This window comes from Talpa europaea (assembly GCF_964194135.1).
Source record: "Talpa europaea genome assembly, chromosome: 8".
NCBI lineage: Eukaryota > Metazoa > Chordata > Mammalia > Eulipotyphla > Talpidae > Talpa > Talpa europaea.
Genome location: NC_140075.1, coordinates 119202012 through 119262959, shown reverse-complemented (window position 1 = coordinate 119262959; position 60948 = coordinate 119202012). Strand labels below are relative to the sequence as shown.

The window sequence follows — 60948 nt, the reverse complement described above, 5'->3', positions numbered from 1 at the left end:
CCATCCTGCCCCTGGACAGACGTCCTGGCTCGAAGCCCACGGCCAGGGCTGGCGACTGCTGGCCCCGCGTCCCGGGTCTCAGGGGAGGACGAGGGAACTGAGAGCCGCCCGCTGGCTTGCCCCCCCAGGCGCTAATCCCAGGCTCCCCGCAGCCGCCCCGGGGCACCTGCCCACCACGGTGCCCGGCCTGGGTGGCAGTGACGGGACCAGGGCAGGAGGCCGGCGGCGCGCGGGGCAGGCAGCTGGCGCAGGCACTGCTGTGGGCTGCGCTGGCGGCCAGAGCCGGGACAAGTGGCTCCGAGCCCCAGGGAGTCAAGGTGGAGGCGGGACGTGGCCCCGGGCCCGGGGGAAGCTGTCCGCTCGGCTCGGCCCCTGATTCCTGCTCCCTGGGACTCCTGTGGGCACTGAGGTGAGGGGCCTGCCAGGTCCCGTGCGCTCAGCCTCCTCCATGTAGCCCACATTTGGCCAAAACCTCCTGCCCCAGGCGAGCGGGGGATTCGGTCACCCTCTCCCCAGTGAAGCCACAAATGCAGATGGGGTGTGGGAGGGGCACCCCCATGCTCTGGCCTGGGGCGTAATTATACACAAAGCAGGCGAGGCACCTCGCCCAGCCCTGTCCTCCGAGCAGGGGCTCCCCTCCCCACGCCCTGCGGGCCCGGCCCCACCGCACACGACCACAGGCAGCGTCTCGAGAAGCTGTTTTTATTGAAAATAAAAAAGGCGGGACGCTTGCTCCCCCGTCAGCAGCAGCCACCCCCGGGGCCGCGGGCCCTGCTTCTGGAGCCAAGGCTCCGCGCGAGATCGACCCAGTGGCTCCGTGGGGGACAGGAGGGAGCCCCCCTGTGCCCCGGGTCAGAACTCCCGGGCCAGGAGCCGCGGCGCTGGGCAGGAAGGCAGAGCTCGGGACACCCCTCCCCGCGCGGCTGCCCCCGCCCCGGGCTGCGGAACCTCAGCGCAGATCCAGAGAGCACAGGGTTGTGAGTCCACGGCGAGCTCGTGAGACACACGCAGCTACAGAGGGCGCTCATCTTGCAGCTGCTGGGCTTTCCTCCAAAACCGGCCTCAGAAGCTTCTCCGGAACCCCTGAAACTCGGGGAGCGCGTCTCTGCCGCCCTAAGTTGGCTCAACGTGGAGACAGTGGAAGGATCTATTTGAAATCCACAGAGAAGGAAGGAGAACTTCGCGCTCGACCTCGGCGCTCGGGCTGCTCCGAGAACTGGTGTCGGGGCGGCCGGTAACGGTCCCCAAAGCAAACGTGGCCGGCAGGCGCCAGGCCAGGTGCTCGGACGAGGCTTCTTGCCTCACGCGAAACATGGGGCGCGCCTCTCGCGCTCCACCCTCAGCTTGGGGAGAGGGGCTGTTTCCACACGATTTCTTTTAAAGGGCTGGTTTCTTCCCGGGGTTGTCCGTGAGCATAAAGGATTTTCACAAGCCACATTTTGGGAGATTTTTCCTGCCTGAGTCCCCAGGGAGGGGCTGGGGGCGGCCGGGGCATGCCGGGGGGCTGGAAGGTCAGGCTAACCGCAGACACAGGTCTCCCAGTTTAAGCCGAGGTCAGGGATGGGGGTTTGTGCAAATGTAGGCTGTGGCCCGCCCCCCTGGAAGGGATCCCTCCCGGGTTGGCTGCCGCAGCACCCCACACCCTTGGAGCCAGGATCCCCCCCTTTGATCACTTCTGAGCTCAGGGTGGCATGTGCCGGAGGCCGGGGTCCTGTCCTGGCGCTGCTCACGGTGCAGATAGGGGCTCAGCAGGAGGCTGAGGGAGGCCCAGCTCTGGCCTACACCCCCCTGCTGTCCCCCAGCTCTGCCCCTGGGGAGTGGGGGGCCCAAGTCCAGAGCACCTTAAAGTGCTCATTGAGTTGAGGGCAAAATGGCAACAAGGAAGGCCACTGGTGGCACTGTGCCGGGCCGAGGGGCACAGGGAAAGCAAAATGCAAATCTGAACCCGACCCTCGTCCTCCCGCGGAAGGAAACCTAAAGAAAACGGCGGGTTCCAGGAGGGTGTGCCCTGGCGCCCCTCGCCTCCACCCGCGGGCCCGGGGCAGGTCCGGGCTGGGGGCGCTGCCTTCTCCGTCCTGCTCGCCACGGACACGGGGACGCCAGGCTCCTGGCAAGGGGTGCTCCAGGGTTCAGCCCAAAGTGGGACGGACTCTCGGGCCGTCAGGCCCCCGGGAAGTGAGCCTCTCCCCACGGTCCCTCGCGTTCCGGGGAGCACGCCTGGCTCCGCGGCCCCCTCCCAGAGCCGGGGGGCGCCCGTCCGCTGCGAGGGAGCGTGTGTGTGAGGTGAGGGGACCTCGGGCCAAGACGGTCCCGCAAAGAAGTGGGGCCAAGACTTGGGGCTAAGATGCCCAGAAACCACAGGCCTCCGCGGGCCACTGCTGGCCACAGGCCAAGAGGTGGCCTGGCGGCCCCTCTCCTGTCCCCTGACCCGCCCCATCCCGCCGGAGGGCTCAGCGCTTCAGAGCGTGAGGCCTTGGGGAGACACGTGCAGAGCGCCGCGGGGAGGACACACGCCCTGCCGGGGAGCAGGGAGGCTCGGGGCTCTCCGGAGAGGGTCCCAGCTCCCCGGCCAGGGCCCCAGAGGAGCGTCAGGGTGGGGAGGACCCAGCGCCAGGCCGGGGGCCCGGGTTGGCGTGCCCACAATGGATTTGGCACAAGGGGTGGCCCCTGCTGGACACAGGCAGGGCCAGGCTCGCGCAGATGCTCCTGGTCGCTGAGGACCGGCTGCGGGATGAGTCTGAGAAGAGGCGCGTGGCCTCTGTCCGCCGGGCCTTGGCCTCGGGCGCGTGAGTCATTCCACACAAAGGGGCCTCTCTGCCGGCTGGGCCAGGGCGGGACTTGCAGGCCGGCTTGCGGCCCTTGGCGGGGGCGAGTCAGGAGCCAGGGGCCGGGTGTGGTGGGGGCGGGAGGGAGAAGGCAGGCCCTGGGGCCCGAAGGCAGTCGCAGACGGCTGATGGGCAGATGTGTGGGGAGCACCTTTGAAAGGGGGTGTCTCATGGCTATGCTGATGGCTTTTGTCGGGAGCAGCAGGGACAGTGGAGAAGCAGGTGGATTTCCCGGGGACGAGAGGTTCTCTGCCAGGAGAGCAGGCCCCTGGGTCACCTCTCTATGGCTCAAGGGGGATGCCGCCCACCCGCAGGCTGATGCCCTGTCCTCCTCCAAGCCCGTGCTTTGGCAGCAGCTGGAAGGTGGTCAGCAGGTCAGACACGAGTCCAGAGGCGGCTGCGGAGGGCCTGGGCGCCGGGGCTGCCCTGGGTACTGCAGGGGGTGGGCCCGGCTCCGCCTGGGGCTGGGCGGCCTCTGCCGGCGGGCTGCTGGGGCAGGGCTGGAAGGAGTGTGGTCTCTGCTTGGGGAGGCCCCGGGCCTGCAAGACAATGAGGTCCCGGCCAGCCTGGTGTCGACTCGTGTCCTCCTGCTTTCCGTGTCCACTTGTGCCATCGAGGTGCCCCTCGGGTCGGCGGGCCCGGGGCCTGAGCGCTCACACCACAGCGTTGTTCACGTCCACCCCTTTGCTGCTCTGCGAGGAAGTCATGGGGTACTCAGCGCCCCGGGTGCCGTTCTCCTCCTTCCTCAGCGGTTTCCTGGGAGGGGAGGGCCGGGCAAGGCAAACACCCGTTAGTTACCAGTGCGGGGGGGGGGGGGGCGCTGGGGGTGGGCACCTGCCCTTCCTGCGAGCCCAGCAGGCTCTCCTGAGCCCGGAGCCTCGGGCCGGGAGTCTTAGTGGAGTCAAACCGAAGCCACGGATGGGCTTGGCCGGGGTGACCCCTGCGTCGTATGAGACAGGGCGAGGCTGAGCGTGAGGGGGGCGCTGGGGCTGAAGCGGCAGCTCTAGGTACGCAGAGACGGTCGTGGACAAACCGGAAGGTGCGGTCAGCCTAGGGGGACGTAGGGTCAGCCGGGCCGGTCTCTGTGGTGACGAGCAAACGGACACGGAGCAGGTATTTGGAGGTACCTGTGGTAGGAGCAGTGGGGTGAAGGGCTGGCGGTGAAGGTGACAGGGGTGGGGGGGCGGAAGGTGACGGTGGGGGGGCCAGCGATGGGGCGCTGGCCCCCCCTGGAGGTGGCAGCAGCGATGGTGATGCCGGAACGGAGGGTCCGCGTCATGGCGGTGGTGACGGCGGGGCGGAGGGGGGCGGGGAGGGTGGTGACGATGGTGACTCCGAGGGCAAGGCTGGGGGCCAGGGCGGATTGACGAAGGGGGTGGTGGCGCTTGGGTGGAGGGTGACGGTGGTGTGGGTGGTGGGGGGCCCGGGGGCGGTGAACACCCCAACTAAATCAGCGCGCAGTGCGGCAGCCGACACGCACGTCCAGCCCCCCGGAGCTCACCCGGAGGCCGCGTCCCCCCGACGCACCCAGGCCATGAGGCGAGCTGGCGCGGAGGCGGAGAAGGCTCTTGCTCGCCAGCTGGGGTGCTGAATTCCCGCTACTGTTTTCCCGGCCCGCATCGGATCCCTGCTCCTCGCTCGGGCCCGAGCGGCCACAGCCTCCTGATTCAGGCCGCACACTTTGTGCAGCTCCGTCCTATGCCGCGTGACCGCTGTGCCTTGGCTGGATCTGATGCCCGCGTGGCCACAGCTCAGGGAGCTCAGGGACCTCCGTGTCCCCAGTAACAGGGAATTGAGTCTCAATTACTTTTGTCGTGTCATCTAAATTGAAAGCTTGTGGCCATCCCTGAGAGCCTGGAGAGAACTTCCGCCTTCTCAGGTGTCCCCGGGGCGCCCCCAGGCCCCGCACGGGAGGGACTGGCCCTGGGTGGCCGGTCTGGCGCTTACGGGGTTCAGTGCACATGACTTAGTTTAGGGAGGGAGGGCCTGTGCGGTGGGGCCTGCTGGAGCCAACACCCCAAGATTGAATCTATGAACTGTTCCCCCTTCTTTTGCAGCAGAAGCAACTCACAAACATAGGACGAAGTCCCAGGCCACTCCCTCTGGGTGGACAGGCCCAGCCCCCACGGCTCCTTCTAGAAATGCCAGATGTAAACCAGCACTTCCTGTCTCGGGGCATCATCTCCGTGCAAAGCACAGTGGTCACAGGCCCCTCTCACGGCGGCCCCCGAAGAAGCTGGGCATGAAGTTAAGAGGTTCATTTCACGGGGAAACTGAGGCTAAGGGAGAGAGCGACTTGCCCAAGGATCCCAGCTTGCCAGCCTTACCACTTTCTAGCTGCGTGAGCTTGGGCAAGCCACTTACGATGTCAAGGCCTCAGTTTCCTGGTCTATAAAATGGGCACAATAACGGTGCCCATTCCATAGGCTTTTGGGAGGATTAAATATGTTAAGGCACGTCAAGCACTTAGAAGAGCACCTGGCGGACAGTGAGCGCCTGGAAGTGTTAGCTCTCGGAACTGCTGGGGGTCAGGGTCAGCGGGGAGCAGCTGCCCCCCTTCTGCAGACTTCCTACCTAACGTGCACCCCGTGGCGCTCCGGGGTCACTAGAGAGGCAGGCTGCGACCCAGCCTGGCCCCGAGAGGTGTGAGCCGGCCAGGGCCGACAGAGCAGAGAGAGGCCTCTCCACCCAGGAGCCGGCAGAGGAGGCCGCGGAGGCTCCCTACACGGCATGGCTCCTAAAACCAAGAGGATGGGAGGTGAGCGTCCTGGGCCAGGCCCCGGGTTCCCGCTGTGGGCGGAGGAGGATGGATTTTCCGACCCTGAGCCGTCTCCCCCAGCGGGCCTGGGGCCTGGGCCACTCCGGGTCCTCAGCTCTCAAGGCCACAACGCCAGCATCGTGGGCTCCGCGGGCACTGCCTCCCCCTTCCCTGGCCTGGGCGGGAGCAGACCCGGGCGAGGCTCCTCGGAGAGCGCGGGGGGGCCAGCTGGCGGGGGAGCTCCCGGGTCTCGAGGGGCGCAGCGGGACGCGGAGGGCACGTCGCCCACGTGCGGGGCCGAGGGCTGGTGGAGCTTGTGACCAGCCGGCTCAGGGCCAGCCCCCCGGCCTGGAGCCTCCCCTGGTCCTCCAGCCAATACCCAGTAAATCAGAAGGAGACGCTGTCAAGTGGCTTCGCGGCAAATCGATGGCCCAAAGGGACACGGCGCCCTTCCTGAGCCCGGGGTGTGCGGGGCTGGGAGGGGGCGGCCGTCATTGGCCACCCCCCACCCCAGGCTCCCCTGAGCTGGAAGAGCGCAGCTGTGGGAGAGGCGCCAAGGCCACCCGAGGGGCGTCTCGTCCTTGAGGGTCCACAGATCGATGTGCTCCCTCTCCCGGTCAGGCCCCCCGGGGGCGGCGGCTCCCTGCACCTGCTGAAGAGGTGTCCAGCCTCCCGCTGAGTATCGCTGGGGATCTCCCACCCCGCACCAATGCTCTGCCGTGGCAGCCAGAGCCTGGGCTGCCTTCACACGCCCCACTCCAGCTGCGACGGTGCTCCTTCTTCCGGGGAGTCTGATTCACCCACCACTCCTCCAAGGTGCACCTGGGGCGCCCCAGGACCGGGTGTGGAGCCCCCAGCACCGAGATCCGTGATGCATGGCCTGGCATCCCCAGCAGGCACCTCAGGCAGCGTCTGCCTGACGCGTGACCCTCCTGTGACTCAGGACAAAGAGGGAGCCGGCCAGAGGCCTGGAGGACCCTCGTCTGACAGATGGAGAAAATGAGGCCCAGGGGACCTGCTGAGCCAACTGGGGCTTGCCATGGAACTCAGGGGACTTGACTCCCAGACCCGGGTTCAGATCATCCTGCCGCCCATGACCTGTGCTGCTGGGAGTGGGGTGCGGAGGGAAGGGGTACGGAATGCCCACGGGCCCTGGGCCTGAGCACCTGTGCCTGTGGGTAAAGCCGCTCTTCAGGGACAGCTACTGACATGCAGGCCGTGTGGGTGCCCTGGCTGGGAACCTTCTGGCGTGTGGGTAGCTGACCAGGACTCAGGGCCGAGGCAGGTGCTGGTCCCATTGTGAGCAATGCCCAGCTTCAGGGTAATGCCCCCGCCAAGTCCATAAGCCCCCAGGGGCTCCTGCATCTGCTCCTCCATCTCTTTCCACCCCCAGATGCCACGCCAAGCTGGCATCTCCCCTTTCTACCCCAGCTGATGCTAGAACTACCCTCTTGGCACTCTTGCCCCCCAAGGCTGTGCAGGGGCCACTCACCAAGATCTCGCAGACCTCCCCCAGGGCTCCAGGCTGAGAGTTTAAAAAGAACAAACAGGTTTATCACTGAATTTCCCAGGTGCTTCCAATGAACAATCGACCAAAAAGAATTGCCTTTCCTGGGCGCCCCTGAGGAAGGGCGGCGAGGTCTGTGATTTGCCGCTGTGGTCGGGGCTGGGTTTGGGCTCAAGCTCTGACCTGCTGAGCCCTCGTGGGCTGTTCCCTTAACCCGTGTGACCCTCAGTCTCCTCATCCATAAAGCGGAGCTGGTGGGGAGAGTGGACATGGGGAGCGCGTGATGGTGCGGAGGGAGCCCCGCGGGGCTGCGGGCGGTGGGCTCCAGCTCCTGCTGTTACCCTTGCTTCGAGAGATGGCTCGAAGGAACCGGGCTGAGGGCTGGCAGCCGCCGCCCAGCGCCCCCCAACCCCGCCCACGTCACAAGACGCCCCGGGGCTGCTGGTGACATGGCCCTTCAGCCCCAGCGCCTGACCGGGCGTTTGTTTTAAGACTTAACTTGATATTTTACTCTTTCTGCTTTGGAATTATTAAAGCGAAATCACACAGAAGAAAGGATTAAGAGGTAAAGTGAAGAGTGACAGTCGTTCTTAACGTGGATCCTCTCATTCGGGCCTTAGGGAATTTTTTTAAACGTTGTCAGAAATGTATCCAGCCTCCCATGAGGCTTTGGCTGTTGGCAACATTTTTGTTTGCCTTTTGATGCTTCCATCCCCCAAGGGGAGCCCCGGAGGCCAGTTTTTGGAGGCGGCCAGAGCTGCCACGTTGTGCCCTCCAGAGGGCGCCACTCACACCGCGGCCTGCTCCGCTGGACGGGGCGCTCCGTGCAGCCCGGACCTCCCCAGCCCACAGATAACCACCCGTGCCCAGCCCCACCTCCACAGAAGGGTGGCGCCTGGTGACCTTTTTTGAAAGGCCAGGTGAGATGATGGTTCAGACATGTCAGCGAGTATGACTGATATCTTGCTGCTTGCTCACTCACGGCCCCGCTGGGACGCTCCTATTTGTCCTTCAAAACCCAGCTCAGGTGGCGCATGTGCTGAAAACCTCTGAGGCAGCTCAACCTCTCCTTTCCCCAGGGAAGAGTCGCCCTTCCCGGCTGCTCTCCTTCCTCTAGCTGTGACTATTGAAACATGGGAAGCTGGAGCAGGGCTGGGGGAGCACTTATTGTGTGCTGGGCTCCGCGGAGTATACATATGGTGCATAATACTTGCAGAAGCACCCCCCCTTTTTGTTCTGTTCAAAAACAGAACAAGGCTGCTATTCTTATTCTTTCCCGCTTGACAGCGAGGGAAACTGAGGACCAGAGAGGTGATGTGATCTCCTCCTGACCACACAGCTGAATGGAGTCCAGCCCCGGGTCTCCCCTTGGTGGCTCCATCACCCACCCTGCAAAGAGGGTTTCTGAACTCCTCGGCCTTGAGCGAGCACCCGCGGGGAGCCTGGGACTTACAGGCAGGGTTCGCTGCGCCGAGTCCGACATACAATTGGGCCTCTTCAAATGCTTGCTGAGCTGAGCTCCCTAATAAATGACAGGGGCGTGATGTCTGAGGCCAGACTGCAACTATTTCAGCAAAGAAAGAGGCAAAAGAAAAAGGAAATAAATGCAGCAAATTCCTAGCAGACTCCTGGGGACCTGGGGCAGGGCAGATGGACGTTCACTTAGTCTTTCTGCTCCTTCCGTGCGTCCCCGTGTCTATGATCATGGGGGTGGACGGAGGAGCAACCCCCCAGCGAGGGGCCCCACTTACCTTTTTATGGCTTTGTAGCAAATGATGACAAGCACGGTGAGGAAGACCAGGGAGGCACAGCACACGGCGATGGTGGTCACCAGCCCTGCCCGCCAGGCTTCCTCCGCGGGGCACGAGGTAGAGTTGGGAGCTGCAAGAGACAGGGGCGGCCTCAGTCTCCCGGGCGAGCCACTCCCCGGTGGGCTCAGGCGAGGGGCCGGTGCGGGCGACACCAAGGGTGGCCTCACCGCCCCTTGCTGCGGGGCCTGGAGGAAAGGTCGCCGCTCTGGCCTCTCCCGCTGGCCTCCCTGCCCCCCCCCCGCAGCAGGTGACATCATGGCTGGCCCCCCGCCAGGCCGCGTGCGCCCAGCAGAGGTCAAGCTGAGCCCCCGGCCATCCATCCTGCCTTGGCATGAGCCAACTGACAGCAGGTCAAGTTTAATTTCCCATGAAAAATAACAGAACATCTCACTCCGCAGTTGAGGCATTAAATCCGCTTCCTCTGAAGGTGGGGTGAGGCGCAGGCCCCCGGTGCTGGGGGGGGGGGGAGGGAGAGTGGGGGGGCCTGTCAACATCAGATTCTTCTTCTTCATTTTATTTTATGTATTTTTCACATCGTTCTTCATTGTTGCACATGGTGCCTCCTCCTCATCTCGGTGATGGTCCCGGGGACGCCCCCACACCCGCTCGCCCTGCGCCGTCTCGCCGTCCCCGTGTGGATCCTGCTCCCCGCGCCGCCTGCAGAACGCCTCCGGCTGACCGTTGCCTGTTGCTTTTCATTTTCACTGCATTTTAATACCTTTCTTTTTCTGATCCCTTATCTGGATCCTCTACATTCCTGCTATGAGTGAGACCACCCGGTATTTTTCTTTTTCTTTCTGGCTTATTTCGCTGAGCATGATCCCTTCCAGCTCCAGCCATGTTGCTGCGAATGGCACGAGTTTCTCTTTTTTGATGGCTGAGTAATATTCCACGGTGCTCATTTCTTGCCAGAGGCGAGGTCTATCCCTCCTGGGTTTGGCCTGAAGTGGGCGGCCACAGTCATCGCCTGCAGGGGGTGGCTGGCATTTGGGGTGTTTTGTCTTTGACAAACCATCAGACACTGGGCGTTGTGGGGGGGGGCTGGCATTCAGCCTGGTGAGCCCTTGGGAGACCCTGTCCTCCACCTGGCACGGCCGTGGGGAGGACCTGCAGCACAGGGGTGCAGGGCGCTTGCACCAAAGCCAGTCCACTCCTCCTGAGAATGTGCCCTCCCGGGTTTGATTCCCAGTCGACAGAGCCAACGTTCCGACATACCCAGGGCGGCTCCCGTCATGGCTGGACACCAAACCAGCCCCACTGGTCTGATGGCGGAGCCCACGGACACACCCTTTGCAGATGGGACACTGAGGCCAACAGCAGAGAGAGGCCCATCAGGGCTTGAGCCCCTGTGTGCCTATGGCACGGCCCGTGGCTCTCACAGCTCTGTGTAGATCCCGGGAACCAGCCACCTGTCTCTGCTCCGGGACCACGCCTGCGCGGGATGTTTCCTGACAGGAGGGAGTGGAGCCGGGGGACAGTGAGCCTGGCAGACCAGTCTGCTTCTGTACCCTGTCTTGCCTGGTTCTTGGCAGAAGGGAGGGATGGTGTGTTCTTCGTTTGCGCGCGACCCATCCTTAGCGGTGGATAAGGAGTAACCCAGGGCTTGACCTCTCGACCTGCGTGTGGCCACCTCCAGAGGCCAGCCGCTGTTCCCACTGCTTATGGAGTGCACCCTGAGTGCCAGGCATGCGGGGACCCCCTAGGCGTGTGGTGGGCCTTGGGGGCACCATTAGATTTCTTCCTAACTCGCAGAATTGCCAGGCTGTGGTGACTCATGACGAGGCTGCCTGCATGGCCTCCTGTCTGGACCGCAGAAGCTGACCCAGCAGTGAACGTAATTGGGGGTGCGGCCTGCCGCGGCCCTCTCTCCTCCTGGCTCTCTCTCCTCCTGCTCCTGGGAGCCTGGCTCCTAGTGCCTCGGGCAGATCCCACCACGGAGTGCAGGCTTGTTGAGGGTCCCCTGAGCCAGAGACCAGTGGGCTAATGGGCTAATGTCCTTCAGTGGACATTATGTCCACACACCATGGAGGACAGTGACATCTGTGGGGCACCGAGTTCAGAGGCTCCCTGGGCCTGGGACACTGCCAGGAACTCGCCATGTTGGCACCTCAGGCGCTGGGCCTGGCATTGGGAGCACAGGCCCCTGGGGTCACACAGCCCTGCCCCAAGGGACCAGCTCCTGTGCAGGGGACCCTCAGGGGGTGTGGTCCCTTGCTGCACCCCCAGGCTGCCCACACGAAAGGTCTTCCACCCTGCGTAGTGAGGAGCGGTGCACACGCGGGACAGCACACACTGCTCTTGAATCACCTGCTGCTTTTATCTGGCTCGGAGGCCCTGGGGGGCCCCAGTTTCACAGACCCCGCAGACGGCGGAGGAGCCTCAGAGCAGGGGGGAGCAGACCCGGTGCTCAGGCCCCTCAGCCTTATGACCGGCCCGCACACCCCAGCACTGGCTCTCAGGGGGCCGCTTGCCTTTCACTGCTGGGCCCCTTGACACAGACCAAAGAAGCAGGGCTGTGGGGGCCAGAGCTGAGCCTCCCCCCGCCCCCCCGCCCACCCCACACACAGCCCATTGTCTCCCGAACACAAGGGCTGACTCAGGCCGCTGCGACCCATTCACGGGCACGGGGCATCCGCGGGGAGGCCTGTGCCAGGGGCGTCCACCCCCCCGACGGGCGGTGTGGGTGTGGGGCCGCTTCTTCGTGTCCTGCCCTGCAGGTGCCACAGCTTGGGGCTGGACTTTAAAAGCAGAAACACAAGATCAGACCTTGGCTCTGAGGGCAAACCTCTGAAACAAGCCCCCGCTTCCAGAATGCAGAGAGAAGGAGGTTGCCCTTGCAGCTGCTCTAGGGGATAAGGGCTCCCTGAGCTTGGGGGGCCCTTCCATCCCGTCTGCCTGTAGGAAGCTGACTCAGGCGTTGGGTGCAGCACAGACACCCCGCCTTTTCATCGATCTTCTGGATCCTCCCCCAGACCAGAGTCCCACAGCAGAGAGACCCCGCGCGGCCGGCGATTCTCTGCCTGCACTTCACGGCGAAGGGAGGGAGCTCCGGGCGCCCCAGCAGCCAGCCAGAAACAAGGGGTACCCCCTCCATGCTGCCAGAACAGCTGTGGTGGACGCCGCACCCGAAACGGGGGTCACTGGCCTCTGGCATGGGGCTGCAGGGTGGGGTCCCTGGAGGCCGCGCCGGGTGTGGCCTGCTTTGGGGGAGCTGTCTCTTGCTCCCACCCCCCAGTGCTGCCGGCGGCCCCCGCTGCCTCCCCAGCCCGGGAGCCCCTCCGGCCCCAGTGCGCGGCCTGTGGTGTCGCGCCCAGCCCCGGGCTCTCTCCTCCGCGAGGCCGGACACCACACGAAGGCCCGGGAAGTGTCTGGGGGAAGTTGGGCCAGAGACGGAGCTACGCGCGCCACCACAGCGGCCTCCGGCTCCAGACGGGCCGGGACCTCAGGATAGACGAGGCCGGACACCCCCAGGTCCCCTGCTTGGCGCTGCCGCCTCCCGGCTGTGCAGACGCCCCGCAGCCTCTCCGCCCGCCGCCGCCTCTTCTCAGCAACCGCCGCACACGTGCCTCTCGGGGCCCACCCCGGCCCTGGCTGTGTCCCTGCACCCCGACACCTGCCCTGCCTCCTTCCCGCTGCCCTGCCTCCTCCAGGCCTGCTGGCTCCCGCCTGGTTGGGGCGCCTCCCCCGTTGGGGCGCCTCCCCCGGGGCGCTCTCCTGCTCCTCAGGGAAGTCGCCCCCACTGGCTTGGAATCAGGGCCCTGGAGCTGAATTCCAGATGCTGCCCCTGGGGGAGATCATTGGATCTTTTTATTTTAATGTGTTTCTCCCCATCGAAGCCGGGGGGCAGCCACAGAACCTCCTCCGCCGGCCGGGCAAGGGGAGATGAGAGAGCCGGGCAGGCAGGGCTCGCAGCAGACCCCCTCGCCCTACTCCCAGGAGAACCAGGATTCTCCCCCGTGTGCCCCACCCTCCCCCAGCTTTGGGGGGTGGATCCGGCCCAGGGGGGTGTTGCGTGTCCTCGGCCAGCCTGGCTGCCTCAGTCCTGCCCCCCGCTGGCCCAGGGGCGGGCACCCCATGCAGCTCTGGCCGGTGACAGGAGAGGACAGGTCTGCTGGGGGCTTCTGGAATTGTCTCCTGGCTCTTGAAGGAGAGGCCTGGAAATAGGCCGGTCCCTGTGCCTTGTGGACGCAGCTACATCCTTTTCTTTACCCCCACACAGAGTAGTTTAGAGGCGCTGAGGGTGCTGGGGTGCAGGGGGAGTGCACGGCAATGTCAAGTTGGGTGGCCAGGGTCAAGGTCAAAGAGTGGCATTTAAGAGACTGGATTTGGGGGAGCTCATCATGCTGGTACCGAGGGATGAGCCAAAGCAGCAGGCCTGAGGGCTGCGTGGGCCTGGCATGTCTGAGGCGCCGCAGATGCTGGTGTGGCCAGTAGAAAGTGGACAAGGGAGGACAGAAGGTGATGGCGCGGCTCAGGGTCTGGAGGCCAAGGAAGGCCTCAGGCTTTCACAGTGAGAAACGAGGTTCCTTTAGGGGTCTGGAGAGAGGGGTGTCGAGGTGACACGGTTGCTGTGCTTAGAGAAGACTGTGTGTATGTCGCGGTGGGAACTTGGGAGGATACAGCCGAGGAGAGAGATGGGGGTGGTTCAGATGGGGGTGGAGAAAAGGTAGATTCTGGAGATGCTTAGTGGGCAAAGCTCATGCAGGTTTGGGTGTGGGGAATGAGACAGGAAAGAGTCAAGGGTAACTCTGAGAGTTTGGGGCCATCTTGTGACGGGGAAGACCAGGGCAGGGCAGGTTTTGGGGTGTGGAGTCTGAGGTTCTCATCACACCCTCAAGAGAGATGGGGAGCACATCGCTGAGTCTAGAGTCTGGGTTCAGAAGCAAGGGTTCGGCGAGAGGCATGAAACTGGGATTGTCAGCACCCAGGCCTGGTGAGATCAAGTGCGGGTGCAGGTGGAGCAGAGAAGAGGGTCGAGACCTGGGCCCTGCCTGCTCCACAGTGAAGGGGCCCAGAGGAGGTTGGGAGCAGAGACCAGCAGGGCTGGGGGTGGGAGGGGAGGTGTCAAGGGCCAGCAGCAAGGACATCAAGGAGGAGCAGGAGGTCAGCTGAGGGCAAATGTGAGGAGACTGAGGACTAACCACTGGACAGAGCACCATGGCGGTCACCACTGACCATCAGAGGTAGTTTGAGGACGTGGTAGAAGAAGCCTGATCGGGCAGTTTAAGGGTCTGAGGGAAGGAGATGGAAATAGCAAACGTGGACAGCTCAGCAGTGAGGGTTTGTTGCAAAGGGGTGCATCAAACTGAGCCCTAACTGGAAGGGGGGAGACATGACAGCCAGGGGATTTTAAGATGGGAGATGAACGTGTGCATGTGTGTGTGTGTGTGTGTGTGTGTACTGGCAGCCATGCCCCAAGAGTGGGGGGTGGCCCCTATACCCAGGTGGGAGAGCGGCGCTGTGTCGGAAGGGCGCAGAGGCTGGGAGTGGAGGACAGGGGGTTGTGGTAGAAGCTTCCTTGTGGCTGTGTCCGTTGTCTCAGGGACGAGGGCAGCGAGGTCAGCAGTTGGGAGTGAGGATGGGGGTGCTGAGCATTCCAGGGACGCAAAGCTGGCGTGGACGGGTGTTCCCAGGGGCAGGCGAGCGGAGGCGTTGGGGAGCGGAGGAGCAGGACAGCACAGGGAGGCTCGGGGTCGTGCACCTAAAGCGAATCCAGATCAAGGTCGCCACTTTGCCTCAGTCCACTTCCGTGGCCAGGGGCGTGGGGGGCAGGTGGTGTGCACACTGCGGGAGGGAAGGCGGGGCGGTTGAGGGAGCACCAGTGAGTGAAGAGCGCTCTGGGCCACAGGAGGAAAGGGAAACGCAGGAAGCAGGCACACGAAGACGCCCGGCTTCTCCTGGGTGGGTGGCGGAGCTGACCTTGAACCCCGACATCTGCCCCCGGGACTAACCTGTGAACCTAACGCCAACCTGCTCCCCAGCGGTGAGAGGACACAGCAGCTGTTGACATTCAGCTTCTCTAATTCCCTCCTGGGGCTGGTTCTGCACGCGTAGCTAAGCCGGAACTGGGCCGCAGGTGCAACTACGCCGAACACGCCGAACACGCGGCGGGTATATGCTAACAGCTGGCACCCCGGGCAAGCTCAGGTCCATCGACAACGAAGACTGTGTCTTCCAGCCACCCCCTACCCTCTACAACCCGTCTTAGCTGCCACACTGAGGAGACGGATTTGAGCCTCCCATTTCCTTGCTGGTTGACCTTGCAACGAAGCTCTTTTTCTTTTTCTCGAACCCCGCGTGCAGTCGTGTTGACTTCTACACACGCCGGCAGCAAACTCCTGCGTGGTAACCCCTGTCACTGCTACACAGCGAAAAACAAGCAAGCAGATCCAGGGGCCACTGCAGACTGCGGAGAGAAACGCTTTGGGGAAACCAAGGCAGGATGACACGGGAGAGAGTGTGTGACGGGGGAGGCAGCATCCCCCTGAGCATCAGGAAAGCCTCTGAGGAGGTGACATTGAAGCCGTGACCTACAGGGCGGAAGAGAGAAGGCAGCCTGGGGGGAGGGTCCCATCGAGGGCCTGTCTGGCTAGCCAGGAGAGGAGCAGGGGGTTCGGGCATCTTGCGCCCAGTCTCCCCACTGCCCCTGCAACCTCCCCACGGAAGCCCTGCAGAGGGGTTCCAGGCCTCTGCATCTGTGGCTCCTAGTCTGTTGCCCAAGCTCCGGGGACACCCACTCCTCTGACTTATTGAGTTCTGCCTGGAGTCCTGGGCACGGAGCCCGGCGTGGTGGCCGTGCGGCTGCTCGTCATCAACAACACTGTTCTCAGGCTCGGCTCTGAGGGGGCACTTTAAAAAAAGACTCAGCATATTATTAATAATTGTCTCCATCGTTCCCATGCCTAATTAGGAAAGGAAATGATGAACTGGGTTTAAGTCTCGGTAGCAGGGACAGCCACAGCCATTCCTGATGCCAGGGGAAGGCCCGGGCGGAGGCCTGGGCGGAGCAGAGCACAGCAGGCCGCTGCCCGTGGCATTTCTTATGCTTCTGGTGGCAACTGCCGCACACGTCTCCCCTAGGCCTCCTCCCAAACAGCCTTCTCTGTTCGGCTCCTTAAGGCGAGGACTTGTTTCTCAACAGCACGACTTCTTCAGTGCCCGCAGTCACCCCTCCTCTGTTCCTTGCCCCGGTGCCCTCCCCAGGACGGCCAAGGCTTCTGCCCCCACCTTGGCTGCATTGTTGCCCACAAGGTCGGAACTCATCGGCCTTAGAACAGCACAGTGAGGTCACAGGGAAGTGACGAGAGAGTGCCGCACTGGGGAAGCTCTAGGTGACCACCTGAGCCCACCCTCATTGCCTTCCGAGGCTGATTCACTCTCCTGATACACATCTGCTAAGCGCCTCCTGTGTGCCAGGCACTGTGCTGGCATCGGATGGTCGGCGGAGCAGACAGTAGCTAATGATGCTAATTTGGTAATCACCAGGTGGCGCATGCTGGGATCCTTGCCTTACCCAGACACTTGGCTGTGCAGGGGCCTCAAGAAAACATAACAGCGCCCTGAAAACAGAGCCAGCGTAGAGGGGCTGCCAGTTATGAGCTCATCTTTGTCTGTGAAGTTCGTGACCTTGGGAGGGGGAGGTGCTCCTAAGGGGACATGTTCAATGTCCAGTAGAGTCCCAGCCTCTCATGATGATCAGTGGCGGAGAGCTTTCTCCTCTCCTGAGGGCGCTTCACATGACGGGGACTCCGTCAGTGCCCAGTCAGGTAGAATCTGTTCAGTCTAAACAGCTATGATCATTTCTAAGCGGGACTCAGGATCAACTTAGACCAGTGGTTGACAAACTATGGCCTCCAGGTTGAGTCTGGCCCACCCCTTGTTATTGTAAATAAAGTTTTATTGGAACACATTAGCTTCATAATGTCATAATTGCTCTCTCACAAGCACCACCTTGGTTGACGGGGTAGCGACATGCCCTGGAAGGTTGGTGGGGTGCACCGAGTGTTGTTCTGCCTGCTCTGGGAAATGGATAGAGGGCAGGGTTTCCACAATAACACATCGGTGGTTCTTCCAGAGGCAGGTCTAGGTCTGAAATGGAACAGACTGACTCCCAAGGCAGGAGAGTTGCCACACTGGTGCCAGGCTCCAAGATGCTTTCTGACTCCCGATTTGAAGAAAGTTCCTCCCCAGCTGAGCAGTGACCCAAGCAGTTCAGATCCATTTCTCCTCTGGTAGTTTGAAGCACAAGAGAACCACTGGTCCCCACTGCCTGTTCTGGGGACATCTTGGGGTGTTTTATTTGCTTGGCCATACTGCCAAGTGGTGACTCAAGGGGTCATTTTCCACCTACAGCTGCACCCTGACTTTCTGGGCGCTGCAGCCCTTCTTTGGAAGACCAATCGGGGGCTGCTGGAAGGCTAAGTACATTTGCTGCCACCCCAAGACCCCCCTCGAAATCCGCCCCCACCTGCCGAGCTCTCTTAACCAATGATGGACAGGAGCCAAGTGCCGTGTCCAGTCCCCTGCCACTGGCTGGGGAGAGCAGCGAAGCATGACTCTCAGCAGTCCCCTGTGGGATCAAGCAGGCCTCTCAGTTCTCACCTGGTTTTCTCTCCCTCCCTGTCCCACCTCATCCACGACCTTCCAGCCTCCCCTGAGAAAACTGTCCCTTCAAAAATCCCGGTCTCCAGCTGGTGGACAGAGCTCGCATGGGAACCCCTGACATGGTCACTTTGCTGCTGAAAGGCCCAGGCCTGTCTTCTAAGGCCTCACCTGGAGATGACATTCCCTCCCCACGAGATTTGCATGAGCTTTCTCTGTTCAGACGGTTCCTTCCATGAACCCCCAGCGGCCAGCTCTCTGAACAGAGCTGAAGTCCTACCTTAAAGTTCCCCGTCAAGTTAACGTCAGAGTGATTTTGTCACCAAGGGGCAGCAACGCGGGCGAGAACATCCTATCTCAGTTGGTCTTGGTTTATGAAGGAAGAAACCTGACGCGTCTGATTCGGGGACACAGTCATAACATGAAGAAGAAAAACAAAACCCACATATACTCGGATACGGCCACACGTGACCACTTTAGTTACCAAAAAAAAAAAAAATCATATTTAAAATATTTAAATATTTAAATCATATTTAAAATCATATTTAAAATCCAGCTCCTCACTTGTCCTGGCCGCATTTTAAGTGGTCCGCGGCCACAAGTCGTGAACAGGCCACAGGGACAGCACAGAGCTAGATCGTGGACATTCAGGGCTGACTGGAAGGCGCCGGTCCAGGGCGGCGAGGTGAGCTGCCCTGCTCGCTCTCTGGAAAGGCCGTCGAAGGTATGCACGGTGCTCACGGGAAGCAAAGCGGACGGCCCCACGCAAGCGCCACAGCACTGCGCTCCACGCGCCTCTGCAGTGCTAGTCATGCCCCCTCAGAGCCTCGCCCAGACACGGGCGAGCGGGCAGGGTGAGCACCACTCTGGAAGCGAGGAAACTGAGGGCGGTGCGGAGGCGAAGAGCACAGTCACAGAGCTGCTAGCGACGTGGCCACACGGAGCCCAGAGCGGCGGCTGCTGGGCCGCAGGACACCGGGAAAGGGAGGGACGCCCAGCCGTTCAGCCCCTGAAGGAGCCGTAACTGTGCAGAGGATCGCGCGCGGGGCCCTCTGGCGCGAGGAGCACCTGTGACCACCGTCTTCGAGATGACAAAGCCCACGGAGGCTCCAGCCTCCTGGGGAGCACGGGTCCTGCTGGAGGGAGCCAGCCCCCGCTGCCCTGCCCACAAGCAAGTCCAGTGACCTGGGATTCGAAGGTCTCGACTTGGCCACTGCCTCCTGCCTGGGCATTTCCTTCTCTTTCTGGACAAGCAGCTCAATGAAAGATCAAGGCCACACATCTGGCCTCTGGGATTGTCTGGGAAAACCTCTGAACTCCTGCAAGTCACTCCCCCAAGCTGGATTTGAGAGTGGGGACCTGGGCTGAGAGCACTATTGATATTTGGGGCTGGTGAGTCTTCATTTGTACAGGGCCATCCTGTGCCCCCACAACATCTACCCACTAGATGCCAGTGGCACCCCTCTCCCAACCATGAAGACCGAATGCTCCCTGGAGAGCAAAATCTCCAGGTGGAAAACCAGGGGGCTAGAAGGTCTCCAGCTCCTGTGCTTGGTGCAGAGGTGAAGCCTCATTCCAGGCACAGCAGTTGTGCAAAGTTGACTTGCCTCCCGCCATGCACTGCGCAATGGGCGATGGCCTTGAACCTGAGATTCTGAGCCAATGGCCTCCACGGTGACTCCCAGCTGCTCAGAGGCTGCACAGAGGAACAGCCCCGAGGCAGTGATCATTTTCTCTGCCAGCGCGGAGACAATGTGTCTCTGCCACCCACAGTCCCGTTCTCTGGAAGCCTGAGAACAAGAAGCCCATTCACTCGCCGAAAGGGCAGGGGCAGGCCAACATCTATTCCAGGAAACGGTGGCCTTTGGCCTTCTCTGGTTGCTGGCAAGGGCGACACGGAAGCTTGGGAACAGGGACTGTCTTGCTGCCTTGTTTTTCCCCGGGGGGAAGGAAGAGGCAGAAGCAACGGGTGCTCCTCCCTGACCTGCCTGGCAGAACTTCATCATCTTCCCCAGGCGAAGGCCCAAACTTGGGGGCTCTTCCCAGCACCCCTGGAGACCGATCCTTGCCTAAATGCAGGGATAGAACCAGCTCTTTCAGCACGGGGCGCCCCCAAAACTGAGATGTCTGGCCAGAGCAGCTGGATGTCAGCGTGTAGGATGCCAAACCCCAGATGCCTTAATCCCATAACGGAACGTGGAAAAGACCATAACCGCCATGAAAAGACGTGGTGGTCGCCACCCCCACACGCTCATCCACGCCACGGCTGCCTCTGTCTGTGCAAAATGCCAGGCCTCGGGGAGGACTGCCGGGCTGTTTCTGAGCCTTCTTAGCGCTGTGAAGGCTGTTTGTCATCTTGGTAGACACTTGGTAGCCAAGTGTGTGCCTGAGTTTCCAGAAGATTTTAGGAAGAATATCCTTCTATTAAAAGTTTCAATGAGCTTGATAAAAACATACGGAGGCCCATACCGAGATGCTCAGCCCCACTGGGCCTGCATTTCGACATCTAATCCAGCAGGACACATGGGTCCTCTGCCCCGTTTACAGAGGGATGGGCGCCTTGGCCCAGCAGAAAGAAGATCTTAACCCTGCCAGGATGCCTGGGCCTGCCCTGTGGCCCCGAAAGTGTGCCTGGCCAGCCACTCAGCCCCTCCAGCCCTGTCCTCGTGCCTTCAAGGGTCACGGACTTAGCAACTGGAGAGCTGGCGGGAAGGGGGTGAGACCAGGTTTGCTTCGTGCTCACTTTACCCAGGAGCAACAGAAAAGGGAGGTAAAATTCCCCGCAAGGGAGAAGTGAGAGAGCAGCGGTTTACATCGCATTCAGGATGGAGGCTCCCCCTTTACTCCCTCATAGTCATGAGCGGCCTGCGGGCTTCACGCCAACATCCGATGGCCGCTGAGCACCTCGCGCACCCGACCGCCACCACCTGCTCTTTCGTTTCTGTGACGGCCGCCCACGCAGGTCACCAAAGTCAATTGTTCCATCGTCTTCCTTTGACGGGGACATTAACGGGGTTTCGGAGGCCAGGGCTGCCTCACACACACAGGGGCCCTCCAGGAACCAGCTGCATGTTCCTGCTTCAGGAAGCTGAAGTTGCCCTGTGATAGCCAAGGCCTAGGGAGGCGCCCGCCCCGTCAGAGCCCCTCGCCAGAAACTCTGATGCCAACAGTCCCCGATGCTGGGGACGCTCCTGAGCCATAAAATAGGATCAATAACTCCAAAGGTCCTCAAGAGATCTAGAAGCTGGCAAGCAGGAGGAGGTGGAGCCTACGGCCGGCCAGATACCCAGTTCCCCTTCCCAGAGGCAACACTACGGTCCCCAATTCCTCACGCGTCCTCCGGGCCAGCCGGTCTGGGCGTATTTATATATGCTCCAAGGGAGAGCACCTCTGATGGAGCGAACGTGTGTCCACCATGTCCCCCTTCCCATGTTGGAACTTCGCCCCCAAGGGGCTGGGGTCAGGAAGTGGCGCCTTGGAGGTGCTGAGGTCAGAGGATGGAGCCCTCACGAGCGGGGTTAGTGCCCTTCTGGAGGAGGCTCCAGGGAGCTCTGCCTCTGCGCCCTTGAGGACATGACAAGAAGGTGCCTTCTATGGATCAGAAAAGGGGGGAGCCAGACCCCAAACCTACCTGTGCTTTGACCCCGCCCCCCCAGCACACCGGGACGCCATCATTTCTGAGAAATAAGATGTTCTGCTTACTATGTTTCACACTGTTTTCACATCAGTGCGAACAGACCGACCTTTTTTTAAAGAGCTGGATGGGGGTGGGGGGAGCACGGTTTATTTAACCCTGAGGGGAGCGGTTTTTCTATGCAGGGCCTCCACACTTTATCTGTCATTTTCAAACCCAAATGCTAATTTGGTGCTAAAACTAACTTGGTAGCAAGACCTGAGCCGAGGGGAAGTGTGGTCCTGGTCTCGACTCGCCTGTTTAGTGGGATACCCACACGTTTCACGGCAGAGGATCACGGATGTGGGACTGCCTGGTGGTGTCACTTACGCGACGGCAGACACTCGATTGCTTTTCTGAGTTCTGAAACACGCCCAGCTCCAGGTTTACCGTGAGGGACATGGAGGATTTCCTACACTTCTGTTAGACGGGCTCCTGGGGCCTTGGCGCTTGTCAGGAATCCACGCTGAGGCCTCCCTCCTACCCCCGAGGGCCGGCTCATAGGCAGCAAAGCGAAGGCGCGAATACTGGTGAGGTGAGGGAGGAAGAACCCACTGGAGAACAGAAATCCAACCCCTGCAGGCCATCGGCCCCCAGAGTGCTTGCTGACGCCTGTGGCCACTTTCTCTTCCTCCCCTCCCGGCCCCACGCTGCCTCACTGTCCCCTTGTGCCCTTGAGGGCCTCCACTCGGATAAGCCGACTCGTCCCATTGACTAGCACAGGAAATGCTAGTTTTTAAGAGAGTACAGAGATCAGGTATTTAAAACATGAAGTATCTTTGATGGTTAAATACGGTCTTGAACTTTCTCCTTTTCAACATCAGGTGCGGCCTTGCGACCACCGCCCAAGTGGCATCTCATACGGCCGCCAGTCCAGGCCCTCTGAGGGGCAGGGAACGGGCGGTGTCCTCCGTGGTGGATCAGTTTTCATTTTCCTCTTTGGAAATAAAGGCGGGAACAGCAGCTGCCGTCTTGCGTGTGAGAAAGAAGTGAAGATGGTGTTCTTGGGTCCTGCTGTCCCTGACCTGTGTGGGGCCTCTTACTGGGGGTTGGCGGGTGGGAAGGGTCGTGGAGCTGCTGAGCCCTGTGCCTGTATCTCCCAGGCCCTTTTCCCCAAAACCCATCCGTGCCATGGCCTGCAAAACCAGCCAGAAGCCAACAACGCCGTGGTTTGTTGCACCCATGCACCCGCCCCCTCAGCTCCTGACTCAGTATCTCCACTTGCATGGCCTCCAGGTCAGTTCCTATTTTGTGTGTCCAAAACCCAATTCCTCATCTTTCACCCCTCAGCCTCCTCCTGTCGCAATCACCCATCCACGCAGCAGCTCAATTCAGAAACCTGGGCGGGGGCAATCTTTCCTCACAGCCCCTACTCCGCCCCGCACCCCCAGCAGCAAGTCTCAGGTCTTCCTTCAAATCTGTCCCTTCTCTTCTGCCGCCGTCCGTGCCCTTTACAACAGCCCCTAACCGGTCTCTGCTTCCTGCCGGTGCCCCCTGCACAGGGCTGGCAGAGGAAGAAGATCAGATCCCGTCACACTCTTGCTCAACACGCTCCAAAGGCCTCTTACCAAATGTAGAATAAAACTCAGTCTTTTGCTACAGTCATTGCTAAACATCACTCCCTATTTTGGACAAGCAGGTTCAAATCCTTGTAGGGAAGAATCTAGAAAGTTTCTGGGCAGGGATGGTACGGCCAGAGCCGGCCAGCGGGATGACTTCCAAGAGGAGGATGGACACATTGTGAGAGTTTTTTTTTTTTTTTCCCAAAGCAAGCGAGCCAGAGAGGAATTAGTCGCATTACTTAATGGCTGCGCCTCAGAGACAGCAGCACTTAATAAATGTCAGCGGCCACCGCACTCCCAGCCCCGCGTGCCGGGAGCCAGCAGAGTGGGGGAGGGTGTTTGGTGGAGATGTCAGAGCCGGCTAATCCCACAGCGCTTGCGGCCTGCAGAAAGCATCTCAGAGCTGGATTAGGAGAGGAGCTGCTTTGCTGGTTAGAAGGCCCAGAAAATTCTCCGAGAGGAGAGGAAGCCTCTTTCCAACGGTGAAGGAACGCAGGGGTGCAGTGGGACGGGGCCCAAGAAGTGGGGCCTGGCCTTGCCGTCCCTGGGGCTGGGGCCCGGGCTGCGGAGGTGGCCATGAAGATGGAGCCCTCGGAGCTGGCAGCCTCTGGGCTGTCGTGGTGGGAGCAGAAGTCAGTGCACATGGGGGGACAGGAGAGGCAAGGAACGAAACGGGGAGGACCTGAGCGCAACGATGCAGAATCTCTGGCGTCGTGGGAGGCAGCGCCCGTCTCCACAGCGCCGCCGCCGGCCGTGTCTGGGCCGAGAAATGGAGGGTGCAGGGAGGACTCTCTAGCTTGATGGAGCTTCTCCTGGAGTCGCTGTTGCCGGCGCCCCCCACGCTCCCCGTGCCCTCTAGGGCAGACTCAGAGACCGGCCCCGGCCGCAAGGCCTCCTCCCTGTGCTGCTCACACGCCACAGCTCCTCTGGGGGAAGCCGGGTGCCAGCGGGAACCACACCCGCCTGCAGCTCCAGCGCCCTTCGGGGCCCCCCACCTGAGCCCTCTGCCTCGACTGACGAAGAGCAAAACCCCACTAGTCAGTGAGGGCCGATTCTACTTCTCCTGCCGACAGGCGGAGGTGTGGAGCAGCCCAGCGCGGGGGTGGACACTGCCCGTCCTCTGTGGGCAGCACCCCCACTCCGGGCTAGAGTCAGGGTCAGCTCAACACACAGTCACCGAGTGTCCTGCCGGCACGCTCTGTGGGGCGCGCAGGGGGACTGGCCGTTCCCTGCCTCCCAGGGGACAGCGCGTCCGGGGTGGAGCAGAGGATCCTCGAGGCAAGCTCTCTGAGGGCCGCACCCCTCCCGCCCGGCCTGCGTCTCTGCAGAGGGCCCGCTGTCGGGGGAATGGCTGACAAATGAACATGGCGGAGCCCAAAGCTGTCAGACGAGACTGAAACAACCTCCGAAGGGCCTTCCGAGGTCACTGAGTTTTCCGAAACGCAAAGAACCGACTGCCCCTGGGACACCAGGCCAGCTGGGCACCCGCTCTAATCCCACCCCCAGGCCTCCAGGAGGGGACACCGTCCTGCAGGAGGAGCACTCGAGGAGGCTCTGGTGTCACCCCCCTGCTCTACATGTCGGCGAGGCCCCACGGCCTGCAGCTTCCCGGACAGGCTGGTCCCAGCACTGCGACCCCTTCCTGGGTCTAGGACCAAGGCAGCACAGGTGCCACTGCTGGGTCACAGCCAGTCCTAGAAGACAGTCGTAGGACTCACAGGTCCCCGTTTGTACCCTGGCCTCCTACAGAGAGCGGGGAGTGGGACCAAGGGCAGCATAAGCCAGATCCCCATAAGCTGGGCTGTGGGGGAGCAAAACAAGACTAACCTCATCCTGGCATCATCTTGGGAAGAGAAGGTTCCCATAGGCAGGAATGGAACACACACACACATGCACACACACGCACACACATGCACACACACACGTACACACGCACGCGCACACAGATGGCAGGGGGCTCAGCCTCCTTCCCGTATCTGTGAGATTAATAGTCTTCAAACACCACCCAGAAGCTTAACTCAGTTGCTCAAAAACTTTTAGGTTTTCCAGAATCCTGTCCTACGCCTCGGTGCAGCCACCCCAGACAGCCACACCTGTCACCCGGCTCAGTGTCCTACACTCTGACAGGTGGCATCACAGATTCCCAAAAGACTCTGGGCCCTCCTGACCCCAAACCTGGCTCATGCCATTACTTCTACCCGGAGCAACCCTTGCACCCCTTCCGCGTCTGTTCTTCAGGCCCTAACTGCTGAGATGCAATCAATGCCACCTCCTCCAAGCAGTCACCCCAGATGACTCAGGGTTGGCTGCTCTGTTCCTGGAGTACATTGGACCGATCCAACTTGCCAGATGGCAGCTGCTCATGCCCTCCCTGCCCCCCAGCCTTGAGCCCCTCCAGGGCAGAGGGCACTTCTTAGTCATCTCCAGTTGCACAACCAGCTCCTCCTGAACATAGCTCGGTGCACACTAACTGAGAAAATCACTGTCCTCGCTCAGCAGATGGTCTCACGACCACCAGCCTCTCCACGGCACTGGTGGGCATCGATGCCCTTCATGTCTCCACTGTTCAGCTGCTTCCTTCTCTCCCTTGCTTTCTGTCTAAACTGCATCCAGGGACCTCCCTGGTGGTGCAAGGGGTTAAGACACAGCCTATGAAGCTGTCCACAGCCTCTGCAGCACGAGTTCCATCCCTGGCCAGGGAGCTAACCCCATGGAGCAGCAGACCTCTCCTGCCTCCCCACTGCTCCCCTCAGCAGCGTATTTCTGTCAGTCTGCCTGTTCTGCTCCCCGCTCTGTCTCTGGTGAATCCTCTCACCCCCCACATGTCTGGCTTGTACCCCGGTTCTTGTATGCCTGAATAAATAAATCTTTTAAAAAATAAATAAACTGCATCCAGCATCTGTGTGTGTCTCCGCCCCCCAGCCATGCTCCAGACCCTCCTCTCCCCCACCTGGACCTCTGCCGCCGCTTCCTCGCTGGTCCCCACTGTCCTCCTGCCCCTCTGACCCATTTTCCACTCAGTGGATGAGTGTCTGGAAAGGCAAATCTGTTCTTGCAGCCTCTGTCTTGTGCTCACCATTTTGCCCCAGATACCAGCCCCTCCCCAGCACCTGCACCAGAGAGGGTGCTCAGGAGAAGGCTGCTGAGAGACCGGTGGGGGGGGTGAATGGCTGGGTGGGTGAATGAGTGAGTGGATGGGTGAGTGGGTGGGTGGTGATCGGGGTAGGTGGGTGAGTGGGTGGGTGGTAGGTGGGTGGTGATCGGGGGCGGTGGGTGAGTGGGTGAACAGACCTCTCATTACCCTGCAGCCATCTTAACCCCCAGTGCAGGTCCCGATTCCAGTTTCATTTGTGAAACTGAAGTGGAAGAGGGTGGGCTGGTGAGATTTTTTTTTTTTTAGCAGGAACCAAGAGCGGCTCCTTGCGCGGGGGCCTGCTTCGCCTCTTGACTGCCCTTTGCGTTTGTCTGCACTGATTCGCACAGGAGCCACGGCCCGGGCCCGGCAGGCTTCCGCTCTCCCCGCATCCACAGCAGTCACCCCGCAGGAAGGGCCCTCGGCAGCCCCACGCGGGAGCCGAGCAGCAGCGTCAGGACCAGCCTGGGAGGATGCCGGGGGCCGGGGCAGGCGGCACCGCCCGGCCATAGCACCATGACGCAACGGAGGGCCCTGGGCTGCCCACCCGGAAGCTGTGGGTGACGGATGTGCCTCCGCTACCCAGCAGATGCACAAGTCATTCCCCCCTTTTAATTATACCAGCACCAGCGCAGGCGCAAAGCCCTTCCTCGGAGGCTCGTCGGAGGCCGAGCTGACATCGAGGGGCTGTTGGGGACATGCGACCCCATGGCGCTGTCTCCACCCCTGGGGGACACCTGCTGTTGCCGCTCCCTTTGCTGCTGCGGGGGCCAGCGGTGTCTTCCGCTCCCTGTCCTGGCTCCCTGGGACACCGCCCAGGCTGTGCAGAAGCGCCCACCCGCAACCTGACCATTGCACCTTCCCGCTGGTGCCCCCGAAACCCAGAGGCCATCGCCCCTGCCTGGATGCTGCGCTCATCGTCTCCCCAGTTCTGTCTTGACCGGCCCCGACCCCACCAGCCCCGTCAGGTCTCGTCTGAACACGGCCAGAGCACGCCCCTGAGGAGCAGGCCGGCCTTCCCCTCGGCTCTGGCCCTGCACGGCGCCCCGCTTCAGGACAAGCGCCGCGGACGCCCTCACAACAGCCCTGTCTGCCCCCCTGCCTGCGCCTCCCCACTCGCCCTTCCTATCATTCCAGCCTCGCCGGCCCTGCTGCTCCTGAGCCACCCAGGTGAGCTCCGCCTGCAAGTGGAGCGGGGCCTGTCCCCCGGGGATGTCTCCCGGCGCCAGCGTGCTTGGCTGTCGCCCGCCAAGGGTGGCTCCAACGCCATCTCCTCAGCTGGCCCCGGCCCGTCCCCTCTTTTCCTCGTTCACCTCCTCCCATAGCACTGCCATTTCTAGCACATTCTATGGCTCACGGTTTATCATGCCTACTGCTCTCGGGTCTGTCTCCCCTGCCAGACTCTCAGCTCCGCATCTGCTTGTTCAGTGATGGCGTCTGGGCTCGGGGAGCGCAGAAAGGCTCCAAATGCTTGGATGAATTCAAGTCTGCGCCGCCTCCCCATCAACCTCGGCTCCCAGCCTGCCGGGGACTCTGCCTCTGAGCCCCCCTCAGCTCACTCCCCTCCACCTCCACCGGCCAGACTGTCCACTGGGGTCGTTGGTTGCTCCCAAGCACACGCTTGTGTCCTCCCCACTCCTGAGAGGCCGCTCCCCTTCCTGAGGTCCACGGCATCGCCCTGTCCCCCTGGCTGCGGTGCCTGAGCTCTGCCTCCGCCCCAAGGGCCCCTCCATTGTCCCACGGCCCTGCGTGGCCCGGAGGTGGGCGAGCTCGTTGTTCCGGCGCTTACTGCTGCCCTCCTCGGGGCTCTCTGCTCCGGCAGGAGCGGGCCAGTCGGTGCACAGGCCGGACACCGGGGCTTGGGACTGATCCTGTGGGCTCTTCCCAGCCCAGGGCCCCCTCCTGCCGGGTCACCTTGCTGCTCTTTCCTTCCCCTGCGCTGCCTTTCTCAGCCCCGCTTCCTCCTGCACCCAGGCTCTGCCCACCCCAGCTGCCCTTGGTGATCCCCTGGCATCTCCCGTGGCTTGATGCTGCGACCCCACCCCCATCCCGAGGGCCAGCTCGACTCCAGACTTGCCAGCTGGCCACCTCCCCCATCCCCTCACCCCCACATCCCCACGGCACCCCCACTCCACGTGACAAAGCCTGGAATCCTGAGCCCACCCCCCCCCACCGTCCTGTCTGTGCAAGGGGCGTCTGATCCAAGGCCACCATCCGGGAGTCTTCCTCATCCCTCACCCTGACAGCAGTTGGCCACCTGGTCCTGCACTGCTGGCCAGGACACTGTCTCTCACCTGGCCACCGCTGGGTCCCTGACCTTGACCTTCAGACTCTGGCCACTGGGCTGGGAACTCTCCACTAGACCCTCAGGGCTCCATGCTGCCTGGGAACTGCCCACAACTCCCAGCACGCTGTCCACTCACCCTCCTCTAGCTCATGTCTCACCCCCCCAGCCTCCCTTAAGCCCTAAGATGGACAGGCTTTCTGTGGCCTCCAGACCTTCGTCTCCGCCATGCCCCCAGCCAAGAACATGCCCCTCTTCCCCACCTGCGCCCCAAACTTCCCCTGCAGAGTCCTCCCTCAGCTCAGCCAGCGCCTCCTACAGGACACCTGCTCTGGGTCGTGACCAACCCCCAAGGGGCCCTTGGACTCCATGTAGCCTGCAGTCACTGTGTGTTCTGCCTCCCCAGCCATCCACAGGCACCCCAAATTTCACATAAGGGAAAGCAGAACCCTGACCTTCACCCAGCAGCCTTCCCAGGCTTTGCCTGTCTAGATACTGGGGCATCCTCAGTCTGACCACAATGGAGAGCTCAGCATGTACTTGTGGAGGGTGATCTGTGGGTCTGTGAGTGATTTACTGCTCTTTAAATAGATCAAATTGGGGTCCCTACTCAGGGGTAGGGAAGTGCTTAAAAGCGGCTGTGCTTCCTTGAGTGAAGAGGCACGGGTTCCGAGCTAGAGCCCTGGACAGCACAGACCCGCCGGGTCCCCTCTGGGCAGGGCCACCGTGGTGAGCCCAGCAGAACAAGGGCCGTCCGAAGCAGATGCTGCATGTCCTCCCAGGGCTCCCTGGGAGATTCCGGCTGCCGGTGCTGCCTCTCTGGCGGGGATGTCACCTTGCAGGCCTCCCGGGACCAGCTCTTACCTGGGGCTGATGGCAGCTGGGGCATGAACACCCCAGCTCCCTTGGTCCACAAGTGGGGTGACACTCAGGCATACAACCTCCACCGCAGAACTTGGGCAGCTGCAGGGAGCTCCCTGCAGAATCGGGCTCCCTGCAGCTGCCCAAGTGCTAACTGACTTGACATCACGCCCTCAGCTGGCTGCCAGCCTTTCCTGGTCTTGGCCCCTCCTCGAGGGGTGTCCTCCAGGCTCACCTTCCAGATAATGAATGACCTGCCCTGGAGTTCTTGTCTCGGCGTCTATTTCTGGAGGAGCCCTGCGTGGCCCAGATGGTCCCCGGAGAACGCCAGGCTGCTAAAAAGTGTCCATCTCCTCCCCGCCCCTTCTCCTGGGGGGTTTATCTTCTGTCTCATCCAGCCACATCCACCCACCTATTCAAGGCCACAGTCAAACACCACTGTCCTCTTGCCGCGTGTCAAGCTCTGAGCTGTCTTCGGGGACAAAGATGAATCTACAGTCTCTGTCCTTAGGGATTGGACGAGAAATTTAATAGATCAGACTGGCTGCTTGTCTGGGACGCGAGTAGGACATCCTAGATGAGATTTGCAATAATATCAAGTAGCTGACACTGACAGCTTGGTGGCCCTGCCAGCACAGTCTGAAGCGTGGTCACGTCCAGACCCACCAGACCGTCTCGACAGCCCTGTGCATACAATGAGGTCCCCGGGAGGCCAGAGTTACAGAGCGGCAGAGCCAGTCCTCTGCCCCAATGCAACAGGGAGGGTCTCTTAGCCAGGATCACCTCCCCTTCCATTATGGCAGACACCTCTGAGCACCTGCTATCACATCTGCTTAACAGCCCCGGGAAGGTGGTGACACCCCGGGAGCTCTGACTGCGGACGGACGGGCCTTTGTGGAATGTCCAGAGCAGCAAATCCTTTGAGCCAGGAAGCAGGATAGAGGCTGCCCGGTGCAGCTGGAGGGCTCTGTGTCACGGGGTTTGGGGTTTCTTTAAGAGGTGATGAAAACGCTCTGGACTTTGATGGTGGTGAGTGTTGCCGAACATCGCACACACACCAGAATAGCTGAGTCACATGCTTTAAAGTTGCCGAATTCTGTGTTATAGGACCCTAGAGACCCCAGGCCTTCCAGCACCTCGGCTTGGAGTGGCCGAAACGCATTTCCTTATTTCCACCTCAGCATTGAGTCCAGGCTCCTCACAAGATTCTGAACTCCTGGAGGGCAGGATCCAGTCTGCCCCAAATCCTGGGAATACCCCAGTACCCAGGGGGACAGCAGAGGGCACTCACTCATAGGCAAGCCCTGTGGCCTTTTGGCCCCAAGTCCCCTGGGACTCGCTGGCCCTCTGCTCCGGCGCAGACCCCTGGCTGCTGCTGCAGGGCTCTGGTTAAAGCCCAGGGTTGAGACCCTGACTCCCACAACCCACTCCCTGCAGGGGGTGCCGGGGCATTGTCCATTCTAAAAGCTCCCAGAGGGTGTCGATGTGCTGCCAGGGCAAAGGCCTCCAATGGGGCAGCTCCCTGAGGGCAGGGCTGTGTGGGACCCACATCTGTGGCCTGGCCCTGCCCGACCCCCAGGCAAATGTCTGTTCACTAAATCAGTGAATAAAGGTTTGTTGAGGATATGAAAGTCCACCAATCTTTTACTTGCTGGATACATGCAAATACGTGGAAGACAAATAATCCCATTTATTGAATCGGGAAAGCGAAAGTCAGCAATTTTTTAAGTGCTTTTTAGAAAAACCAGCAACTATGAAAGCTCTTATGGATCAGATGCTCAAGTTGGGGCCAAAGTCATGTTCACACGTGCGCTGTGCGCAGTCAGAAGTGGGATGCGAGGCAGAGTCCTCCTTTGGATGGACGGTGGGTGGGTGGGTGGGAGAGCTGGGGCTGTGGGTGAGAGGTTTGTTCAAACAAGGACTATACTGACGCGACAACCCGCTTACTGAGTGGGCTGCATCAGGCACCAGGCTAGGCCTTCACAAATATTATTTGTGCTCCCGCAATGAGCTTCGGCAGGCAGGACCATTCCCCATTTGCAGATGCGAAAAAATATGCTCAGAGAGGTTGAGCATGGTCTCTCAGCCACACAGCACAAGCTGGTGAGAGCCGCAGCCAGGCCCGGCCTCCAGGTCCTCCTACTGCAGACCAGGCCAGCAGCCCAAAGACAACGGGACAGAAATCTTCCTCCCACATGTGATGACCATCCGACACCCCAAGATCTAATCAGTGACTCCAGTGAAGACCAGCTCAAGGCACAGACACAGCCGCGAAAGAGAGAAACATTCAGAGTGACCCACCCTGTGTTCGATGCCCATGACTCTTGCGACGACCTTGCACTTTAGATCCAGGCCTCCGAGGGCCTCCTCTTCTGCCTGCCCAGCTCTCAGGACCACCCTGAAAACCTGCTAGTGCCTGTGACCGCGCCCCTCATTTCCCAGAATGAAGCGCAGGGAAGCCCAGGATGCCGGCTCAAGCCCAGAAGCTGTGTCCTCAACATGGCAGCGACTCGAACCCACGGGTGTCCCTTCCTGGCACTGCCCGAGTCTGCTCCAAGCGCCCCCTGGTCCTGAGAGGACCTCGAGAGAGAGGCAGGGCTTCCTCCGCTCAGTCACTCCACAGAACCCAGGGGCACCCCCTTCCCTTCTCCCCTCCCACAGGCCTCCAAGGCCCTCCCGTGCAGGCCAGACCAGAGCTGGACACCACGCAGCCCCGCTCACCCCCACCCAGCCACACAGCCCACTCCCCGCCCCCCACCCCACCCGCCCCGGCCTGGACCTACAGGCCGGCAAATGGCTGTAAGTGTAAATGAGGCCGCACCACTCCCCTGCTCAGAAACCTCCAGAGGCTTCTAATTGCACTTAGGATGAAACCCTAACCCTCCTCTAGCTGCTCAGGCCCAGCCTTCTCCAGTGGCTCCACTTCCTCCTCCAGCCCCGCACTTAAGCTGAGGTGGAGCCCCCCAAGCACAGCCGTGCTTTCCACTCTTGCACGCCGTGGGCCTCTAGGGAGCCGCCAGACCAGCAGTTCTCAGACGCGTGTGCTGTCAGACGCCCCGGAGGGCCGCGTCATCTCAGGTTGCTGGACCCAGAACTGACTGAGGAGACGTTGACCGGGGCACTTACTCTGAGAACCAGAGCCCTAGAGAGCGCCGGTGGCGTCAGGGGGCTTTGGCGCCCCACCCCCTCCCTCCACTCCAGCTCCGGGGGCCATGGCAGGTCACGTCCCCGGGAGCCTCAGCGTCCTCATCTGGAAAGCGGGGTGGTCTGTGGTGCCACACGCTTGACCAGCAGGTGCTTGACCCACCTGACTCTCCTCCCTCCAGGCCCAGCGCCTGCTCATTGCCAAGTGATCTGGGCGAGGTGTCCACGACTGCTTGGGCCTCAGTTGCCACGTCTCAGATGGGGCCCCACAAACTACCTGCCACGCACTCCATGGACAGTCAGTACAGCGCAGAGCCCAGAGCCACTGAGGGGTCATCCCAACAACAAGCCACTGGCCTTCAGGCCAGGAGTTGCTTAAACATGTTTCTGGCAGCTCTTGGCTGAGAAAGGACCCCGACTAGAAACTTGGGGTGAAATGGGCTCAAAAGGATGCCTAGACTCCCCGAAGGATTCAGCCAAAAGAAAGGGTTTCTGGAGAGTTCTGGGGCACCCAACGCTTGTGATCTTTAAGTCAACTGGAATCCCCGGGGATAAGGTGTTCTAGGAGGTGTGGGCAGCAGTGAACGCTGGCCAAGGCCATAATCAAGGAGGCTGGAGGGCCTGGCCAGGGCGCCACGCAGCAGCCAGAGCTCGGCACCTGGGCCGACTGTAAATGTCAGCGGTGGCCCACGCTGCCCGCCTGTGACTCAGCTGGTGGAGGCCACGGAAGGAGACGTGTTCCAGCCCTCAAGGAAAGCACGTACACCCCCTCCGTGAGACCTGCTTCTCAGGCTGATTGGGCCAAAAATAGCTGTGGCAGAACAGAGGCGTGTTTCCAGAGTGTCTATCTTGAAGGAGTTCAAAGCACTGATGGAGATTCGATATTTTTTTGCATTTGTTTTATTCTTAGAAAAACCCGAAGAGAGGTTCAGTGATACCCCAGAGATGAAGGGGTCACCTGGACCCCCTCCTATGTGCCAAGGACCAAGTCCTAACAGAAAGACTCAAAGGGGACTGTGGAAGTTCTCGAATGCCTTTCATATTCACCCACAGCGCTCGGCGGCATTTAGTTCCCAGGGCTGAGGTGGGAGCTCCGCGCGCCTCATCTCACTTCATCCCCAGAGTGTGAGTTACTCGTCCCAGGCTGCCTGGCCAGTAAGGAGGGTAAGTCGAGGCATCTGCTTGCTCCCTGCAGCTTCCTCTGCCTAAGTCTCCTGCTCCCTGGCCTGGAGTCGGCTTCCGGGCCACCCTGTCCTTTCTTTGACGGGGCCTTGCTCCTTCCCGTGCGGAGCCTTCGCACATACTAGTCCTCAGATCGGCCCACCTTCTCCTCAGAGGAGCTCATCTTAGCTCCTGCAGCCCCGAGCTCCAGCCTCCTGCGGGAAATCCTTCCCGACTTCCCCAGAGCACCCCAGGCCCTGTCCAGGTTGCCTCCAGCCGTGGAACAAGTCACCCAAAGTTAGAACAGCACAAATGTGTTTTCCGTTCCTCTCACGGTTGTGGGGTCGATGGGAGCCCCTCGGTCTTCCTTGCTATTGGCCTCCCCTGGCCAGGGCTGCGGCCATTGCAAAGGCTTCCTTGTGCCTGTGTGGTGGCTGGTGCCGGCGGCCGGCGGGGTGCCCACTGAACCCGTCCCTGGAAGCCTGCACGCAGTGCCCACGGGGCCTGGGCCTCTCGCAGCCTGGCGGCTCCCGCCAGGCTGGGGAAGCGGCGGCCCTTTGGTGGAGATTAGATGGCTGAGGGGTGGGGCAGCACGACTGCTCCTTGGAATCCAGCAGCCAAGGTTGCTCCTGTTTGAGGAGCAGAGAAGCAGGCCGCACCCCTTCACAGACTCTGTGTCCATTTTAAAACCACATCACCCTCCATCAACACTCACACACACTTACATTTTCTTGGCGCCATCACCCCATCCTTAAATGTCCCATTACCTGCCTGGTGCCCGGACCCTGTACTAGACAGAGACGACCGTCCTGAGCTCTCTTAGTCCACGTACAGCCCTAGCCTATAGCACGTGCCAGGCACACCATGGTCCTCTGTCGCTGCTGATTCACTTTTTTTTACAAAGACTCTTGACGGCTCCCTCTGTGCCAGGCGCCGCGCTTGTACGGGGGATGCACGGCGACCAGACAGGTCCCTGCAGCCACGGAGCGGGTCGTGCGCTGTGTGACGGCAGGGCAGGCACGGTGCTCGGGCAAAAGATGAAGCAGACGCAGCACCGGGGGACTCAAGTCAGCGTGTGCGACGAGGGCAACAGAATCAGAGGGTCTGACAGGGCTGCCCACCGGTCACTTCGATTGCACGGTCAGGGAACGGGAGGTGACGCTTTGGCTGTGAGTGGGCCGGGCAGCCCTGGGGAAGAGCGTCCCGAGCACAGGGAACAGGAAGCATCAGCTCCTTGACTGGGATGCGGGAGGGGCCGTGGGCAGAGCTCGGGAAACCAGGGACAGCAAGCTCCGGAACCCAGGAAGCCCGGGGCAGGGCTGTCTCCGCCCAGGGCCCAGGGCTGAGCCCCCACTGAGCGAGCAAGGCTGACAGAGCTCCTCTCCAAGAGGGAGGAGCTCACGTTGCCCGCCCGCCCGTGCCAGAGGGCGGCCCAGCAGGAGGGTGACACCTGCCGTTTTGCCCAAGCCCGGAGGGCTCCTGGGGGTCAAGGCTTCAGGGCTACAACAAAGAGGTCCCTGGTAAACTGGGACATGCTGGTCCCCCTGAGGGGCAGGGCACTGTTTGGATGCAGAGGGGGCGCTGCCTGACCACGAGGACACCCAAAGATTCCAGGAGACATTTCTGGCAATTGCTTCCAGGCGATTTTCCAGGTCTGTGGGGATGTGTGTGAAGGCCCCTCTCCCCTCCTCCTCCCGCTCCCCAGATGGGGCACTAAGGCCAAGCTCCCGCAAACCCGCCTTCCTTGAGCAGTGAACCCCTGCATATCCCTGGGCTCCTGCCTCGGGGTGTTGGCTCCAGCAGGCCCCTCTCCTCTGCAGCCTGCCCGCTTCTGCTCCTGCCTCTCCACAGCCCACCTGGGATCCTTTCACACCTTCCTGCATCCTCCCTCCCTGCCCTTTTGGGAACTAAATAGTCTCTTCCAACAGCGCCCTTGTTTCCCCAGGTCTGGCGCTCCAGACGCCTCTTCATCAGAATGATCTTCACAGGACGGTGAGCAGCAACAGGCACTGGTCCAGTTTTCAAACCCGTGTGTCACTCATGGGAATCTTCAGGCTCAGCCCTGCGGGGCGGGTGTGATCCTTAATCCTGTTGTACAGCGGAAGCCACCAAGGCTTTAGGCCACTGGCCCTTTCGAAATCCCGCCGGGCAACTAGCAGGTCAGCGCTCGAGCTAGACTCACGAGCCTGGCGGTGGTCTCTGTCCTTTCAGCACTTGGCCTGGTGGTGAGGACGGCCCTGTGTGCCTCCGGTGCCACGGGGCTGGACACAGGGCAGGAGCGTTCTGCCGACGGCTGCCGGGTGAGGAGAGTGTGCAGGCACGTCCAGTGAGCGAAAGGCCAGGGCAGTCGAGCCTGGGCCTGCGTGTCAGAAGGACGGCCAGCACGGACACCCCTGCAGACGGCTGCAGACGCCGGCCTGGAGCTCCACGGGGCGGAGCTGGCCGTCTGTTGCTCACGCTGACTTCCTGGTCCCGGCACAGTGCCCAGCACCCGGTGAGCCCAGCACGCCCGAAGGATGACGGGGGCTTCACGGCAGGGAAGCCCCGCCCGGGGGCAGGCTCATTCCTCAGGCCTCTCCTCCAGAGCAGAGCAGCTGCGGCTGCTCATGGGCCGGCTCATGGGCCCTGACTTGCGTGCGGGGTTCTGGGCTGGGCTCAGCAAGGAGCAAGAGAATGTGTTTACATTCTCTGCCACCATCTGCTTGCCCGGGCATAGCACGGCATGGCTGTGGTGTGTCCTTGGCCCTCGCTGCCCAATGTCCACATCCTCAACCTAGGGTTATTCCCCCCACATGGATTTTCCTTTGGGAAGCCATCATTCCCTTAACCTCACAGCTCCCACCCCCAAGCATGGGCCCTTGGCCGAGGCCTGGCCAACCAGCTCAGGTCATCCTATCATAGGCCTCTGTGATTGGCCAGAGGATGGGCATGTGACCCAGGGTGTCCGCAGAAGGTGAGCCCAGGATTTTGGTTTAACTGTTGGGAAAGAAAAGCTCTCTTTGTAGGCGACTGCTAGAGTGAGGTTGAAGGGATCTGGAGCTTGGAGCCACACGGGCTGAGCCAGCCTAAGAAAATTCAACCAAGAAGAAATCAGAAGAGAGGCAGAAAGGGGAATGCGATCCTGTCATCACAGAAGGCCTGCCACGGGGATATCCTCATACACAAGCCAAAATCTAGCATCGCTCCCTTACACTTTACATCCCCGAGGCCACTCCAGGGTGAGTTTCTGCTCCCGGAACTGAGTGCTGCCTTAATAGCACCACACCCGCTCCCTTGTCTCTCGGGAGCCCAGGTCCAAGTTCAACACGGGGCCTCTGTCCGCTCACGTCGGCCTCCCCCGCAGGCCTCCACTCCTCAAAGCCCCCAGCCTGACTTCAGGCCCTTGTGGGTGGTCTGGGGCCTCAATTATCAAGAGTCCCCAAATAGATGCCAGCCTGGCAGGTCACCCCCAACCCCTCCTCCACATCATCAGGAAAGTTGATCTTTTGAAGCAGATGAGGCAGGATGGCATCTCTGTCCTGCCTAAAGCCAGCGTGGGCTCATGGCTGCCCACAGTCGAGTTTCCCAAAGGATAGGCCCATGTCCCTGCCGCTGAGTGAGCTGGCTTTAGATGGCACACGGAGCCAGCACACACACACATTGAAACAGAACAAGAAACAGAGCAAGAAACTTAACCCCCTTTGACTCACTTACAAACCTTCCGATTGCTTTCTAGAGGCGGCCCTGGTACCTCCCCAGCCTGTGCTTCTCTCCATTTTTAACGAGAGAAAGTCTTGAGCTCGCAACCTCCTGCAGCGGGCTGGCACTTCTAGGCAGATTTGTTCTCACTGTATTTATTTTTATGGCCCTCCTCTATTTTGGCAAGTAGCTATATCAAGTTTTCTTTAAAGTCGTTATACCAAGTATCCTTTGGAAATTAATTTGTATATAAACACAAAAGTGAATCTATTCAAAGAAAAGAGTAACGGGGGATTTGGGTACGGTGGACATTTGGCAAACGGGGTTCACATCCAAGTCATGGGATATGCTCAGCCAGACGCACGAGGCCCTTCGCAGTCCACCCCTTGACCATTGCCTTCTCTCACTGGAGGGCTTGAGACTCCCGGACGAGCCCACCTCCACGCCTTTGCCCATGCTTCCTCCCGCCTGGACGCCTTTCCCCACAACCTCCTGATCAACCTTGAACAATCCCATTTTAAGACCCGGATCAAAGTCGCGGCTGTAGTTCAGCCGCCTGCTGAGGGCTTTGCGTGCACCTGAACAGTTCTGTGCTCTCTCAGGCCACTGCTTACAAGGAGGCCACCCCTGTGAGGCTGAGAGAGACCAGAAGACCAGAATGTTCTTTCATCTCTGTGCTACAGCAAGCTCAGTTAGCACAGGATGAGTTGAAGGGACTCTACCAGAGGCCAGCACACCTGACGAAGGCACTAACCTGAAGCACAAGCAATGGGGGAAGAACTCTAAGGGAAGGAGTGGGTGCCTGAGACCAGGTCACGCTATCCAGCTTTCAAGAGCGAGAAGGAAGGGGAACATTCTGGGAGAGAAGGATCCTGCAGTGGCCCCAAAGCAGGGGGCTGGACAGGTGGAGGTTCTCGACTTTAACTCGTGGAGAAATCACCTCAGAATTTGACACAATGACAATTCCTCAGTCCCACCCCAGAGACGCGGTAGGTGGGTATGAAGTTGGCAGTGAAGCCGCACTGTGACATCAATCCTCAGGTGCTGCTGAGGGTCACACTTGGAGAAATTCGGCCACAGGTGTCAGGCAAGGAGGGAGAACGGCAGAGGCCTGGCAGACAGGCAAAAAGGCGCACACACAGCCCCGGATCCCCCAGAACACCACGTAACCCCCTGCACCCGAGAGCCCGGAGACAGCCCAGCACAGAAGACAGCTTGTCAAGGTTATTTAAAACATCCCAAATAGCTCCCTAGAGACGTGTTCGCGAGGTCGGCTCACACGTGATGTCAGGTGTAGCTGAAACGAGCGATCAATCCAAAATCTAGCTCTCTGCTCAAAGGCCTTATCCGCTAGCGAGCAGGGGACTTACCCCAACCGCAGCCTTCTCGGGCTAAAGCATCCCTCAGTCTGAATGACCAGCAGCCAAATCATTCACAGAGGAAACCAAGGCGAACGAGTCAAAGAGGGGGTTTAGCAGAATTTGCGGCCCAAGACACCCCTTAACTTAATGCCCAGAGCCTCCACTTCTGGAAGTCTGGAAGTGGATGGAATACGAATTGGCTCCTTCAGCGTGAATTAAAGTTGAAAAATGAAGCTGGGCACGCGGGTGGGGCATTTGAGACCCGTGCCCGGCAGCTGGCCCCCTTTAAAGGTCTGGCCCTCGGCACACGCCAGGCCGAGCCGCTCATCAGATGGAGACTGACTTTTATCTGATTAACCCGTGGAGAAACATCCTTCTCCCTCTCCCAGGCACGCTCTGTGGGAAGGCGTGCTGCGGGCTGCGGAGGGAAGTTGGGCCCTGGCTTCCCTCCTGCTCGGCCAGTGGAAAATTACAAGGGAACCAAGCCTGCCCTCTGCTACGCTCCTAGGTTGTTCCTGGCCCCCCAAACACAGGCAAACCCGGACACGAGCAGAGCGATCTTTACTTACCTGGCGGGGAGAGGAGTCGGGGTGGGGGCGGGGGTGGGGGTGGCGGTGGCAGCGGGGGAGGGGGCCGGCACTGGCAGATGTGTTGGCAGCTGTTGGTCACCTTGGAGCAGGACTTCTGGGGCTCGCCGTGTGTCACCTGCACAAACGGGCACGCGAGCCCAAGAGAAGACCATCAGGCAACTGGGAGCAGAAAGGGCCACCCCCCCGGCTCTCCAGGCTGGGTCCTGCCCTGGGCCAGCGCAGGAAGAGAAGGCAGAGGTCAGGTGGGCAAGGCGGGAGGCTGGCAGTTCTGGTGACCGAGGTTGGATTTCCGGCCCTGCCAGGGACCCTGTACGTCAAAGGTGGTGGCTTGGATGTTAACGCACGGGCAGGTGAGCGCTTGCAGGTGAACTACTTCATCCTCCCCACCGTGCAAAGGAGGGGACGGAGGCCCAGGTACCGCTGGTGACAGGACCTGGTTTTACCTCCTCTGCAACCTCCCGGCTGGGGTGGCTCCAGCTTTCCTGGCTATGCTGCAAGGCCAAGGCCTTGCCTTTCCTTGGGCCCCAGTCCTGATGGCCTTGCTGTGTCCACCCCGGGCCAAGTCTCCCCATCTCAGGGGGTGGAACCTCACCCAGTCAGACTCTGCTCTGGCATCCCAAGGACAAGGAGAGCAGAGCAACAGCCAGCATCATCCAGGAGGCACCAGGATGGTCTTGAGGAAAGCACACAAACACATCCCCCGTGTCTGCCCGCAAGCTTGGGGGATCCCATGGCCACACCCTGCGAGGGAGACCCCGATAACGTCTCCAGCCCCACCACCTCCTCCTGCGTGTGCTCACTTTCCACTCTGCCCTCAAGGCCCTTCTTCCAGCCCCTGTACCCTGGCCATGCTCCTCCCGGGAGCGCGCTGCTCTGCCGGCCCAGAACAGAATGTCCTCCCACATCTTCCCCTTGCTTTGCCCCGATGAAGCCTAGAAGGGAAGCATCTCTGACCTTCCGAACCAGGTCGGATCTTCTTTTCATAAGCTCTCCTAGCACCAGGTTCCATTCTGTGGGACTCAACTCTGCATATGGGTCACTACCTGGCCATACCCTCTTCACCCCTGGATCATAAGCTCTTCAGGGGCACTGAAGAAATGCCTGGCATTCAGTGTCTGGCGAATAAATGAATGCATATGAAAAGCTGAACCAGAGTTCAGGCCTCCTGGGTGTGGTTTGGGGCTGTTTCCAGAGTCTGTTTCCTCCCCTGTAAGGGCGGGGGGCAGCAGGGGTGAGCCCCAACCCCGTCCACACGTCAGTCTCTCAGAGCTTTAAGAACTACACATGCCTGCGCCTCACTCTTGCGCCTGAATCAGAAATTCTGCAAGGGGAGGGGGGCATGGGTGCCCTGTTTACCCTTCCTGAGCTAAACTTCTGCGTCTAACAAGTGAGAACCACAGTTCGACAGATGCCGGCATCCTGCCCCACGCACGGAGTTCAGCCTACAGACCAGGCACGTGTGCCCGTCCCAGAGCAGCCGAGTCAAGGCACGAAGGCAAGAGCTGGTGACCTCAGTTAATTTCTCTGCTGTCATCTCGAGAGTAGCAGTCCTGAACCCGAATTCCTGCCACTGGCCACGGGGCTAAGCCAGGCCCACCTGCTGCAGGTGTCCTGGGCCAGCAGAGAGGCCCCGGCCCGGGAGCTCCCTCCCCACCTGTGAACAGGCCGGGTAATGGCGCCCGACGGCAGCGGGAGGTGGATTGATTACAGCTTTGCCTCGATAACCATGAGGTCAAAAACCTCCTGCACACACTTTTTTTTTTTGTTAGCGCTTTTAAAGAACCATTGCCTGCATTTCAAACTCTGCAAGGCTGTCTAATCTCCCAGTGGGAAGAAAACATCCTCAGACTTTGAGCCTTTTCTCAGTTATTTCAAGGAGATGATTAACTCCTTGCACGGCCATGGCAAGTCTGCTGGCTTCTCCACCAGCGCCGCTGCCTGCTCGCCCATCCTCGAGCCGGTGCTCTGGCCTCTGGGCCCCTAACATGGGGGGTGGGGGGTGCTCAAAAGCTCCATTCTCCTGACGGCTGGCCTCTGAGGTCGCGCTCCACTGAACTCACCAAACAGCTCACCAAATGGGTAACCTTCCAGCAATGCCATTGCCAAAGCAATCACCTTCACACTCTCCAAGGCACAGTTTATGCGTGAGCTCAAGAGGCGCAGGCCTGCTTCACCTGGCCCAACACAATGACCTATTTTTGCGAGCGGTAGCAGGGCACAGATGTGTGAGTGTTTAATGTGATGAAATTTTGGGCGGGGATGTCAGGGCCAAGTTTCAAGGCTGAAGCGGGAGGAAAGGAAGGAACCGTCTGCATTTTAATCATCCGTGGTCTCTTGGGTAACGGCCTTGCTGAAATGCGAGCGGGCACAACTTTGGCCACGGTTATCGCAGAAGTGCCCCGTCTACGCTGTTGCCAACCTGTGTTCCTCCTTCGAAGCCAGCTCTCACGCGTGCTTCTTGGCAAGCCATCTTCCCACTGACCCCCCGAATTCGACCCCCTCCCCTGCCCAGAGCTGCTTCTTTGCCTTGTCAACTTTCTGGCACTTTCTCTGCTGTTTTGGAAGGTCTGTCCTTACGCATTAAGTCTTGGGGCAGGCAGTTTTATTCATCTGTGCTTTATTAATTCTGACCAAGTGTGACTTCCTGAGGTCTGCTGTGTGTCACCCAGGGAAACGTGGTGCCGCTGCACCACAAGGACTGGGAGAGGTTTTTATCATCCACGCACAGGGGAGCTCCCTGGTGGCGCAAGGGTTAAGACGCACCTATGAAGCTGTCCGCAGCCTCTGCAGCACGAGTTCGATTTCAGGCCAGCCATGGAGCAACCCTCATGGCGCAGCAGACCTCTCCTGTCTCCCCGCTGCTCCCCTCAGCAGTGTCTTTCACTCGATCTTCCTGTTCTGCTCCCCACTCTGTCTCTGGTGAATCCTCTCACCCCCGCACCTCTGGCCTGTACCCCAGCTCTTGTATGAATAAATAAATAAATCTTTAAAAAAAAATCATCCACACTCAGGCTGAGCCGGTGCCAGTGGGCACCGTGGAGCTAAGTCAAGTCGCAAAGTTACTCAGGGACAGACTGAATGAAAAGGCGTGTGCAGGAGGATCTGTCCCCACCCCACCCCCCGCCACTCTGGTCCACTCAGGTTCTGAGGATTGGCGGTGGGGTGGACAGCAGAGAGGAAACCTCAGTGCCAGGTGCTTATCACAGCAGCTGGCCCGTTTGGTTTCTGTCCCAGGGCGCTGAGAAGGAGAAAACACCCGAGTCTGAAGTTCCCTGTCCTTAGCTGGACTAAACTGACAAGGAGCAGAGGATCAGAGAGGTTAATGACTTCTTAAGAGCCCACACAGCAAAAGGCAATTTTTTATTGCATGCTTGTCCTTGTCCACCTCCCTGGCCCTGCTCTGCGGCTTTCTCCTGCAGCCAGGGAGAGAGGGTGGGCACAGGTAGGTGCTGCATTCACCTGGATTTGGTAGCTGTCACTCTGAATGGAGGACATGTTGCTCCTTGGCTATCACCTGTGCCCACAATCAGGGCAGCTTCTGGTCTGGTGGATGTTGCCTTTTAAATAGTCCTGGAATCCGTGCACATCGCCCCAACCCCAGTGCCACTGCTGTGAACCAGGCCACTATCATATCTCGCCCAGGCAGCGCTTGCTCCCTGGGTATCGTGGCCAGATAAAATATTTAACATCCTGATACATTTTAGATAAAACAACAAAACATTTTTCGTGTATAAGTATAACCCAAATGTTGCGTGGGATATACTCATGCTAAAGAATAATCACTTTTTATTTGAAATTTAGACGTGTTAAATCTGACCATCTTGTCCTCACTTTACCTCCCGCTTTGCCCCCATCCACTGTGCTGGAGTTGGACTGAGATTTTGAAATGCCCATCTGAGACTGAGGCACCTCTGGCTTCAAACTCGATGGCCCCGTTGGTCACCGGGGTCAAGTGGAAACTGCAAGACATTATGTTAGTGGCTCACAGCAATGGTCTTAGCTGGGACTCCCCGGGTTCTCCCAATGCCCCACTTTCTCTTCCACCCCAGGTGTTGCCCCTGCCTGGACATGCTCCCCCGGCAGGCTGATTTCTCCTTGTAAATGTGTCAGCTGAAGCGCCACATCTTCTAGTCTTCACCAGGTCCCATCTCCAAGCCATGTGCTCTGGCTGCACACTCTTGCTTGTAATGACTCATTTAATTACCTCTCCAGTGCCATCCTGTCAATGCCATGAGGCACTGGTCCCTTAACACTTAACACGGGGCCGGGCAAACATTAGGTGCCCGATGGCGTTGCTGAATAAATAAGCAGGAGAAGGTCAGCCTCACTTGGGTCTGGGGTGGCTCCTCGCCAGCTCGCAGGCCCACAGGCCAGCATCAGAGCCCATCTCCCTGGTGATGGCTTTAGGAGGATGCCCACAAAGATGACGGCTTCTGGCATATTCTGTGGAGACAGGCCAGCACCACAGTAACTTGATGAGACACACTCCTGTCACACCTAATACATTTGCTAGCCTGTCATCCCCTACGCCCGCAAAAAAAAAGAAAAAAGACAGAAAGGGAATTATCTGGAAGTGAACCCAGAAGAACCCTAAATCACAAGAGCTCAGAATCTCAATTCCAGACACATTAAAGAAAAAAGAAGAAAAAGAAAAGAGGCTAAAGAATGTCTCCATCATCCTCCTGGCAATTTAAATGTCATCTGACTTTAATGATGAAGTTTCTTATCACCCAGGCTGCAGCCTGAGGCTTGGGGCTCACATCTCAGGCGGAACCTGGTGCTGGGGGGCAAGGTGGGGGCCGTGGTCTCTTGATTCACCAGTGAACTCATAAATTACAGGACTTTGGACTATCACGCTCCCCCTTACAAATGTTTCTATTTGGGGGGCTTCTGGCGAGGTTCATGGAAGCACAGATAGCCGCGTTCGCTGTCTGTAGCCCAGAAACTCCTGTGACATGACAGATTTCAATCTCTCCACTAAAGGGAAACACATGGCCTGGCGCACTTCCCTCCCCTTCTCTGCTCATTCCCCTGGACCCGGCTCTCTGGATGAAACACCAGATCCCTCCACCCCACGGGTCCCTCTGCCCTGGCTTCCCCTCCCTAGCACTGGTAGATTCATTTTTCCAGAGCCTTGCGCCAAGATTTTAAGCATTCTGCTTGTCTGGAGGATTCCTTTCTAATTGATTTTCACAAAAATTGATCTGTACTGAGCACCAGCAAGTGAAATGCAACACACACACACACACACACACACACACACACTCACACACTCGCACACTCACTGTGTAAGAGCTGCCTGAGTGAAGGTCACTGTGAGCAAACTGAGCTGATTTCACAAAACCATTTGTTTTGATGGTGACGGGATGTGGGTGGGGTGGGGAGCGGGTCTGCTTTTCTACCCCTAGTTCAGGCAGCAGCATCCAGCCTGGGCGGCTGACAACATCTGATTGCTCTCCCTGCCAGCTGAAAAAGTCTCGGACGAGAGAAAACCGTAAAGAAATGAAAATGAAACGAAATGAACTTAACATCTGAGGTTCAGCTCAAAGCTGAACACGGGAAGCTGGTCCCAAGCCACCCAAGTGTTTAAAAGTGACAAAATCCCGAATCCTGGGGAGGCACAGCTGAGTGTAATAACTGCTGTTTCACACATTAAACAAAGCTGTCAGTTCCGAAAAGAAAACAATTGTGAGGCAGAGGCAAGAGAAGAAGGGCCTGGTGCGGGCAGTGGGGGGTGGGCCAGGGCGACCTGCCCACCCACCCCCCCCCCGCCCCCCCTACAAGGTCCTGCAGGCACTGGAGGCTCCAGTTCTCTCCAGAGGCCACCAGGCCACCCTCCATGCAGGAATGAGGCGCTAATCCCAGCCCTCCCTTGGGACAGCTTGCAGACCCCAGCAGGGGAGCAAGCAAAGCAACCCCCTACCCCTGCCCCTTCTTTAGCTGCCACCACCCACTTAGGGAAGCCATCTGAATAGTCCCCGACTCTCCAAGTGCCACGAGAGCACAAAGCTAAGACCCCAGAGTGCCTATTTCAATGCCCGAAGCACTTGCTAAACTTCTGACCATTCAAAAATGTCCAGCAGACAACCTGGTGATGAGAGTTCCCGGCCAGCCAGACAGGGGAGCGGCCTGGCCACGACTAACATCAGTCAGGGCAGCAACACCCCCCAGTCGTGTGGTGTGGACCAGGCACTGCCTTAAAGTAAAGATATAAAACCTTTGCTTTATTTCACCAAGTGCTGAGCACAGCACAGCGAGGAAGTAGAAACCCAGGCCCAGAGAGGGTAAGTGCATTGGCGCGAGATCCCCAGCTGGTGGGGGGGGGGGCAGAGCTGAGCGTCAAAATTCAGAGCTGACCCCAGTGACCACCTCTTCCTTGCTCCACCGGACCATGAACCTTACACACTCCGGAAGGTACCAGGCCATTCCATTTAACCTCCCTGACCCTGACAGCAGTTCACTCCAGCTGGCCCCTGCCCTGGGGTCCAGACCACCCCAGGGGAGAAAGGATTTCATCCTCCCCAATCCTTCCAGCGCAGCTCCTTCTGAGGCCCCCCGGAGTCCCCACAGCCTGTCCCTCCTGTGCTGAAGTTCAGTTTAAGGCTAAGTCGCCGCTTACTAGAGACTCCTGTGGGCCATAAACCTGTATCCTGGAGATCAGTTTTCCTTTCTAAGTTTGCAAGAACTCTGAGGGTCCCCCACCCACGCTTCTGCGACAGAACGTGATGAGAGGGCGCTCCCTGAACCCCTTGATGTTCCAAGGCCCTGGCCTGCAGGCCTCAGCAGACCACGTCTGCAGCTTCTCTCCGGAGTTTCTTATTTTTTTGGGGGGGGGGGCCAGGGTGGGGGCGAGGGGCGCGGAGGGGTGGGGGGGACTTGCATCTTTTTTGTTAAACTCTCCCCAGGACCCATCACAGAGGCGGCGCTGGAAGCCAGGTCGGGGAGAGAAGTGGCACCCCACCCCGCTCTGGACGCGTCTCCCGGCTCCCGGCCCGCCAGGCTCACCTGCACGAAGCCCCAGAGCGGGTGGAGCGCGCAGTGCAGCAGCAGCGAGCAGCCGCCGCGCAGCACCAGGTCCCGGAGGAGCATTTCGGCCCGTGGCGCCCGCTCTCGGGCGAACTGTCAGGGGAGCAAAACTCGGTCAGGCGGGCGCTGCGCCGGCACCATCGCGGGCGCCCCGCACGCGCAGCCGTGGGCCTGGGGTGGGGCCGCCCCGCACCCGGGGCTCCCCCGCGAACCCAGCCCCTTCCCTCCGGCCAGCGCACGTGCGGACCCGTCCCGCACCCTCGGAGCAGCTGCTCCCGGACGCGCACCCTGTCCTGGTGCGCACCCCAGACCCTGCGTGCACCCCTGGGCCCACGCACCCCCCGTACTCCTTTCACCGCGCACACCTGGCCTCAGGGACCCCTCCTCGGTCAGACACCCCGACCAGCCCGTGCGCTTCTCCAGAAACAGCCGTTCCCAACTCACTCCCGCAGTGAACACACTTCAAACCCGGCGGGCGCCGCTCGCGCCGCGTGCACACCCGCCCCTCGCGCCCGCACACTCGCGGACCCGCGTGCACACCCGCCCCTCGCGCCTGCACACTCGCGGACCCGCGTGCACACCCGCCCCTCGCGCCCGCACACTCGCGGACCCGCGTGCACACCCGCCCCTCGCGCCCGCACACTCGCGGACCCGCGTGCACACCCGCCCCTCGCGCCTGCACACTCGCGGACCCGCGTGCACACCCGCCCCTCGCGCCCGCACACTCGCGGACCCGCCTGCACGGACCCCCGAGCTCGCGCGCCGCGTGCCCCGCTCCGGCCCGCCGGTCCCCGCTGCGCACATCGCACACACGCACCTGGGCGCGCACCCCGCGCCCTGCCCGCGGGCTCTCCCCGGCCCGGCTCCTCGCCCGGGCGCGGCGCCCCCCGCCCGTCCCGCCCGCAGCCCGAGGAGCCCCGCGCCACCTTGTCCCGCGCGGCCCGGCGAGGCGCGGGCGGGGAGCGGCGTCCGCGGTCCCCGCTGCAGGTCTCTCCCCAGCCGCGGGACGCCCCCATTTAAAGCCGGCCGCTCCCCAGGCCCCCGCCCTCTAGGCGGGGCCTCGGCGCTCACCCCGGCGGCTGCGCGGGCGCCGGGCTCCACGCCCGGGGAGGAGCGCGGGCGCCGGGGCAAAAGTTTGCGCGCGGCCGGGGCCTCCGGGGCGGCGACGCCGGGGCCGGGCGCGCGTCTCGCGCGGGGCGCGGGGTCCCCGCTGCGCCGGGGCGCGGGGCGGGAGGGGCGGCCCCGGGCCGGGCCGGGCCGGGCCGGGCCGGGCGGGCCGCCGAGAACGCGGGGGGCGGGGAGCATCGCCGCGGAGCCGCCCGGAGCCCGCGCTGCCCGCCCGGCCCCCGCCCTCGCGGTGGCGCCGCCCGGCCGCCCGGGGCTCCCGCGTCACGCCGAGGGCCGGAGGCAGCGCCGGGGCGCGGGGCGGGCGCGGGCGGGGGCGAAATAAATATGCCCGGGAGAGGAAAACAGACGTGCGCCCCCAGGGCCGCCCCGCACCCCGCGCCCCGCGCCCCGCCGCGCGCGCCCCCCGCCCCGCGCCCCCCGCCCCGCGCCCCGCCGCGCGCTCCCCCCGCCGCCCGCGCGCTGCAGCGAGGCCTCGACTCCATCTAGCGAGGCCATTGTGCATCGGGAGCTGAATAATTCATCCCCGCGGGAAGCGGACGCCCGCCCGGGCCTCGCCGCGCGCTGCCCGCCCAGGGTCCTCGGAGGCTGCGGCGCGCGGGAGGAGAGACTCGCGGGGACCCCTCGGCGCTGGCCGCGGGCGGCCTCGCTCCGTCCTCCGCCCAGTTCTGGGGGGCAGGCCCGGCTGGCTCTGCGGGTGCCTCCCCGGCCGCAGGGCTCGGAGGTCCAGACAGTCCTGACCGCCCTTCGGGGCCCAGCGCCCCATATTCGCTTCTGCAGTGCAGTCACCCCGACCTCCCAGGGTCGCCGCCCTGGGAGGACCTTCCCCCCCCCCCCCCCCCCCCGGGCTTTCCTGGGTCATCTCAAACTCTTCTGGCTGCAGCAAGAACATCAACAAGTCGGCTCCTCGCGTTTTCCCAACACACCGCCCAGGCCTCGGGCTGCGGTCATGGCTGCAGCTCCTCCCGTGCGCGCCTGGAACTGCTGGACAGGAGGGAGCCGCCTTCTAGAAGACCCCGCCGCCTGCCCCCCGCCCCGGGCAAAGCCGCCCTGGTTTTAGATGGAACCCGAGGGCCTCTAGGTGGAGTGGAGAGTCTGGCCTGTGGCACTCACTGAAGAAATATTTACTTGGTTTCCCTCCCCAACACACACACCCCCACACTCTCTCCAGGTATAAACTGCTCTGCAAAACCAGCCTTCCGACCAGTTTCCTAGCGACCTCCTTCCTGTGGAGGGTTGACCGTATGAATCCTGTGGAGTCCCGTGGGAAACAGCAGGATGCTGGGGAGCAAAGGTGAATGAGGCTCTGTCCCTTCCTGCCAAGAACTCGGGGTCTCACAGGAGACAGATAATAAAACCAGCCATCCCCCTGTCCACTGGCATCCAAGGCTCCCAGGTCAGGTGTCCTCCTGGAGTGGAGAGCAGTGTAAGGTTGGGGACTCCTCGCACAAAGAAGTGGAGATATTTGTTTGTTCATTCCTTTACTCATTCATTCTGTAACCAGGTGGTCCCCAGGAAAGGGGGAGGTTCCCTGCCCCACCCAAGGGAGGGTGGAGCTGAGCAGGAAGAGGAGAAGCTGAAGAAGAGACTGAGGAAGGAAGCAGGATGGAGCCAGGAGACCTGGAGGAGGCGCATGGAGCCTAGAGACACGTGAAGAAGCTGCGCTTGTCTTTTGGTCGTGGACGGGGTGACACAGATGTGGGTGAGAGACCCGTGGGGAGGTGACCATGGCAGCTTTTATCTTGATGTTGATTTTGCTCTTTTCCTTCCGGGCTTGTCCGGTTGTTTCTGGCCCTTTTCTGTGGGTCCCCACTGGAAGATGCTCTAGACTTGTGGCAGGCTTTGGGGCCTTGCTCTGGGCCAATCCCATATGGATGGACTTTTACCCACGAGGGGATGGGTAACTTTGGGTGCTTCATTTAGAAACTAGACTCTTTGCCTTACCTGTATTGTTTCCTAGTTTTATTAAAGTTCCTTCCCATTAAAGTCTCCTATGTTTTGTGTTGATGCGGCGGATGGCAGAACCCATTTAGAATAGGCAGGTTTGCGGGGTTTGGGCTGCCCCTCTCCCTGTCCTATAACAATTCCTTCCAGATAGGATGTCCGTGAGCACCGACTAAGGGCCAGACTGCATTTGATCCTCAAGGTGTACAACAGAGGGCAGCCAGATCATGCCAAGGCCCTTCAGGGGCCCACCTTAGAGCAGAAGGGATGCGAGGAAAATATTGGGGAGGAGACTTCCTAGCTTGAAGCAGGGGCATCACAAAATTAAAATGCTATTAGGTCAAAATAGTCAGCTGAGGTCAAAATAACACTGAGTGTTTTCATGCATTAAGCCCATGTGTTGTTCAGTCCGTGCTTTATGATTCCGGTGTGACAGCCGTCCTGGCCACCGTTACCCACGACTCTTTAAAAAGTCCCCGATAGCACATGCCACTTAACGTGCCTTGGATCACCTTCCATTCTGTTGTCACAGCTCAGCGCGGTGAACATAACTGCCCTATTGGACAAATTCAAAGAAGTGAATCACGTAGGGTGGCACAGCTTCTCACCTGGGAGTCAGAAGCACCGACCCCCAACTGGAGGTTCAAAGCTTGGAAAGCACCTTGCATGTTGGGAACCTGGCATCATCCGTCTGGTCTCCACTGTTCCTGTCCCGGACCCAGCCTGGCCTCTGTTGCGTGTCCCCTGGCCCCCATGACCTCTTGGCCCTCCCGATAATGAGGAGTCTGACAGTGTCCCTTGGGGTGATGGCCAGGCCCTGTGGGGGGCCCTCATGCCACAGCAGGACCCAGAGGGACTGTGACTCCTCCCACCCTTTCTGGGTTCAAATGGCAATTGATAGTAGCTAGGATCTGCTTCCCCAGCAGACGATGCCACTCAAAGAGGCAGGAAAGCCAAACGGGGTAAAGAGGACTAGTGAAAGAGGAGATGGGGGGTGGGCAGCTTCTGGATCATAGGGGCCCCACTTGGCCTGGCAGCAAATGTTCAGCTGGCGTGGTGGAGCGACAGGCCCTGCCTTCCGAAGGTGTGGCCAGCTCGGTAACAGGCAACCTGTCCGTGCGACCCTCCTTTGCTTCACTTTACTTTCCCTTCTATTCTTTGCCCTGGGATTGGGAATCAGAGGCACCTTAGCCACAAGGCTTCGAGCTGGGCCTCTTCAGGCCTCCAGGGGCAGTGGGGAGCTCAGGTCTCTGGGGCGTGGGGAGTTTGGTGCTGAACTTCCCACCAGCCTGGACACAATCATGGCTCCACTATGGATGCAAAACAGGGTCCTGCTCAGCACAAGGTGGGGTTTCCAAAGCTTTGCCTGTGGCCCATGGGACAAAATGCAGGTTGAAAGCAAAGTTTGGGGAGGTCAAGTATGGAGAGATGGGAATTGCCAGGATTGTGGGGTTAGACAGCGTCTCTGGATGCTACAGGAGGTTTTGCAAAAAGAAAACCATCAGCTCAGTGTGATAGGATTTATAATAAATACATGTTTGGTCTTGGTCATGTTTTGGCATAGTGCTCCTAAAGCCTTGGGATTTCCTGTTAGAGCAATAAAGATGTCTTTTGTTATGATAATGAGGTGACTCTGGGAATGCACCGAAGGCTGGGGGCTGGTTGCTGGTTGCCAGGGAACCAACCATGTGATTAGAAAGTTGGAACTTTTGGTCCCACCCCTGGCCTTTGGGGAACCAGGATGGGTTGGAGACCTTATCAGTTGTCAATGGCCAAAGACTTACTCACTGTGATGGACCCTCTGACAAAGCCAAATGGGCTGACAGAGCTTCCGGCTGGAGCTCCCTTGGAGGCCTGGACAGTCGAGGGCCCTGCTGGGGCTGCCATGGAAGCTCCACGCCCTTCCCAACCCTTACCCTGTGCATCTCTTCTGTCTGGCTGTTCCCGAGTCATGTCCTTTTATAACAAACCTATAGTCCGTTAGCAAACTATTTCTCTGAGTTCTGTGAGCGACTCTAGCCAGTGAATCAAACCTAAGGACGGGGCCGGTGGGAACAGAGGTCTTTAGCTCAGCAGCACAGGTGACAAGGACTTGCACTTCACATGGCAGTGGTGGGAGGGGTCGTCTCACAGCACTGAGCCTTTAACTCCTCAACGTGTGGAATCTGACACTCTCTGATAAGTAGAGCCAGAATTGAATTAACTAGTAGCCCACCCAGCTGGTGTCCGAGCATTGCCGGCTGGTGCCAGAAACCTCTCTGCCCCCTAGCCTTTCCCCTCCCCCCAACTGGATATTGGTCTCAGATCACCTGTTTGCTCAGGGAAGCTATTTGCCAGTTTAAGGCAGCTTTGTGGAGGCTTTGTGAAGGTTGCAAGGACATGCTCATCTCCTGACATCCACAGCCAGACTGTTCTGAAAATTAGGCTGAGGGCTGACGGTAAGGGTGGTGGAGAAGCAGGCTAGACGTGCAGCCACACAGATGTCCTTGTCTAACTCGGGGCCCTGGCAGGGAAAGACTTGGACTACGTGACCTGGAGTGACTTTCAGCTGCCCCAGCCGGACCATCATGCGCCCTCACATCTCCCCTACATTCGTGGCTGCTGGAAGCGTCTCCTTTCTCCTCCTGCCGGGGAGGCGGAGCTCTGGCCTTGTTGCAGCAGGTGCCCAGCAAGAGGGTTCCTGTCCTCAGGAGGACAGTCCACAGCAGAGGAGGGACGTCAGAGGGTCTTTGACACAAAACTGAGACAAGGAACAGAAGACTCAGAGATGTATGATGCGTGATGTGTGATGTCAGACCCGAGACCCACCACCTACCACACTTCCCGGGATGACCCAGAGAACAGTCCCTTCATTGGGCCAGAAAGAATCACCCTGGCTGGGCGGGGGGAGCACCAGCACCTTGGAGAAGTTCAGTGGTGGCAACCCTTCCTGAAGATCAGGTTCAATGACGGAGAAATGGACTCCTTAGTCCCAGGGAGTCATTGTAAGGGCTAAGGCCAGGCAGGCCGAGAGGTCACGAGGGACAGAGGCACATCACTGTCAGACTGGCCGCAGGCTGGAGAGGCAGCCTGGGGGCCTTGAGCCACAGGCATGCATGTCTGCAGCTCCAGACCAGGGCGTAACAGGAGTGAGATGGAAGGAGCAAAGACCAGGGTATTGTTCTGTTTGCATGACTGTTAAAAAGAAAAACAACAACAAAGCAGAGGATAGGAGCAAAAGATCCTCAGCTACTGCGAAGGGGAATTGTCCACCTTTATGCACAGCCAGAGCCCTCTGATGGGAAAGGAAGGCGGCCAGCTTTGCAGAAGGGTCACGCACTGTCGTTGAGTCAGTCACGCAGCAAGAGACGGAAGCCTTCGGGGTGAAGGGTGTGGGTCCTACTTTCCAAGGTCTCTTATTTTAACAGAGGGAAGAGAAAGCTCCATGGCCCCGAACCTGAAAACAGGGTCGAAACTCCCCTGCTTCCACCTCCCCAGACTTCTGAACGCGGCACCCGGGTAACACCGACCTCTGCCCTCTGCCCTCTTCCTTCTCCCCCTGCGCACCCCTTGCACTAGAGGCTCCAGCAATTCCCCGGCAGGCACCCTGTTATCGCCCATCCCCCTGCCTTGCTCGTGCTGGTTTCCTTCACCAGGAATCCTGTCTCCCTGTGGCAGTCAGCCAGCCCCTGCACCGCCACCCCCGTCTCCTTTCTCCCCGCCTTACTCACCTTCCATCTCAGATCCCATCTTGGGTGCCGTCGGGAAGGCACGGACCTAGTGGAAAGAGTTCGGATTCGGTATCCCTTGAATCTGGCTAGAATCCGGAATGTGCCTTAACCTCTGGGCGTCTCCGAGGTTCCCCCGGGGTGTACACGAGGATGCTGGTATCCCCCTTGGCAGACTGCAGAGGGGAAATACTACCTGGAGAGTTTGGGGTCTGCACCTTCACAGAGTAGCCCTGGGGGAAATCTCATGCATTTCATCCGTTTGCTTCCCCTCCTGACTAACGCCTTGGGGCAGGGGTCTGGCCTAGTCATCTTTCAGTTCAGGCACCTGGCAGCACCCAATACCAAGTAAGGGCTCTGCAAATATTCGAGATGTTGGCGCAAGTCAAGTGCCCCCCGCACCTATGGGGGAGCGTCGCTCTCACCTCTTGGTCCTCATCTGCTCTCAGTCCTTATCTGGTCCGCGTCTCCTGTTCTCCCTGCTCCAGCTTCCTGATGATTTTTCAGATCCTCAGGCCCAGGCCTGAAGACTTCAGAACGGCTTCAGAATGGCTGTTCCCTCTGCCGGGAACACCTTTTCCCTGCTATCAGCAGGGCCTATTTAACCCCTTTCAAATCTTTGCTCACACGTAACTTTTTAAAGCAGACTTACCTAAAAAAATTTTTTTGTTTGTTTACCAAAGGGAAAGAGAGAATCCAAGATACAATAAATCCCTGCTACATAAAAAGCCTGACCTTTCTGGGTTTATGTTGAATATGGAGAAGAGAAAAATGGAGAAGCAAAAACAGTCAGAAATAGATGTCCAGGATGGAACGCCAGAGTCTGTGCGTAATGGGAACCTTCCCATTGCACAGGGACGCCTGAGTCCAGGGGGCAAGCAAAGCACTTCCTGGGCCATGGCTGGAGGAAGGCAGCATCCACACAGCTTGCAAAGTCAAGGTGGCTGGAGAGTGACGGTGCGACTTGGTAGAGGGAGGGAACTAATTATATGGCCAGAGGTGGCAGCCTTGATTCCTGACAGCAGCTGTGCGGTCAGCAGGGGACACGGAAGATTTTGTGTGTCCTGATGAGGGCAAATGGAGGAACCAAGCCCTCTGGTGATCAGTGAGTGTGGGGTGCAGGCAAAGAGGTCATGGAGGGCCCGGGCTTTGCAATGACACTCCAGCTTCAGATGGCAGCATGCACCTTGGAAGGCCAGGCTGGGCACAAGGTCAGCACACCCCTCACCACTGCCACCCGAGGCTCAAGGACAGTGGGATCACCCAGTTCGTGACAGAGGTCAGAGCAAGCAGGGGGTCTTGATAAATGCATCTAAGAATCTCTCCCCAATACCGTGAAGACACATTATCTCCCATCCCCAAGTACCAAAAGCATCTTGGGTAGAACAAAGGAGAAAGATGAAAAATGAGAGCTGATTTTTTTCCAGAAAAATACTGAGTTACCTCAAAAACAAAGTTTAAAACCAAAACCGGGAGCGTTATCTGACAAGTGTACTTTGTAACTCTAGTGACGGATGGGAAGGGAGGACCTGGTGCTCGCTGGTAGCCTTAGATTAAATTAGATTAATTGCAGAGAGAGCAGCTAGGCTGTGTGCAAACCCACCCCAGATGTCCCCACGCCTCCGCAGGTTCAAGGTGGTTTTCAACATCACACGGTCCGACTGATTCTTTCTGTGTGTTTTAACTTTTCGTTCACTCTGTTGCATCCAGTGGTTACTATTTCATGTACCTCAAGTGTTTTCTTACATTCTTTTTTGTTTCAGAAAACACCCTATTTCAACACCCCTGTCTCTCCTCGTTCTCCTAAACTTATTCTATTTTCTCTCTGGGATTTATTGCTTTCTAATACATGCAAAATTTTACCTGCTTTCTTTGTTTATTGCATTCCGGGGACTGGCTCCAGGAGCCCCATAGGTGCCCAAATCCAGTCACGTTAAAGGTCCTTCTTTAGAATGGCACGTAACCTAGGCACGTCCTCCTGTATACTTTAAACCACACCTCTATTATTTATAACACCTAATATAATGTGAATGCAGCTTTAACCACTGCTCTGCTGTATCCTCTATTAAACAGTAACAAGAAAAATCTGTACATGTTCAGTGCAGACAAAACTATCCTAGAATTAACTCCAGGTTTTCATCAGTGATTCGTTGAGTATGTGGGTGCAGAATGGTGGATGTGGTGGGTTGACTCTATGTGTCTGCTCTTGCTGGAATATAAGCTCCACAAGGGCAGGAGGTTTGGGGTCCTCTGTTCATGGTCTGGAGCAGACATTTGCGCGTCTTGCTCCGCCTTCCCTCAGCCCCTCTCGGCTTCAGCACGGGCGTGGTGGACAGCTCCCTTGCTCACGGGCTCTCCTCACCAAGGGCGGCCTCTCTCTGCCTTCCTGCTTGACAGCAGAGGAAGCCCCCTCAGCAGGCAAAACCCAGAAATGCAAGGGGGGACGAGGCTCCAGAATGACCCGAACAGGGCGGGATTGTGGACACACGCCCCGCGTCCCTTCCTCTGAGGACAGTTCTGAGCCTTGTTCTCGAGTGCCCTGGAGCCTCCCCAGGTGACTGAGGCCAGACCACCCTGTGTAGTAATAATTTCCTAAACAAAACCTAAACTAGCTCCCCTCCTCCTTCTGGGCTCACGTCCCCAACAGATCACCTGCATGAGTCCTCGTGTCTTTCTCTGCTCTGGAAGAACCCGACCTTGCCCCCGGGGTCTGCAGCGGCCGTGCTCCCTGATGGCCTGGTTCACGTTGGTGGGTGAGCAGAGGGAGAGAGACGATTCACAACATTGTGCTCTTTGTCTTGCCTGCTGATGAAGTGTTTGGGTGGCTTCTTATCACAGGGAGAACTCGCTGAACTCTGTTTCTTCTTGTTTACACTGGGATTTTCACAGAATGGCTTCCGCCTGGAAACCAGTCTGTCTTTGAGCTTTGTAGATTTTTCAGGGAATGAAGAGTTTGCCATTTACTTTAGTTAGAAATGTCAGAAGCATCCAGGAGCTTGAAGAGCTCCTGCTGACACCGGTGTTGACCAGCCCAGCACCCAGCTCCTGTCCTCACTCTGAAAAGAGCATGCGTCTCAGAGGATACTGTGGAAGGATTCACGGTGACGGGCCCTACGGTATGGTAGGATATTCCATGCCTCCTTAGGCTCTCAACAAGCGTGCCAGATCACATGCCAGGCGCGGGTGTTAGGGACCAGGAACATTAGGGATAATAGGGACCCTGAGACAAGGTCCCTGCCCCCCCTCCCTGCCCTCCCAAGCTGGTAGGGGAGACAAGAGGGAAATGCGGTAATAAATATGGTACACCAGGGCCTCCGACAGAGGTGAGTCCAGGCTACCGTGGGTAGGAAGAGCTTATGCTTTCAACACAACTGTGCTTCCTGTTTTAGACTGACCAAATTGTGGCTTTCTGAGCGCCTTTGCTGCACCATCCTGCCTTTGCACATGAGTTTCCTCTACCTAGAGTGCTTTCCCTCTGCCTTCCTGGAAAAGTCCTTCAAATCCCTGCTCACATCACTTTGCCTGGGAAACATCTCCCCATCCCCATATCGGCCCAGCTCATCCATTCCTCCTCTGGGCTGTCTGTAGTCTGCATTGGAGGGGCCGTACAGCTGTCCTTCCTACCCTCTTGTGTGAGTACCTGGCAGGGCTCATGATCTAGCGGGGGTGGGGGGTATATTGATGCTGGTATCAAAGAGAGCTGGACTGGAATCTCCATACTGCTGTTTCTTGGCTAGACTTCTCAGGAAAGGTGGGAGGAGAGAGTGGGAGAGGACATGAGGAGGGGTAGACCCAGCTGGATGGGCCTTGTGAGCCATGCTAAGACATTTGGAATCTATTCTGGGGGCCCTGGGGAAACACTGAATGGTTTTAAGCCGGCTAAGAGCATCATACATTCGTGATGTGTAAAGACCACACTGGCAGCAATGGGGAGGAGAGATGGTTGAGGGCTGATGAAAGGCAGGTAAGCTGAGGACTTTACCTATCTGTGTGACCTCATTTGAACTCCCTCAGCTTCCGTTGCCTCATCTGTAAAATGGGAATGATAATTTTACTTTCTTTTCCTGGAAAGATCACAAGATAGCATCCATTGAATGTGTTTTGTCAAGTGTAAAATAGCATGCAAATACCATCTATGATCAATAATCGGAAGGCTCTTAAACATGGAAGAAATTTGTTTCTGGTAAAAAGATGGGACTAGAGAGCACATCACCTGATCGTCCACAGAGCAGAGTCCAGCTGTGTCTGGCTGGTCCATCTGCTGTTTTCAGTCTAGGTTCCTTTTCACCTCAAAGACCACATGGCTTACTCGAATTCCAGTCATTTGGTCCATATTCTGCCCCGCAGGAAAAGGACAGGTACATTCCTCCCACTAAGCGCACTTTCTGGAAGTATCAAAGGACACATCCGCTTGGATCTTACAGGCTGAGCATAGTCACGTGAGCACACCTAGCTGCAAGGGAAGCTGCGAAGCACTTTTCTTAGCCACGTGCCCAGCTTAGCCCCAGAGATTCTATGCCCAATGACAAAAAGACATTGATATTGCGAGACGGCTAGCCATTTCTCTCACATCTGCATTGAGAAGTTTCATAGGTTGAATTTCTTACAGTGGAGTATGTATAACCCATAGGAATTGGACAAGAAATGGCAGCCTCCGAGGCAGTGTTGCAGGAAAGATGCTTCATTATGACAGTTAAGAGGTCATTCATCTAAGGGGAGGCTTGAAAAGTCCCTCTGTGGACACAGCCATGGTGTGCAGAGACAGAGAACAGCCTCCTAGAGCTTAGGCTGAGTGCCCCATGGCAGCTGCCGGCCAGTGGAGCCTTGGCAAGCCAAGCCTTCATCAAGCCAACTAGTGAAGACTCTGAGCTCTGAGAGCGGGAAAGAGGATGCAAAACAAGGGCAGCCAGTCTACAGCCTGTGAGACCAGACCTTTCTCTCAGCCTCTGTACATTTCCTTAATGGGTGGAGCAGAAGCCTGAGACCAGGCACCATGGAAAGAGGTGGGGTCTCTGACTCCACCGTCCATACCTCACTGAGCATGAAGAAAGCTACCAAAAGAAGTCAGGAATTCTTTCCAGCTAATTTTACCTTTAGCCACTCGGGATGCACGGAACCCATCAGGCTGTTAGAACTGAGATGCTGGGGCCCAAAGTAGGAAAATCAGATATTAAGTGGGACTGACATCTCCTGGCTCTTTACAAAGTGCCAGACTCTGCTCTACAGACATTACAATGTCAACTCCTTAAATCCTTATGGCAACCTTGTAAGAAAACTAAGATTATTATCACTATTTTCTAGATAAGCAAACAGGCTAGGAGCCATAAGTCTGCATCAATGGTCCCTGGGGTTTGCCCCCTTTGCTGCCTTTATTTTCCATGTGACTTGGTATCGCCCTCCCCCTCTGAGCCTGTGGCCCTCAGCCTTGCTTTTCTCCCATAGGGTGTTGGAGGGTGTGATGCAAGTGGAAGCTTGGTGTAACAGGGCTTGCTTGCTTTCGTTTCTCTGCCCATGTCCACAAGGAGCATAGGCTCATCAGCCTACCTGAAGGTGAAGGCCACACAGAGCAGAGTCAAGTTGCTCAATTTGTCCCAGCTAAGGCCATCTTAGGTCAGCCAGCAGCCAGCGCAACCTCAAGGCTGCGGGTGAGCCCGGTCAGATCAGCGAAACTTCTTCACCAACCTGCAACTGATTACAGGGGCAGGAGCGAACCTACCCAGATCGGAGGGGTCCAATATATTCACAAGCTAAGAAGATATTTCTTGTTGTACACCACTGATGATTTGCAGAATTTCAGCGATAGCCGATGTCCGTGAGTCCATCAGTTCCCAGCGAATCACTGGTCCACCCAGGTGTGAACCAGCCTGATGGATGGCAGAACCCCACACTCTTGGATACTATTTTATGCCAGAAGTTGGTAAACCATGGCTCCCAGGTCAAATCCAGCCTACCTCTTGTTTTGGTACAGCCCAGGAGCTAAGAATGGTGACTATAGGAGTGTTTGTAATCAGTCTGAAAATAAGAAATAATAACTTTGAACCCTCACTAAACAATATGTTATCTTCCAAAAAGGAATTCCATTCTTTTCATTTGCAGATGTAACTTTGCAAAATATTGTACTTAATTCTTATATTGCATTTTGAATTTCACCAATAATCATTGGTGGAGGTTTAGTCTTTTATTATGTCACTATCTACATATACTACCCTTGCTGTTGCCTCTAGGCCTGCAAAACCTAAAATATTTACTGTCTGGATCTTCACAGAGCAAGTTTTGCATACTCCTGCTTTATATGCTAGTTTGATTGATATGGTTGGTTTTTTAACTTGGACCCCAGCTCAAGAAAGGGAAAGAATCAGATAGGTAAGAGCTTGAAGGCCCTTGGAGGAGGGTCTTCTAGCCCAACCTCAAAAGCAGAAAGAGAGCGCAGGTCCCCATCTCCTAGCTCTGAACTCTTCTGCTGTTCTATAGTGAGACCAATAAGTGATAGCTGAATTTGTTTATAGGCCTCTAAAGCTCCAGCTGGAATATTCTGGGTACCCAAAGGCCTCTCCAGGTCTCCCTTCTGAGGGCTTAAACTCACCCAGCTCAGCATGGATGAGTCAGTGTTTCTTCCCCCAATTCTTCCCCAAGCAAGCTAGTTAACATGAATCTGTGCTGTGTGTCTCCGTGATAATTAAAAAACTTGTGCATTTAAGACAATTTTTACTGGAGACGATGGAGAAATTCACTCCTCAAGAGATTCTCAATGTGGCCTCATTAGAAAGAAGAAATGCAATGGGAGAATTAAAGAGAAAACTCATTTCTTCCCCGAGTGTGTTAATGAGCCAAGCCACAGGAGGCCATGTGTAAGTTGGGCTGCGAGCGGCTGTAAATTAAATTTATTACGCGCCAAGGGATTCTAATAAACATTACTTAAAAATAGCAACACAGTCATTTGTATTAGGTCATGTGACCTGGTTATGGCGACACTTTTGTGCTTCAGCCATTAATCAGAGTTACTTAGAAAGGCAGTTGGTAAATTCTTCCAGATCTACTGGCACCTTCTACTTAATTAAGATTGTTCTGGAAAAGAACAGGGTGAGTCAAAAATAGTCTGTGTATATCATTGTGCTCTGGAGACCCTCATTCTTCATTAACTGGTGCTGATTACACTTCCCAAGAGGGAAAAACCTGAAAGAAAAATGACACTTGCTTTAGTAAAATCCCAGACCCAGAGAGGTTAGCATGGGAGGGTAGGTTCTAAGCCTGCAGGGACTGCTTGAGTTTCTCTGGGAGATCACCCCATTGCTGAAGGGAGCCATGCGAATAAATCATCACTGCTGGGCCTCCCTGGTGGTGCAAGGGGTTAAGCACAGCACAGGACAGTGCTGTGAAGCAATCCACAGCCTCTGCAGCAGGATTTCGGTTCCCAGCTGACCAGGGAGCTACCCACATGGCGCAGCAGACCTCTCCTGTCTCGCCTGCTGCTCCCCTCAGCAGTGTGTTTCAATCTGCCTGTTCTGCTCCCCACTCTGTCTCTGGTGAATCCTCTTATCCCTCACACCTCTGGCATGTGCCCCAGCTCTTGTCTGCATAAACAAATAAATCTTAAAAAAAAATTAATCACCACTACCAACCTCTCTCCAGCCTCATGGGGCGCTGCTGGCCCTCTGCCCCTCTGGGCCCAGCTTGGGTCAGGGCCTTTCCCTTATACTCTGGAACATGGGAAGGAGCATCCTAATAATGCCCAGAACTGTCTTTGGAAATTTGGGGGAACATTTTGCCACTCCCTCATTTAATTTTTTTAAAGATTTATTTATTTATGCATACAAGAACTGGGGTACAAGCCAGAGGTGCGGGGGGCGGGAAGGTGATAGGATTCACCAAAGACAGAGTGGGGAACAGGACAAGCAGATGGACCCAAGAACACTGCAGAGGGGAGCAGTGGGGGAGTCAGGAGAGGTCTGCTGCGCCATGTGGGTAGCTCCCTGACCATGGATCGAACTCGTGCTGCAGTGGCTGCGGACAGCTTCATAGGTTGCGTCTTAACCCCTTGTGCCACCACGGAGGCTCCTCTCCCTCATTTAAAGTCTCAGAGGGCTGCTGTGACCTAGCTGCCTCCAACTCTTCCCGTGCTGCCCCCACCGCCCTCCACGTGGACCGTAGAAGCAAATGCATTCCTGGGGTCAGACCTTGGGATCTGGAATCCAGTTGA

General features: G+C 58.8%; 1 protein-coding gene across 1 annotated transcript; it reads right to left on the bottom strand.

The window, feature by feature from the left end:
* Positions 1 to 3478: 3478 nt before the first annotated feature.
* PRIMA1 (proline rich membrane anchor 1) lies at positions 3479 to 46038 on the bottom strand (the record flags this gene model as incomplete). Its single annotated transcript, XM_084239857.1, has 4 exons — positions 3479 to 3581; positions 8842 to 8971; positions 38929 to 39064; positions 45955 to 46038. The coding sequence occupies 4 exons, from the start codon at positions 46036 to 46038 to the stop codon at positions 3479 to 3481; spliced, it is 453 nt and encodes a 150-aa protein (XP_084095983.1).
* Positions 46039 to 60948: the final 14910 nt, after the last annotated feature.